Source organism: Lepidochelys kempii, chromosome 20, assembly GCF_965140265.1.
Source record: "Lepidochelys kempii isolate rLepKem1 chromosome 20, rLepKem1.hap2, whole genome shotgun sequence".
Classification (NCBI taxonomy): domain Eukaryota; kingdom Metazoa; phylum Chordata; order Testudines; family Cheloniidae; genus Lepidochelys; species Lepidochelys kempii.
This window is the reverse complement of record NC_133275.1, coordinates 5,937,063-6,008,405: the sequence shown is the minus strand read 5'-3', so window position 1 is coordinate 6,008,405 and position 71,343 is coordinate 5,937,063. Positions and strand designations below refer to the sequence as shown.

The 71,343-nt window shown below is 45.9% G+C and overlaps 1 protein-coding gene across 5 annotated transcripts; it reads left to right on the top strand.

Annotated features, from left to right (window-relative positions):
- The first annotated feature begins 14,655 nt into the window (after positions 1-14,655).
- On the top strand, positions 14,656-47,423 carry SENP1 (SUMO specific peptidase 1). 5 transcript variants are annotated; one of them, XR_012155682.1, is made up of 18 exons: positions 14,656-14,778; positions 16,552-16,601; positions 18,009-18,139; positions 19,327-19,411; positions 19,924-20,083; positions 21,736-21,895; positions 22,508-22,608; positions 22,700-22,950; positions 25,756-25,810; positions 27,432-27,470; positions 29,189-29,273; positions 30,305-30,457; positions 31,151-31,282; positions 32,141-32,344; positions 33,477-33,556; positions 37,143-37,209; positions 43,510-43,594; positions 44,347-44,435. XR_012155682.1 is itself a non-coding variant. In XM_073318126.1 (18 exons), the coding sequence occupies exons 2-18, from the start codon at positions 16,598-16,600 to the stop codon at positions 45,282-45,284; spliced, it is 1,884 nt and encodes a 627-aa protein (XP_073174227.1). In that variant the 5' UTR covers positions 14,656-14,778; positions 16,552-16,597; the 3' UTR covers positions 45,285-47,423. The 5 variants fall into 5 exon arrangements, 3 of the variants coding, with proteins under 3 accessions (XP_073174227.1, XP_073174228.1, XP_073174229.1); XR_012155681.1 differs by lacking the exon at positions 44,347-44,435 and adding an exon at positions 40,044-40,390 and having other exon boundaries at positions 43,510-43,596; XM_073318126.1 differs by lacking the exon at positions 37,143-37,209 and adding an exon at positions 45,222-47,423 and having other exon boundaries at positions 44,347-44,442.
- The last annotated feature ends 23,920 nt before the right edge of the window (positions 47,424-71,343 follow it).

Sequence of the window (71,343 nt, the reverse complement as noted above, 5' to 3'; positions counted from 1 at the left end):
AATTCTGTGCCTCTGAGGGTTTTTTCTCAGATGTCCCTAGTGACTGAGCAGCGGCACACACCAGCTGGTCAGCTAGCAGAAGTATCTGATCAAAGCGACCTGTTCTCCAAATATGCTGCTGAGTCCAAGGTCCGAAAGTTCAACAGTTTTTGCAAATACAAACATCATGGGCCTAATTCTCAGCTATGGTAAGGCCATTTTATACTGCTTTGGCAGTGTACAGGGCCTTACACTCTGCCACTGACATGCTGGGTGAACTTGGGCAAGTCATTTCACCACCCAGTGCCTCAGTTTCCCCATCTGTAAAATGAGGAGAATGATATGGACCCCCTTTATAAAGCTCCAATATGGATGAAAAACACCATAAGAGTTATGTATTATTAATTATCAGGTGAGTATAAATTACATTTATGTTCATTTTAAGGCCCCTTCACATCATCAGAGAGGTGTAAAGTGACTTTAGGGTAACTAAGAGTTAGGCTCAGAGGCACATTTAAAGAAACATTCTCTGGTGGCTTAAGTCCCACATGGAGGTTTTGGTTAAAAAGAAAAGAAAAGAAAAGAAACTCTAATATTAATAGATTTCTTTCATATTTTTCCAGTAAAAACATTTTAGAACATTTCCCTGCAGCATCTGGACCCAAACCATTTTAGCATGCTTAGGATCTCCATTCATCTACTGATGGAAAACCCTAGATAAGAGCTAGGTGCTAGCATGATTATTGTCCCAGGGCCCCAGAACCAGCCCATGTAGCTGCCTAGAAACAGAAGAGAAACTGACTTGCCTATTTTCATCCTGGGGTGAGTTTTAAAGAAAAGAAATCCAGCATCATAAACAGTGGCAATTATTCTTTGTGTTACAGGAGCAGAGATTGGCTCTGAACAAAAACCAGGGTCACATTGTGCTTAGCGCTGTACAAATACCTAGGAAGAGACAGTCCCTGCCCTGAATAATAATAAGGCACAAAGAGGGGAAGTCACTTGTCCAAGATCACCTGGAAGGTCAGTGGCAGAGCTGGGAATAGAACCTAGGTCATTTGAGTCCCAGCCTGTTCTATTCTATATAAGTTTGCATGGCGTGTTCAACACTGTGGTATCTGTGCACTATAGTCCAGCACTCTATTCACTAGGTCATACTGCCTCGCTGCCTGAAGACCTTATAATCTAAACTAACATGAAAGACAAAGGGTGGGAGGGGAAACTGAGGCACAGAGTGGGGCCGTGACTTGCCTGAGGTTATGCACCGGGTCAGTGGCAGAGCCTGAGTCCAAGGAGGTCTCCTGAGTCCAAGTCCAGTGCCCTAACCACTAGACCACGTAGCCTCCTCCATAAAAGTGTGACGTGTCATTCTTCGGTGTCTCAGATCAGGCACCCAAATCAGAGAGCACTTTGGCAAAGCTGGGCCTATATAACTGCAGTAAAATAAAACTCCTGTGCCCTGTGTGCTCCACCCTGTTATTAACTTCAACGTGATCCTCTCAGCCTGTCCCTACACTGAATCCTCCTGGTGTGACGAGCGGTTGTCCTTTCTCCATGCCCTTTCTCACTGTTGATCTCAGTGGAACTCTGGAGGTCACCAGCTTTCAGTTACATCAACATCTTCCAGGAAGAAGCTGAGCCGAAACCATTAATGCCGCCTGCCCACTTTGGGGACCCCGATTTGAGGAGTGGTGCTGGAGTTAGCAATGCCCCCACCAGGAAGCCATCTGCAAATGAAAGCTCTGGGGCCCGCAGTATATGCAGATGTTGTACCAGTTTAATAATTTTGATTGGGGGGGGGTGTGATTTTATACTTTGATAATTATAGTAACACAACCCCTAGTGACGGATGCAGTCCTCCTAACAGTGATAACAATACCTAGCTCTTCTAGAGCATTTTTCCTCAGTCGCTCTCCGAGCGCTTTACAGAGGAGATTATACAGGTACAAAGGTGCCACATGGACATGATGCACCATCTGTGCACACTGTCTGCCAAAAGAGCTCAGTCTTTGCTCCGACCAAGCTCTTTCAGCAGAAAGCGTGCTCTGTCCATGCAGCATCAGGTTGCACTGGCTGAAGCGTGGGGCACTGTCAGTAAGGCCCTTTGTTTGGGGTTTTTACCAGTTTTCATGGAAAATGTCCTGGGTTTTACATTGTTCAAGTTTTACCAATTTTCACCAGAATTTTGGAAGAGGGGAACTCCCCAGAACCAGCGCTCTGCTCCAGAAGGAGAGAGAGTGGCTCAGTAAATTGGTGGCCCAGGTCATCCTCCTGTCTCCAAATATTAACCTCAATATTTACTCAGAAAACCATGAAGTTAATTCTTTGCACCGATTTTCACCCATTGTAAAATTTTTGTAATAAATACTGATAAATTCTGGTGACATTTTAAACAAAATAAAACCCGAAAACAAAGGACTGTGACTGTGGATAGACACCCCAGCATCCTTTGGGCACATGGCCTTGTGGGAAATTGTCACTGTGCAGTGTGGGATACCCATTCATCACTCAGGAAGTTGTGGGTATTTGGGGTCAATCCCCTCTGTTCTATCCCATGATCAACAGCACACAACACACAACTCTTCTTCATTGTAAGGGCAGGGCATACAATCCTGCTGGCTTTGCAAGACCTGTCTCTACCTCAGCTTTCCATTGGTTCAAATGGAGACAATACCCATCCTTTGCTTAAACTCTTTGGGGACAAGGACTGTTCCTATGTGTCTTTACAGCACCCAGCACCACATTGAGAAAAGACTTGTTCTACCAGGACCTTGGTTATGGCTTTTAGAGGAAATGCCTCTACCCACTTTGAAAAAGGATCGACAACCACCAAGAGATATTCATTGCCGCTCTGGTTCCTTAGTAAAGGACTATAAAATCAATCTGCAGAGCCATCCATGGACTTTTATACACCTGAGATTGCAAAGGTGCATTTCTTTTGGATGGAGTAGAGCTGGCTTGGGCACAAGCCAAACAGTTGTCACAATATTGTTGTACATCCAACCTAAGAAGTGGCAGTCAGGAGGCGCTGGACTGTTTTATCCACTCCCTGGTGTCCTCTTGTAGGAGTGTCATGAACCATGTACATTATTTCCTTCCTTAGGTGAGTTGGAACCACCCACACAGGAAAAGGACCTCCTGTGTACATGAGGATTCTGTCCACTACTTGTAAATGCTGTCTATATCTCCTGTGTAAGGGGTTTAATGTTAATGATCATTCTCCTTCTGCTGTGGAAAGCTCCTGGATTACCCTCACTATGTCCTTGTCCAATTTTTGCATTTCTTTTTAAGTCAAGAATGTCAATATTTACAATCTTAGTTGCGGCAATTGGGCACATGGGACCAAGAGTAATGATGGAATACTCTTGGTCTTTTCCCCTCCAGAATTCCCCTGATCAGGCACCCTCTTGGGCCAATTTATCAGCCTTTCCATTCTCAGTAGTATAGGGTCTAATTTCCAGTGGGCCTTTATCTTTATCTAGCAGGCTAGCCCCATGGGCTGCACACTGGCCGCTAGGTGCAACCATAACACATATAATAGTTTTCAGAGTAACAGCCGTGTTAGTCTGTATTCGCAAAAAGAAAAGGAGTAGTACTCCTTTTCTTTTTACATATAATAATGTTGCTCCTTTGTTTAGCCCATATTTAGGGTGTCTCCCTTAGGAGGAGAAAGTGATGATATGAGTATTCTTTGACGCAATCCTGTTTACGTACAAAGTATGTACATAGCCCTTGAACACAGCAGACAAAAACAGCAGGCAGTTTCTTTGCTCACAATGCCCAAGCCTGCCTCCCCCACCAGTCCTGTGCCCCAAGGAGATCTGTCCCTCTGCTTCTTCATGAGTCATGACTACTTCACCTCCTGTCTTGCAACTTTCTGCCTTATTCACACACAGTTGCAACCAATCAATCCCCTATCCCCAGTGTTTGCAATCAATTCCAGGGAAACCCCTCAGCTCACATGGCTTAGATTAGAACTTCTTAGCTTTGCCATTCTGGCACTGTGCTTTGAGCGGTAGCCTCCTTTTGTTTCAGCTATCACTACACAAAGAGGTATTTAACTGCTTCTTCCAGTTGGCCCAAATGAAGGGTCATTATTACACCCATCAGCTTTAACCTGGTCTGTGACTGTCCATAGAGATCAATGACCCACTTGATGGCAGCCATGAATACCTTCCAGCAAAACAAACAACAACAGGGATTGTATATTGGGATGTATAAGTAGGGGCATAGCGAGCAGATCAAGGGACGTGATCGTTCCCCTCTATTTGACATTGGTGAGGCCTCATCTGGAGTACTGTGTCCAGTTTTGGGCCCCACACTTCAAGAAGGATGTGGATAAATTGGAGAGAGTCCAGCGAAGGGCAACAAAAATGATTAGGGGTCTGGAACACATGAGTTATGAGGAGAGGCTGAGGGAGCTGGGATTGTTTAGCCTGCAGAAGAGAAGAATGAGGGGGGATTTGATAGCTGCTTTCAACTACCTGAAAGGGGGTTCCAAAGAGGATGGCTCTAGACTGTTCTCAATGGTAGCAGATGACAGAACGAGGAGTAATGGTCTCAAGTTGCAGTGGGGGAGGTTTAGATTGGATATTAGGAAAAACTTTTTCACTAAGAGGGTGGTGAAACACTGGAATGCGTTACCTAGGGAGTTGGTTGAATCTCCTTCCTTAGAGGTTTTTAAGGTCAGGCTTGACAAAGCCCTGGCTGGGATGATTTAACTGGGAATTGGTCCTGCTTCGAGCAGGGGGTTGGACTAGATTACCTTCTGGGGTCCCTTCCAACCCTGATATTCTATGATTCTATGATTGGAAAAATAACTGCAAGAAAATAGTATTCAGTACCTGAATGTTTTGGGTACGGTTCTATATAATTTTAGCACAGTTACCACGGTCATTGGAACCTTTGACATTTCCTTTACACTTTGCAAGAATATACAATTTGGGGCGGGATGGGTGAGGCACTTGCATTTGATACACTGTAGCCCAAGCAATAAAGCTACAAAAGCAATGATGTTATTGCAAGAGAGGACGCGAAGGCGGATTAGTGGCTAATGCAGGGCCACGCAGTCAACCATAAAGTGAATTAGCTTAGGGCAGCAATAACTCGCACAGAATCCTAGAAACGATATGCATCTACTGGGGAGAAAACCTTAGCAAAGATCCCGTAGTGGTGTATATCTCCGCAATTGTTCCAACAAGGGATGCAAGTTACGCCTCATCAGAATGGACTGTGGGTCCAACCCCCAAATCCACCGGACTCCACAGGATCCACAGAAGACAAGGGCTATAAACCCAAAAGCCCTTATGTCTCTGGGTTCCTGATGCCTCCCATCCCATTCCCTAGAAGCATGGCTCCACTGACTTCCTCTAGCTATAGCTCCCTTTGGGACCTCCCTTAAATGGTGAGGGGAGTTCCCCACTGTGGACACCTGGCGGGGGGGGGTATTTCCCTTTTCCTTGGGGATCTCCATAGGGGCCAGTGTGGTGGCAACAATTGTCAGCCCTGCCCCCAGTGTCAGATTGGAGCTGCCCCCACTCCCTATGCAGACCCTGACCCTATGAAGGGTTCTACATGGAGTCTCAAAAATGGGATTGGGGGTAGGGGGTGTGTGTGTACATCAGTGCCACAAACATGGTCTAGGGCAGCAGTTCTAAACCAGGGGTCCAGGGCCTCCTTGGGGGGGGGGCTGCAAGCAGGTTTCAGGGGGTCCACCAAGCAGAGGCAGTGTTAGGCTCACTGGAGCCCGAGCCCTGCGGTGCAGAGCTGAAGGCTGGGCCCCTGAGCTCTGCCACCTGGGGCCGAAGTTGAAGCTGGAACAACTTGGCTTTGCGGGGCCTGCTATGGTGTGGGGCCCTGGGCCATTGCCCTGCTTGCTTCCCCCTAACGCCGGCCCTGGCTTTTACAGCACAGGGGAGCCGTGGAGGTTTTACAGTAGATTGGAAGGGGCGGGCTCAGAAAGGAAAATGTTGAGAACCCCTGGTCTAGGGCTTACCTAATTCTCTACCCTGCCAAATCTCCATATTCAATGGGCGTTTGGGCCAGTCACCAAGGAGAGCTCTCAAGTCAAGCCCGTTAACTAGCATGGGGCTAGATTCTCTCAGGCCAAGGCGGAGGCCTCCCCAACAGCCCTCAGTCCAGTCGCTACTATAGGGTCTGCTCTCCTCCATGGGCCGCTAGCGCAGAACTCGGTCATTGTGATGTCACTGGAAAGCCCAGGCAACCGTTTCTCTGTTCACAGGTTAGGCCATCTCCATGGCCTGGGGGCCGACCCCCTCCCGGTGAGGACGGATGGGATGCTGCATCAGGAGGCAGCTAACCAGGGAGAGGATTTTTTTTTTTTAGCTACCTCTCAATTTTGTCCCATAGTCTCCCAATTTCCATAGCCACGCGGGATGCGCCAGTTCTACTTTTCCGCCAGCTCCCCTGAGATCCCTCTGCTCCAGCACTAGGGTGACCAGATGTCCCGATTTTATACTTTTTTCTTACATAGGCACCTATTACCTCCCACCCCCCTGTCCCGACTTTCACACTTTCTATCTGGTCACCCTATCCAGCACACTTGGCTGCTTCCCCGGGCACCGTACTCCTTCTGGTCCCAGTGTGGCAAGTGGCGTAGATGGAGTCCAATTCTGGCTGCCACACTACATTAAGTCCTTAGGAACTGCGGGTTCTTAGCATCTCTGAAGAGCAGGCCTCTAGGGCCAAGATCCTGATGGGCATTTAGGCATTGATTTCAATGGAAGTAAGGAGCCTGCATACCTTTGAGGATCTGGGCCCAGGTGTCTCAGGTTGGTCCCTGAAAAACTGAGGAACACTAATCAGTGACCACTTAAAAAAATATTGGCCAAAGCCTCTAGCTCCCTACAGTTGTGAAGGAAACCTTCCAAAGGTGAACCAGCTGTTGCAGCAACCCAAACGTTTTAAGGAGCAATTTGAAGAAGGAGAGGGTTCTTCAAGACACTTTCCCTGCTCCTCCAGTATTACAGTACGCTACAGTCTTCAGCTACCTTATGGCAGTGTTTATTTCCCATTCCGAGCCTAAGAAATCCTTAGAAAGCATGTCTGGGGTAACTCATGCAGGGCCACTGCCCACAACATCCTTTCCTGCTGGGTCTACAGGGATAAGGAAACAAGCCGGCAAAGGGTTAAGTGGATGGAGCTCAGATGCAGCTGGGGCTCATTAAGCTACAGGGCCCAGCTGCCATGTATTAAAGGAAGATGGAGGGCTAGATTTTTGGCTCCCCTGAGAAGGGGGAAAGATTGTTGTAATTGCCAGTATTGTCTGGGACAGTTTTCCACAGACTCTGGGGAGGCAGAGAGAGATGGTGTGGGGGAGCTAGGGGGGTCACTGGGCAGCTGGGAGTGGGTGGGAGCAGGGGTTGCTCTGATGGGAGGGGAATCTGTTGGCTTGGGAAGGTGGGGTGGGAGAGGAGGAAGAGTTGGGTAACGGGGGAGTCAGTGGGTGAGTGAGGGAAGCAGGAATGGGTGTGAGTAGACTGAAGGGACAGTGAGCCATTCTGTAGCAGCAGCCCCTCCGCTCCATGGAAACAATTAGTGTAGGCCTTAGACTATGTCATGAGCATATCCTTAGGGCTGCTGGGTGTTGTAAGAGGAGCTATGGAGTGGCATAGCTTTAGCTGCTAGCACTATTCCTGGCAGGGATGGAAGCATCCCCATCCCCATCCCCTCCTGCTACATGGGCTGGGGCAGCAGCTTCCAAGGGTGGGTGTTTTAAACCCCAGGACTGTCCTGGTGAAAACAGCAGAGTTGGGGAGAAGAGATAAGAATTGGGGGGAGCCCCAACCTGTGAGAGGCACGATCACACACTGTTGTTCCTGCAGAATCTGTCTCACAAGGCACACACTGAACAAGGTGGGGGGGGGGGGCGTGTGCAGTGAATGATTCCTGCCTCGTTCTAACCCTTATTTGTCTGTGGTTAACCACTGTGCAGATCTGCTGAGGGCTATCTATAGACTTGCTCTGAACTGACACCGACTGTCACTGAGCATAATCTGGTGCCTGGGATGGATGGTCTATGACGAATGTGGGTGGGGGAACTTGTTCAGCAGAGATTATAAAAATAACTTATTGCAAAAAAAAAAAAAGTGTATTTACACAAAATTTAAATGTATTTTAAAATAAGTAATTTAACTTGATGCACACAGAAAACATTTGATTTTTTGGTAGACAGGCACCACGTGTCCTGCTTGTGACCTTTTCTCTTTACTCCTGATCTACTAAGCGATTTAAAAATACATGTTGCATCCTTCCCACATTCACTGCTGCTATTACATGAATTCTAGCTGAAGCTCCTCATGAAATCAGAGCCCTGCAGTGCGAGGTGCTGGACATACACTTTGTAAGAGACGGTCTCTGCCCCAAAGAGCGTGCTATTTCCCTATTTTACAGATGGGGAAACTGAGGCACGGAGAACGAGCTTGTGATTCAGGAAGATAGCTAAGCATGTGCATCATTTCCATGACTTCAGTGGGACTTCTCACATGCTTAAGTAGGTGGCTGAATCAAGGTCTGTGTGACTTACCTGAGATCAGATGGAGTGCATATGGCAAGCCAGGTCTCCCGAGTCACAATTCATAGAGTTTAAAGCCAGAAGGGACTACTGTGATCATCTAGTCTGACCTCCTGCATATCACAGACCACAGGACTTCCCTTGATTAAGTCCTGTTCCAACTAGTGCATATTTTTAGAAAAAAAATCCAATCTTGATTTAAAAATTTCCAGTTGAGGAGAATCCACCATAGCCCTTGGTAAGTTGTCTCAGTGATCAATTGTCTTCACTCTTGAAAAAACGGAGCCTTACTTCTAGTCTGAATTTGTCTAGTGCTTTAACCACAAGACTCCTCTCTCGCATCCAGCTTGGCCAATGAATGGGGCAGGAGTGCAGCAGTAACACAATGAAAGCCTGTGTTGTGATGGACACAGGATTTGCATGAAACAACTAGTTGGACAATTATGAATAAATGCCCCTGTTATCAAACCAACCAAAATAATGATCAGTTGGCAACAGTTAATAAACAGAGGAAAGTTAAATTAATTGGCTAACATTCATGAACTGCAAATTGAGGGCTTGGCTTTAATCATCACAAACATTCCCCTTGTCAACTGTCTTGGTTGTCTCTCAAGGAAGAGAAGTGTGGTTAGTTGAGGGAGCTCTGCAGTTTGTAAAACCTGCTGGTTTGCATTTATAACCCGTCTTTATTAAGTCGATGCCATCAGCCAGATTTTCTCTGAGCTCCCTTCATGCTCTGAGCTGAAGCACCGGGGCTGGTTGAAAGTTTTCCATTTAAACTGTTCTTTGATGGAAAATTGGGGCTTTAATTAAAAAAATTTCATTAAAAGTGCTGGCTTTCTGCAGGGAATTTTGATATTTAATGAAAAACCTCAATACCTGAAATCCAAAGAGGTTTCACGTTTGGGCTGAAATATTTCAGGTCTTCCACCACTGCCCACTGGAAGAATGCCAAGATGATTAGTCTTAGAAGCCTGACAAAAACTCCTTGAGCAGAGTGGCCTAGAACTCACCAGCATCTGCATGGTGGCATGATTCCTGGGATTCACATACTAAGTAGTTGTGCTAGACTGCTTTCATTCCTGAGAAGGAACCAACTCCTGTACCTAGGTCAGATGAAAAAACCCAGCCTTGCACCCAACTTGCCATGCCTGGGCTCATAACTGAGTGTGAGCTATAGCTCACGAAAGCTTATGCTCAAATAAATTTGTTAGTCTCTAAGGTGCCACAAGTCCTCCTTTTCTTTTTGTGAATACAGACTAACACGGCTGCTACTCTGAAACCAGTGGGAGAGAGTGTGCTAACACAGGACCAGCTGAGTTATCCAGCCAGATTTCAAGGGATGTACACAAGACCAGACCCCTCTTTATCACTATGATTTGATGGCACTCATTTGTAAAGCATTTATCACTGCTGGTTTGGTGGCATGATAGGTCCTGGTACCTAGGAAGGGAAAGGCCAAAGGAACAGCAAACTCACTGACTCGTTATTGCTTTGTCAAACACCAAGTACATTGTCAGTGCTCAAGCTCAATAAATAATAATTAATAATAGGTATTTCCCACACCTGTACCTTTCCATTTGCTGAAATCCCCAAACCCTCCACCTGATATTCCCACTACAACATCTCTCCCTGCTCATCCACTAAAGTGCCACTGTCTCCTACCCTCTGCTGTAATTCCTGCTCCTCCATCCAACTTCAACAAACCTCGCTATCAGGGGGTAGCTGTGTAAGGTCTGTATCCACAAAAACAACGAGGAGTCCGGTGGCACCTTGAAGACTAACAGATTTATTTGGGCCTAAGCTTTCATGGGTAAAAAAACATTCTTCTCCAGATGCATGGAGTGAAAATTAGAGTTGCAGGCATATATATACTGACACATGAAGAGAAGAGTAAGGTAAATATACTGTCTGCATCTGTAATTTTCACTCGATGCATCTGAAGAAGTGGAGTTTTTACCCACGAAAGCTTATGCCCAAACAAATATGTTAAACCTATGCATCCGATGAAGTGAGCTGTAGCTCACCAAAGCTTATGCTCAAATAAATTGGTTAGTCTCTAAGGTGCCACAAGTACTCCTTTTCTTTTTGCGAATACAGACTAACACAGCTGTTACTCTGAAATATGTTTCAATTAAGATCTTTTAATGAATCATTTCTCAGCACCAACATGCCCACTGGCTCCAACCATCCCCCCATCATACACCCAGACCCACTCCATCCAAATCCTCTTCAAATCCCCAGCCTTTCCCCATCCCAGATGTATTCAACCCCGTACCGTGTGCATGCTCAGTTTCCATTCACTTGTTAAAGAAGGGCTAGATTGTGATGTCCTTGCTCACTTTGGGTAGCTTCCTATCCCATCAGCAGCCCCATTATAATCAACCAGATGATACCTGGGGAATAAAGCACTACCAGGTGCAAGCAAGAGTGTACCAATCTGATCCTAAGTGTTTCAGCAACAAATTACTCATCAGTCTGCAAATATCAAACTCCACTAACCTGGTGGCTCTTTTTTTTTCTGGGAGAACGGGAAGAAGGTGAAGAAAAAGAAAACTGCAAAAGCAAGTGACACAGAAATGAAAAGTTTGGACCCAACTACAGAGAGTTCCAATGGAGACCACATAACCGGAAAGTGCATGCTTTCTTCCCTTGTATTTATAGACATTATATCAGCCCACTGGAGCAGCTGCCTCTCCCATGCCTCCCTCTTATTGGCTAATATAAAGGGCATGGCCTTACATTGAAAAGGTTTGAATCACATTGCCTTGCAAACTAATTTTAAAAAACAGGGCCTGATTCCCACTTACACTATGGCCTCTTTATGTCATTCTGGCAGTGTAAAAGTGCCTTGAAGTGGGCATAAATGTCCCACCCACCCCTGCACTGAGAACACCCTCCAGACAGAGGGCCACTGTATTTGATTCAGAACAGAGATAAGGGCTCTACAATAGCTCTACCATTAGCCCACAGCATAGGAAGGAGAAAAGGGGTGTAGGCAGAGTGCACCGCACTGGCCCATAGGAAGCAGAGTATAAGTCAGGACAGCCCCACGGTTGCTCTGACTTACACCATGAGTCAGGCCAGGCACAGCCACAGAATACAGGGAATGCCAAAGTGGCTTCAATCTACCTTAAACTCCCTCCACCCACACACCGTTCCTGCCCCAAGTGCAGAAAAATAACACCAGGCCTATAAAATTTACTTTATTTCAATTATAAATGGTTAATTTCAACTGCTCAGCAAACAAAGTTACAAACAGAATGGTCTCTTGGATTCTCACTGCAGAAAGCACCATCATGATTTGAACAAACAGCAAATCCCTCTTCTGAATCAGGCAGGCAGAAGATTTGAATCCACATCTCCTACCTCCCAGGTGAGTGCCTTAATCACTAAGCTGAACAGTTGTTTGTTCTCTCTGGCCCAATGACAAATTATATTTTTATAGAAAGTGGAAGACCTTCAACAAGAGAGCTTGAGAAGATGACTAGGCTACAGCCTGGTGGTTGGGCTGCTCACCTACATAGGGGAAGATTTGAGTTCAAGTCCCACTGCAAGAGTAGGGATTCAGCCCTGGCTTTTCCATACATCAGGCAAGTACCCTTATCACTGCGATAAAGGTAAACACACAGTTTTCTGCAGCTGAATTTTTTCAGTTTGATTTGATTTAAAAGTTTGCTGGGCAAACCAAGTCCCAATGTGGCATCCTATATGTACCAGGCCATGCTGCCTCAGCAAGCTTCATAGAAGGGGCCAGGTGCTCTGCAAGTTTCCCTCATTTTCACCAACCCCTCCAGCTGAAATATATTTTAAGGAAGTTTCAGTAGAAGTGGGTTTCTGAAAAGCAGCAGGGCTGGCCCACTCCCAACTGGAGAGAGCAGGATAATTTATTAAAGCATGTTGAAAAATAAATTTGTGATGAAAAATTTAGATTTTTCAACCAAACAAAACTATTTTTTATTCTTTTTTTTTGGGGGGGGGGGGTTTAAATATGTCAAAACTGAACTGTTTTTCCAACACATTTTGATTTTGAACAAAGCTGAAAAATCTCAACCAGCTGTGTGACTTGTATAGCATCCAAATGATAAGTCCTTTGCAGACAAATATGAAGACAAGAAGATAAAGTCCCTCTTCCAAAGTACACACCCAGCTAAAGGCTTCTCTACACTCAAATGTATACTGGTATAAGATAAGACTTACACCAACACAAGTCATTCTGGTCTCACCTCCTGTGTGGACACTCTTCTTCTAGGATGAGTGCCTTCTTTTGGTTTAGTTTATGTCACTGGGGAAGGGGCTGAAGATAAATGGAGAAGAAAAAACAAAACAAAACAAAAAAACAAAAGCAAACCATGCTTATACCAAACTAAAAGTATCCACATGGGGGCTATCCTGGTAGAACTGGTTTCAGAGTAGCAGCCGTGTTAGTCTGTATTCGCAAAAAGAACAGGAGGACTTGGGGCACCTTAGAGACTAACCAATTTATTGGAGCATGAGCTTTCGCAAGCTACAGCCCACTTCCTCAGATCCACGAAAGCTGATGCTCAAATAAATGTGTTAGTCTCTAAGGTGCCCCAAGTCCGCCTTTCCTTTTTGCTGGTAGAACTGCTCAATCTTGCCTGTGACAGCTAGCTAGCTCGACAGCATAATGTGATGCCCGGTGTATTTTCCACTGCAGGCATCCGATGCAGTGAGCTGTAGCTCAGGAAAGTGGATGCTCAAATACATATGCTAGTCTCTAAGGTGCCACAAGGGCTCCGGTTGTTTTTTCTGCGTATGTCGGTGCTCATGGTCTCCCTCGCCCAGGCTGGGCTGCACCGCACCGGGCACCCAACACGGCCGCCCGCGGCTCGCTCCCTTCCGTTCGCAGTTTGGTCTTTCGTGCCACCCTCTCTCGGGGGCGCGTGGGGGGGAAGCGATTTTTAAAGCGAGTTTGGAGGTTCCCTCCCCCCCAACTTCTTAACGTAGCTGCCTCCGCCCCCCAGGTACCCCCAGCTTGCTCTCCGCCGTGGGGCTGCTGCTGCGGCTGCTTTCTCACCCCCCGCCCCGTGAGTGACCCCGCTCCCCTCCCCCGGCAACCAACCTACTCGGAGCCCCTCCCCCAGCACACCGCCCCTCCTCTGATCCCCGGGGCAGGGGGGGGAAGCACACACTGACCAATCTACGCTCCTCTCCCATCCCCCCCCCAGCACACTGCCCCCCCCTCCTCTGCTCCCCGGGGCGGGAGGGGGTCACACACCAACCAACCTACGCTCCTCCCCCGAGCACACTGCCCCGCCCCTCCTCTGCTTCCCTGGGGGGCACACACCGACCAACCTACGCTCCTCTCCCATCCCCACCCAGCACACTGCCCGCCCCTCCTCTGCTCCCGGGGGGGGGGCACACACCGACCAACCTACGCTCCTCTCCCATCCCCCCCCCCAGCACACTGCCCCGCCCCTCCTCTGCTCCCCGGGGCGGGAGGGGGTCACACACCGACCAACCTACGCTCCTCTCCCATCCCCCCCCCCAGCACACTGCCCCGCCCCTCCTCTGCTCCCCGGGGGGGGCACACACCTACCAACCTACGCTCCTCTCCCATCCCCCCCCAGCACACTGCCCCGCCCCTCCTCTGCTCCCCTGGGGGGGGCACACACCGACCAACCTACGCTCCTCTCCCATCCCCCCCCAGCACACTGCCCCCCCTCTTCTGCTCCCCTGGGGGGGGCACACACCGACCAACCTACGCTCCTCTCCCATCCCCCCCCCCAGCACACTGCCCCGCCCCTCCTCTGCTCCCCGGGGGGGGCACACACCTACCAACCTACGCTCCTCTCCCATCCCCCCCCAGCACACTGCCCCGCCCCTCCTCTGCTCCCCTGGGGGGGGCACACACCGACCAACCTACGCTCCTCTCCCATCCCCCCCCAGCACACTGCCCCGCCCCTCCTCTGCTCCCCTGGGGGGGGCACACACCGACCAACCTACGCTCCTCTCCCATCCCCCCCCGAGCACACTGCCCCCCCTCTTCTGCTCCCCTGGGGGGGGGGGGGGCACACACCGACCAACCTACGCTCCTCTCCCATCCCCCCCCGGAGCGGCTAGTCCCACTCTGGCCCCGCCCCCTGAGGGGACGGCGCCAGCGCCCTTCCCGACCTGCCGCGCGCCGAGGCGCTCTCCGAAGCGTCACTTCCGCTACCGCCCGCCGGGCTCCCGCCGTTTCCGGCCGCCTCGTTGCCGGGGTTTGGGGGTGAGGGGCCCGCGCGCTCCGGCTGGTTCCGCTTCCGGTAAGCCCCCCCCCCCGCCGGCCGGTGGGATCCCCCCGGCCAGGCCCCCCCAGGAGCTCTCGCTACCCCCGAGTGCCTCCCATCATGTCCCCCCACCCGCCCCATCCCCTCTGCTTCCACCCCCGTCAGACACCATGACCCTTGGTGTGTCTCCCCCCCCAGTCCTCTCCCCCCCACCTTCCCGGCTGGCCCCTTCCCCTCAGGCCCTGGTGGTGTCTCCCCCATAGGTCCCCACCCCTGCTGGTGCTGTGCTCCCTCGCCCCCCGGTAACTCTGCCCCCTGAGTGCCTCCCAGTCTTACCCCCCCCCTGCAAACTCCCCTGTCAGACTGTCTGAGCCCTTGGGGTCCCCCTTCCCCCAGTGTGTCCCCTTGTCGCTAACGTCCCTCTCCACTGCTACTTCCCTTTCTTGCTAACATGCTCCTGAGACCTCATGATCCCATGGTGCTCCCTCTCCCCCCCCCCCGGCAATTCCTTTACCCCCAGTAATTCCTTGTGTCCCACCACTTCCACCACCTGCTAACATCCGCCTGTCGGGTTCCTGCGTCTTCCCTTCAGGCCCCTGCCATGGTGGTTGTGGGCTCCCTTCCTGCCCCGTCAGATGCCTGTCTCTCTCCTTCTCTTTCCCCATTGAACCCTAAATGCACATACCCCTTGTATCTCCCTCTCCGGCTTGCTAACATCTCTCCTGTATCACCACCTGTAACCCCTAACTGCAGGTCTCCCTTTCAAGTACTAGACCTGTCCATTCTTGCTTAACTCTTATGTGCTGATGGGATTGCAAGGTGACATGGCAGCAGCCTTCTCTCTGCCTGAAGACTAGTGTGCACCTGTATGCTCCCTTGCTGCATGTGTCTACATCTTACTATGCAAACAGACTTTCCCTCTAGCAGTCAAACTGCTAGGTCGTTTGCAAAGCTGTTCTTGTTCAAAGCAAATAGATGGGAGATCAAATCCTCCAGCACTGGTTCTGTAGCCAGTCTTATTCCATACTGAACTGGAGAGCAGAAAGAACAGGAGGACTTGTGGCACCTTAGAGACTAACAAATTTATTTGAGCATAAGCTTTCGTGAGCTATGACTCACTTCATCGGATGCATGCAGTGGAAAATACAGTGGGGAGATTTATATATATAGTGAACATGAAACAATGGGTGTTACCATACACACTGTAAGGAGAAGTGAGCTGTAGCTCACAAAAGCTTATGCTCAAATAAATTTGTTAGTCTCTAAGGTGCTACAAGTCCTCCTTTTCTTTTTGCGAATACAGACTAACACGGTTGCTACTCTGAAAACTGTAAGGAGAGTGATCACTTAAGGTGAGCTATTACCAGCAGCCCCTGTCAGAGGGGAGAGTGCATACCTGTGGTCTAGAGAGCCTGCTGGCCTATGTCGTTGGTGATGTGAGTGCAATTTGTTGCATTTCAGAAGCATTCTATAGGAGTTTATATAGTGGTAGGTAACTCACCAGTCAACCAGGTATCTGGTAGACCAGATGAGAAATAGGACTGTCCCAGGAATGAGGCGGGGGCAGTCCCTGGCATGTGGAAAAGATGGCAGCTGCCAACATTTAGTGAAGAAAAATGGGTGCACAGCGTAACAGACTGAGATGGAAGCTCTAAAACCTTTGGGTAGCAAGTTCCATCTCTCCTGCTGTCCCTGTGTTCTTTTCATTCAGAGAAAGCTAGTGTCTGCTTGGACATCAGGTTCATACTTGATTTGGCTATTTGAGGTCTTTTGTGTTGTGTGAACCGTATTCTTTCCCTTCCTTTTCAGTTCCCTTGAGTTTGTCGTCAGCATCAGTGATGTGAGCAGTCTGGAAATGGGTAAGTGCGTGTGCATTTCTGCCAAATGAGAGGGTATGCTGTCTCTAGGTGTGTACAGGACCAAACTCAACAGGGAATCTGAGTGCTGCCTTGACACACCCAACCTCTGGAATTCTGTGTGTTTTGCCTGGGCCTTATGTCTGTGTAACATCATGTAAAAGAAACTTGCAGCTGAAATGTTCTTGCATTTTCACTGAGGAAGCACAATAAGCTGTGTCTCATTTCCAGGCACTTCTGCTGCCTCTAGCTTTTGGTATGAACTAGGAGCAGGCTTGTTATGAATGATAGAGCACTTTCAGTCCCATGTTTGTTTATTCCTCATGTTGTTTAAATTGTATCGAAGGATCAATATCAGTTCTGTGCTGTAGCAAACTTGAGAGGGAAAAAAGGGCCAGATTCTGCTATCAGTTACACTAGTATAAATTGGGAGTAAGTGTACTAAAATCGGTGGTATAAGAGGATATAAATGAGAGGAGAATCATGCCCATAAATGTAAAATAAGGATATTAAAGCACATGGGATAGTGCAAGATCAAGACTAAATGTCTTGATCAGTGAGGCTTTCATTGCTTCATGTGTGAGACTGCTTGCTGCTAAGAAGGTTTCCAGATAACCTAAATTTTCTGTCCCGTAATTTCCCCTAGTTATAGCCCCATGTATCACCCTAAATAATTCCTCTCCCTTCTTGGCATTTACACCCTTTAATTAATATTAGTATTTCAGTAGTGCCTAGAGGCCCCAACAGAGGTTAGGACCCCATTGTCCTTGACACCGGACAATGGGGTCCTTTCTATTGAGATTGTAAACTCTTTAGGGCAGGGAATCGTCTCTTACAATCAAAGGGCATGAGGCAATATAGAGGCACAGATTTGGGCAAGGTCACACAGCAGGGCAGGGGCAGAGCCAGGAATAGAACCCCATTGTCCCGATTCCCAGTTCAGTGCCCTACCGACTAGATCAGGCTGCTTCTCATATTCTAGCATGTAGATGGTTCTTACCTATCTAACAATTTTATCATCTACTGGTGAAAATTGCATAAGAGCTGGGTGGTTTTTTTATTATTTTATCATCATTATAAAACTTCTATTGGCTTCTTTAGAGTCTTTGTATCATTTATGAAGGAGGTATTAATGATCTCTGAGGATTAGAAGCAAAAAAGGTTACAAAACATATTCAGGTGTTTCCATGATGTGTGGGGATGTTTTCTAGGTAGAGGTAAAAAAGTACTATGCCTTTGTTTTGGGGTTACTGTTTCTCCTTGGTTTTTGCAATATGTTCAGGTGCTTTTACTAAATCATTCACTGGCATTAGCTGGACAGAAACTTTTTTAAAGTGAGATTGCATGGAAAATGCCTGCTTCATTGGAGAGCCCTTTGTGAGAATTGAATACAGAGCTGTGTTTTCTCAGATGAGATTGCTGATCCTATGAGGATGGAAGCTGGTGACGCAACGTTGGCTAATCACAACTTGATATTCAAGGCCTTTCCTCTACAACAGACTGCTATTCCAGGGGATCAGCTTTCACAGTCTGATGACAAGGTTTGGGATCATTTACTCTTTACTCATTTACAACTTCACATCTGTCAATTCAGGTTGCTGAAATGCATCGTTTTGACTTAATGTTTCTGTTGGTCCGATTTATTTTTAATGTTCCTGAAGAGCTAGTTTCAAAATGAAATCCCTCCTTAAAACTCTTTTCTGCTGTGATGTGTACAAGACATTTCACAGTAATTAGGCAACTGATATGCTGTGACAGCTGCTGTTCATGTTGACTGGTTTTGTCTCATTGTGTCCTTGTGCTTTCCCTGTCTATACATCTATCCACTTGTGGTCTCTTGTCTCACACTCAGATTGTAAGCTACTTGTGGCAGGGGCGGTCTTTTTGTTGTGTTTGTGCAACACGTAGCACAGTGGGTCCTGATCCGTGACTGGAGTCCTGTGGTGCTGCCACAATGTATAAATGATAATACAGTGATGCAGAATAGTCTTTGAATTCTAAAATCTTGCACATTTGAAATTGCAACCTTTTTAGTATTTGTAGTACAGTAGCATCTGAAGCCTGAGCTGTGTTTTGCTAAGCACTCTCTGAAAATATAACAAAAAAAAAAAAATCTCTTGCACCAAAGAGTGTACAGTCTGTGTTTACTGATCAATGTAGAAAGCTATACTTGCATGTGTACACACACGCTAATATTAATATATCATGTGAAAGCTACACGCATAGTCTGTGGAAGCTACACACATATGGATGCACACAAATATATATTTTGTGAAAGCTATACCCTTGTATGTGTGTACACACTCTCACGTATATCTTATGGAAGCTACACAAAATTGCATACCCTTATTTTTGAGACAACTGTGCACTTGCAAGATAGTTATGAAAATTTACCAGCTTAAGTACAAAATCTGGTTGCCTGCCCCATACTGTGGTGATGATAAACTTAATATTTTACTGACATCTCAAAAAAAAAAAATAAAAAAAGTTCACCCCAGAAGGGTAGAATTTTGCAAGGCTGCCTGTGGATAGAGCCATCTCAAAAATTTGCCAAGTTGTCAGAAAAGTGTTGACATTATATTACAACTCATCCTATGATCACACTGTCGTAGATTAGTAAGTTGCAGAAGATATTAGAGTAGTGTAGCTTTATTTTTCATGTCCCGGTGTCATTTTTCTTTAAATAGTAACCTTAACAGTTAATAATTTTGATTTTCTTTTTGTGTAGTTTTTACCAAATAAGTTTGGCAGTTTGGAGAGATCTTTTACATGCTCTGCGGGAAGTGCATCATGCAATCCAAGTAACTACTCAGGTAAAACATGGTTATTTGGAATCAGTTCAGTTACACAGGAAGTGTCTTTCTAAGTGCTCAGAAATTATAGCCTTGCATTAAAACACTTTAGCTCAGGCTGAGCTGGCACCTCCTGCTCTGTCACTCATAATATTTTCTCAAATATTGTCTTAGGCTGGGATTTGCAAAGGGAGTTAGGGCCAGGTTCCTCTGAATATCCCATTTTTTCACCCCAGGACTGAGTTATGTTTTTGGAAAGTTAGAATAAAATCTTTACAGCCATTTGAGTTGTGCAAGTTTTGTTTGTTTTTGTTTGTTTTGGTTTTTTTGAGGGGGGCATGGGGAGTGTGGATATTTCTGAAGGATGCTTTTAGGCTCTGATCCTGCAAGCTGTTCCATATGGTTGAATTCTTACACATGCAGACAGTCACTGAAGTCAAGTGATACCTGAGGTCCTTTAATATTTAATGCTGAATAGTTGGAGCTGAGTATGTGGGCTCTTTATTTACTGTTCAATATTTCTCTCCCGGCAGAAGTTCCATCCTCTGAGAGTTACCGGGTGTCGGGAGAATTGAGAATGTTGGGACCAAGTGCCAACGGACAGTGGAGGGGTTTGGTACCCACCCTGGGTTCTATGTTACAGAAACCTAGAGTGAGTCGAAACTTGTATCTCGACACTCGCAAAACTCCAAGGTGTGTATGGTTCTGCTCCATCTTTAACATACTTCCACAGGATCCTCATTAGAAACCATTCATTTAAGTTGTGTGTTGTGGAGTTTTTACTGCCCCCTCTGACACTCAAGCAGCATCTTTTAAAAGCCTTTGATAAGCAATCCCAAATCTTTCAATATCTTAACAAAGTTCAATATAGCATTGAATGAGTGGTGATTTGGTGTCTAATGTGACTCTGCTTTTGCGTCCTCATAGAGGACAAGGTCCTCCTGGGCTCTAACTGCTGTCTGCATACATGGTAGATATATCTGAAAATCTTTTCACCACAGCGGTATAATTTGTCATCTTTAGAAAGTTTGCATAGCATAGCCTTTTTTGGGGGGAGGGGCCCTTCACACAGATCCTTAAGGTCCCAATCAAATAATAGTTGGAGAAACATTCTCCATGACTGCGTTATGGTCATTCTTTGCCATTCCATCGTCACTTGGCAGCCAATGGGGGGGAAAGGCGGGAGCAGGGTGTCGGGGGTGGGGGAGTAGTACGAGAGACTCAGAAGGGAACAGGTTTAACCCAACTTTGAGTGCATTTAAAAATTTCCTTTTAGACCTTATCTGAACACACAAGTTGTGACACTTTCACTATATCAGTCTAGTTAAAACAGTACAACCCCCTTTAGAATGGAGGTATTTATGCCAGTATAAACCTGCCTTCTGCCAGTGTACCTTATTTCCATATAAGGCAGCTTTATACTGGTATACGTATTCCATGCTAGGGGCTGTACTGGTATAATTATATTGCTTTAAAAAAGCACATCTCTAACAAAGCTATACCAGTACAAAAACTTAGTACTGTGAACAGATGGGAATTCCTACAGAGTAGCTATTGAAACTATATCTGAATTGCAAAGTGAGGTCATGAATTACTCTCTGGAGCCCGAGATGAGAGAGATGGAAAAAAGTATGACTAGGTGAGAACAAGACCAGTGAAGCAGCTGTTAATTCTCTTGTCTGACCAGCAGCAATGGAGATACCTTCCATCTTAACTTTCAGAATTGTGTTTTAATCAGGATCATTGTGCCATCTGGGGGCCAGACTTTTAAACTGTACTTAAGTGTAAAATCAGCTTAAAGGGGTGCATGTGGGGTCTGTTAATTTTAGATTGTTTTTAATTTCACAAAATGCCAGTTTCTGATCAATCCCCCTTTAAAGAAGATGGCCAAATATTTTTTTTTTTTAAAAAGCATTAAAAGTTCTAAGGGTTTTCCTGCATCCCTGTTGATGTTCACAAGAATCATCTGGGTAGGCCGGAGATCAACAGTCCCAAATGGAGGCCAGCCCCTCCTGTCCCCCTCTATGTGCACATGCCGGTGGCAGCAGTGAAATGTGGTCTCTGTGCATTTAAACACCATCCCAGGTCCTTGGAGAGAAGAGTGGAGAATCCAGTTTCTTGCTGTGTCCCTAGGCTCTCTTTGCTCCCTGATCTACCTGGGGGGAGAGTTTCTGTTGCATTCTTGCTGCATACAGGAATCTAGGGAGAGAATAAAAGGGTTGCTCCAGCCCTGCATCAGTCTCCTTTTTCTCCCAGGCTCTTTGAGGGGGTTTCTGGGAAAATGTATACGTGTCTGTGATTGTAATGCTTATTTTGTAGACTAACATTCTGTCCTCTTTCCACAGTGGAATGTCAAATAGTTTTGTAGGGAAGTCAAACCATCATTGCCACATATCTGCCTATGAAAAAACGTTTCCAATCAAGCCCGTTACAAGTCCCTCATGCCGTCGCAGCCTGCTGAGCCCCAAGAAAACCCAGAGGAGATTTGTCAGCACTGCAGAAGAGGTAAGAACAAGCAGTGGAGACTTAAGTTTGAATACAAGAACTTCCATTGGGTAGCACTGTATGCTGCTGTCTGGGATGTTCAAGTGCTCCTTTCTTCCTGAACTCCAACCCATACCCCTTTCAAAATCGTGCTGCAACCGGAGTGATAACTTCCCCTTGAGATCTCAGGAGGGGGAAAATGACGAGAACCTCAGGAGACCTGATTTGGCCCCTCCAGCCTTGTGAGATGTGAAGAGGTTGAGCAAGGGTTCCTGTGCACTTTGAAGACTAGAGTCAACATTCCCCTTTATAGATGGAGTAGTGCCGGCATCTGAAGTACTTTCAGTTTCCATTAGGCAGAAGTTCGGACTGCAGCCTTACTCCTGTGGAGTTTGCAAGCTCTGCCATCAGTCTAGCCCTGGTAGCTCTCTGATCCTGTGGCGCTTAAGTTCTGTAAGTTCCTGAGACCCCCGGGGTGTGTGTGTGTGCCGGGTGTCTGCTCCAGCAGAGTGTATGTAATCCACAGTGTCTGTCTCTGCTCCTGTTCACTTACTATTATTGATCGTGTTTGTATTTGTTAAGCCTGACTTGAGTCTTAGGGCAGTGGTGAAGTGTCTGCTTATTTCTCTGCAGACAGTTCGAGAGGAAGAGCGAGAGATCTACAGGCAGCTGCTTCAGGTGGTCACAGGAAAACAGTTCTCAACATCCAAGCCAGCCTCGCCTTTCCTCCACCTGTGAGTATATGAAATACCCTCCCCAACTGAGGGTCAGTACCATGGTGCAATTCTTCTTCTTTGGGAGCTTTAATTTTCTGTTTGTGTGTAGGTCCAGATGTTTGAGTTCCAGTAAAAACGTAGTGAAAGAAACCCCATGCAAGAATGCAAAACCATTTGAAATGTACAGCCTCGCTCCAGGCTGCCAGTCAGCTAGTGTTCTGGGAACACAGGAGCAGCCATCACACAAGCCACCACCGTACCCTGTATCCAGTTATCCATCAAATGTAACTTTTGAGTCCGATAATACCAGCACTCAGCATCAGCAAGATAATCTACCAGCATCCAACGCCCAGTCTGAAGGTAAAAATACACTGAGATCAACTAAATGTATAGGTCAGAGATCGCCTTTTTGTTCTGTTTCCCCACTCCGCAGCGCCAGGCACAATGGGGCCCTGGCCCATGACTGGGACTCTTAGGCGCTACTGCAATACATGTAACAAATAATGGTTTGAATAACATTTTAAACCAGAGCTCACTGCTCGCTTTCATCCCAAGTTTTGCTTGCGGGTCACAGACTTGGATCTAATTTATTTCCCTAGTGGGAGAGGAGGGGTAGGTCCTGTTCTGTCCTTGTAGTTGCTTTGCTGAATTGTAGGAGCAGCAAATGTGTGAAGACCAGTTAAATCGCTTCCTTGTTCAAAATGCCTAAAAGGTAGATGTCAACATAAGCATATCTTTGTGGTCCTTGGTAGTGATTGCTATAGTGAAGGTCACAAATAGCTTCTGTTATAATTCCCCATTTCTGTAACTTCTGGAAAGGTTCACCTTTGCACTGATATTTCCAGGCTTGAGTAAAATATCCAAATCTGATTTAGGAGCCATTGAGAATCAATGGGACTTAGGCTCCTAAGTCACATAAGTGCTTTAAAAATGTTTACCCATGGCTTTTGCCTGAAGGAGATTATAAGAACGGCCATCAGACCAAAGGCCCATCTAGCCCAGTATCATGTCTTCCAACAGTGGCCAATACCAGGTGTCCCAGAGGGACTGAACAGAACAGGTAATCATCAAATTATCCATCCCCTGTCACCCATTCCCAGCTTCTGGCAAACAGAGGCTAGGGACGCCATCCTTGCCCATCCTGGCTAATAGCCATTGATTGGACCTATCCCCCATTAATTTATCTCGTTCTTTTTTGAACCCTGTTATGGTCTTGGCCTTCACAGCATCTTCTGGCAAAGAGTTCCACAGGTTGGCTGTGCGTTGTTTGAAGAAATACTTCCTTTTTGTTTTAAACCTGCTGCCTCTTAATTTCATTTGGTGACCCCTTAGTTCTTGTGTTCTGAGAAGGAATAAATAACACTTCCTTAGTTACACTTCCTTAGTTACTTTCTCCACACCAGTCGTGATTTCATAGACCTCTATCATATCCAATTTTAGTCATCTCTTTTGCAAGGTGAAAAGTCCCAGTCTTATTAATCTCTCCTCATATAGTTATTTTTCTTTTAAATTGGAGCAAATCCCTAGGCATTTTGGGGCAATGTGCTTGCCAGTATGGAAAATAATTTTCTTCTGAATATGTGCAGCAGTGCATGTTTCCAAATGTCTGCAGTTGGATTATTGGAAAATCAGTTCTTTTTGGAAAAAATTAGCCAAGTGCTTGCTACTTTTGTAGGGCCATGCCTTGGCCAGATTTCAAGTTTGAGTGACATTTTCAAAGTCTCCTAGGGAGCTGGGTAGCCAAGGAGAGATGATTTTCAAAAGCACAAATGAGAGTTAGGCACCAACCTGCCATTTGTGTCTTTGAAAAATCTCTCCAGACCCCTTGCAATTTCAAATCCAAAAAAGCATCCATCTCCCTTTGGACTGAAATTTTTAAAGCTGTCTAAGGTTCAGGATAAAATTTTCAAAAGTGCCCAAGTCCCATTGAAAATCAGTGGGATTTAGGCTCCTAAGTCACTTGGGGGCTCTTGGAAGTGTTACATTCAGCCGTCTTGCATTTTCACCTCCCGCCCCTCGTGGAAGGGAGAGGAGGAGGAAATCACAGTAATTTTTTTTTATACATCGGGGGGAAATGTTCCTTATTCACCATCTCCCAGCTTAGAAATGGCTGCAGGCAATTTGCTTATCCCCCACACGTCACCTGGAAGCATAGACCAAGCAGGGAAAATTCCCAAAAGATGTATGTTTCAGACAGCTATAGCTATTCAAAAATGAGCATATAATGGAAAGTGTTTGACAGCCAGTTTTAGCTGGCACTGCCTACACGCCTAATCATATATTTGTCTTTCTGTGGCACTCCTAATCCATGGGACTTGAAACATGTTGCAAACAATAATGCACAATGCATATTTTCTCCTGAGAAATGGGCTATAAGTCGGGAAGTGCAGGGAAAGAGAGGTAAATTGAGGGATTCTGTCACCATCCTATTCCCTGACCTATTCGTTACATTTTAAAGCCTGAGAAATTAAGAATAGATAGGGGGTTACAAAACTGCATTGTCTTTGGCGTGTATCAAAACCACAGGTCCCAAATGTGGTTTCAATACAAATGTGTCTTCTAGAGAACCTGCTAAATAACAAAACCCTTCTAGGTTTGTTCCAAATACTCTGTGCATCCAGTCAGCTTAAATACACAGCAGCAGCTCTTGCATCAAATACGGCAATACAATACAGCAAACATACAGCTTACTCCTTTCTTTCCCTTCCCACTGCTTATCTTATTTCCCATTGTAGCTCTAGTCTCCTCTGTTCTATTTTCTCCCTTCTTTCAAGCCATTCATACTTCCTCTGCCTGTTACAATTATGTATTATTTTAGATTATTTTTATGGTTTGAGACAAAGTTAGTTTTCAACACTAATATCTTCTAGGACAACATCAATGATTTTATAATCTTTTGTTTCTGTAATCTAAAACCTAATGTACCTTTAAAGCTGAGCTTTCAGAGGAACCTAAGGGAATTAGGCACCCAAATCAGGCATCTACTTCCCTTAGTTTCCTTTGAACATCCCTGTCTGAAGTTTAAAATGAAGATTAGAATTTTGAATCCAAACTGAAAACCTGTTTTAAGAATGAGAATGGGGCATAAGGAACAGAAATTTGCATAGAGAGTATATTAAAAACTAGCAAGAGTTTGATTAATATTATTTCTTTTGCTTTGGGTAGGATCTGACTCAGTCATTGTGCTCAAGGTAAAAGATTCCAGAACTCCGACTCCAAGGTAAGTTTGTAAAATGGCATATATAAAAAAGGGTGTTAATTACTCTCAAAATATCTTCCTGCCTCTGGCTAATTGGCTGTTTCTTTGCTCTATCACTGCCAACTTGCGCAGATTCTGCACTTGGATTATTTTTTCCATAAGACTAGGTTAGTCATCTAGTCCGATCACCCGCATGTTGCAGGGTACCTCCCTCCACTGCTTCCACGGACATCTAGCACGTCCCTGAGTCTTCAGTGACGGTGCCTTGAGCAGCTCCCTTTGGAGTTTGCCCAGTTGCTCTGTTGAGTACTGCTTCCTAATATCTAGACTAAACGTTTCTCTGCTTAGCTCAGGCTGTTGCTCCTTATGTCATTATCTTCTGCGATTGTGAATAATTCCCTTCAGTGGAAACCTTTCCTGGAATTCATTTCTAGACTGTGGCATTGTCTCTGTGAGTCTGCAGCTGAATCTACATGAATTAAATCTCCCCCGTTCTCTCCTTAGTGTCTGATGCACTGATCCTTGTATCATCTTTGTCACCTGTTTTAATTTTCCTGAGTCTCTCTTTTCACTTCTTAAATTGATGTGTATGGGCCTGGGAGGACCATTCCAGGTGGCACAATTCTAGTGATGTGCAGAGCAATACTCTCACCTGCCTAGTTCTGCAAGCAATTTCACTACATATACATCTTTAAATAGCATTGTCTGTCTTCATAATGGCATCACACTGTGACCTTTTTAGTTTGCTTTCCCACTGTTTTTTTTCCCCCTTGTAGGCTTGATATTTTCCGTGTAACTGACTTCCCCCAGCTTGTATCATAGCTGATATCCTGGCAGAAAGTTAAATGTAGAAATGGTTTCTTTGCAATGTATAAAATCTAAGCACAGAATCTGAAGGGTCAGATTTTCCAAAGTGCTTAGCAACCCCCATTGGAAAATCAAGGCCAGGGCTACTCTTAAAAGTTTTGCTGGCATAATTAAACTGGCAAAACCTTCCTAGTATAGTGACAGCTGTACTGGGGTGAAAGTGCTTTTGCTGATGTAGTTTGTCAGCTCCTTGAACTGGCAAAGGCACTCTGAGGTTGGTATAGGTTTATCTACACTAGGACGTACATAGCTATATTGGTAAAAATTCACGTCTCTAACTGACATAGCTATGCTGATCTGACTTTTAAGTGTATTGCTGTTGTTATTTCTGTTACAGATTGCAATAAAAGGCCCACTAACCCAATAATTTTGGCTAATACTATATTAAACTTTCATTTGATGGTGAAGGGCTGAAGTTACTTTTAAAATAAACTAGGGGGAAAATATTTGTCCTCTGAGAAATAATTCAGGTTGCTGTAGGAACTTTTGTGTATTCCTGTTTCTGTTGATACTTCTGTGGCGCAGCAATCATGTTCTTATGTTGATTGATCATGTTCTTATGTTGAACTTTCCTTTCCTCTCATGACTGGGTTGGTATGCATGTAATTGACTTGAACCTTAACGCTAAAGATGGTCTTAAATTTTTCACATTTCATCCAAGGGTCATGGGCATACTCAGATTGCAATTATTTGTTATGTGAGCAATTAAAACAGTTGTCTACTGTCCATGTAGAGCAATATTCACATTTTGTCTTGTTTTTTCCCCCTCTTTTAGCCTCCCTTTCTTCCAAGCAGAACTGTGGATCAAAGAATTGTAAGTTCCTCACATTTTGATTCTTTCCGTTTGCTTTGGTTTGTTTTTATTCAGAAGGTCAACAAATGATCTAACATCTCTAAGATCTAGACCAGTTTTACATGGTGTGTAGGCACCTAAAGATGCAGATAGGTACCTAATGTGATTTACAAAAACACCTGTCTGCAGCTTTAGTTATCTAAATAACTTTGTATATCTGGCACCCATCTCTGTCCAGATGGCTAAATTCTCATCCAGGCCCTTATCTGATGTCTTGTCTTGTGCATTCACCTCCTTTCTGTCCTTGACTATTGCAATCTTGCCTCCCTTCAGTCCATTCAGAATCTTGCCCTCTTCCTAGCTTCAATCATATCTCCTCTGTCATGGAATCCATCCCCCGGCTCTATCTTTCACACGTTGCATACAAGCTTCTTGACCTTCACCTTAAGGTGCTTTGCAGTTTAGCTCCTCCCAGCCTATCAGATCTATCACAGCATTGACAGCTACCTTTCTACCAGCTTCTTCTACCTGTTAGTCTGCTTTTCCCTCAAGTACCTCTGTGCTTTCTCCCATGTCATCCCCTTAAGCCTTGTACAAACTTTTCCCAGGAGTTACTTATCCTCCCTCAGTTCCCTTCATAAGGTTCACTTCCTCTGTGATGCCTACAGAATGTTTCCAACGTGTAACAGTGAGGCAGGTGACAATACGGTGACCAAATAGCAAGCGTGAAAAATCGGGACGGGGTGGGGGGTAATAGGAGCCTAGGTAAGAAAAAAGCCCCAAATACTGGGACTGTCCCTACAAAATCGGGACATCTGGTCACCCTAGGTGACAAGCTACATTGTGCATGTGGACTGACTTCAATGGGAACACTCACATACTGTAAAGTCAAGCATGTGTTGAAGTACTTTGCTGGATCATGGCCAGAGGACTCGGCACTTTGCAGGAGTAAGCCATGTATTAAGTGCTATAGTGACGCTGATTCCCATTGCTTTGCTTGGTTCTGGGCTGTGCTATGGTTCTCTTCCTGCTAGAGACACCTGATTCATCCCATTTTTGCCTTGAAAAACAAAAGCAAACCACCACTGCTCCCTCTCTGGAAGTTCTTGGGCTGTAGTGAGACAGGTGGGGTGGGAGAGGACACAGCTGTCTTTCGGAGAGATAGAATCATAGAATATCAGAGTTGGAAGGGACCTCAGGAGGTCATCTAGTCCCACCTCCTGCTCAAAGCAGGACCAATCCCCAACTAAATCATCCCAGCCAGGGCTTTGTCAAGCCTGACCTTAAAAACCTTTAAGGAAGGAGATTCCACCACCTCCCTAGGTAACCCATTCCAGTGCTTCACCACCCTCCAAAAGTCTGATGCTCTACTGACTGAGCTAGCTAGGCTCACAGATGCTTATTGTTTGCCCACCTGCCTGAAATCTGCACTGTTTGTTCTGTGCTGGTGGAAAGTAAGTAACAGAAGGTGAAAAATTCTCAGTATTTCAGGTACTTGGTATCCATAACCCCTTTGCTGCTGCCAGAATATGAACTGTTTAAGCCACCCAAGTAAACATGAATTGCAGATAATACAAAATATGTTCCATAGTGCCCGAGCTGTGCACAGTTAATTTGTTAATGTAGGCAAGAAGCTAACCCAGTAGCTGTAGTAGTTTAATACGATCTGTTTTCCTTTTGTGGTCCTCTTTAACACTTGCAACAAACACGCTCTTTGTACCAACGTCTTTGTTTTCCAGAACCAGCGTCTACGATTCACGAGCTCGGGAGAGATGGCGTCAAATAGAAGAGCAGAAAGCTTTGGCGTTGCAGCTGCAGAGCCAGGTGAAACATCTGGGCATATCTAGCACGGAGCGTTAGGGTTTAAAGCTGCCTCCCAGGTTCTCCAGATAGTTGGTGGCTTAAAATATATAGAGTTGGAAGTAGCGTGAGCCAGTGGTTATGCTGCCGGACTGGGGATCACAAATAAATGTGTGCTAAATAGAGGGGATTGCAAATGAAAATGGAAATCAGAAGGGGTCATGAGGAAACAAAACAAAAAATAAACTGTAGGGAGGTGGAAGGATTTTATCTCCCCTTTTCCCCTTTTGAGGCCATTGGTGTCTGGGGCAAACGCTACCCATAAGCATCTCTCTCTAGCCTCTGCCTGCCTGGCCAGCTGGCATCATTGGACCTGTGTTGCTCCCTCACTAGCCAAGGTACAGAGCTTATTTGAATCTAGGTCTCCACAGGCAAAGGCTTAAGGGCGTGAACCAAAACGCTCCTCCTATTGACTGTCATGGGACAGGGTTTTGGGATTAGGGGCCTTCAGTGCATGGACTCACCCACTACATTGCTCCTTTTGACTTTCTACCATGGGGTCGGCAACCTATGGCACTCTGCTGCCTGGGTTCTGTCCGCCGACCCCGGGTCCTGGCCACCGGCCCTGCTCATCCCACTGCTGGCCTGGATGGACAGAACCCCGGGCCGGCAGTGGGCTAAGTGGGGCTGGCAGCCGGTACCCGGGCTGGCAGAGGCCGGTGGATAGAACCCCAGAGCAGCAGCGGACTGAGCTGCTCAGCTTGCTGCCGGTCTGGGGTTCCGTCCGCCGGCCCCCACTGCCGGTCTGGGGTTCCGTCTGCCGGACCCTGTAAATGTAAAATGTATTACTGGCATGCAAAACGTTAAATTAGAGTGAATAAATGAAGACTTGGCACACCACTTCTGAAAGGTTGCCGACCCCTGTTGTACCAGAATCTGTTGCTCTAAAATGAGTCCCTCTGTCCAAGACAGTGGTTGGGAATTGGACACCTAATGCCCAGAAGGTGCCACAAAAATCCTCGGCTGTTATTCTAACCTAAAGATCTCTCTTTCAGAGATTGCAGGAGCAGGAACACTTGATACAGGATCCAGTGGATTTGAATCTTCGAGTGCCTCTTGAGAAAGAGATCCCTGTCACAGTTCTCCCAGAAGAGAAAGAGAATGCTAAATCAGCTGATAATGAAGAGGAATTCCCTGAAATCACAGAGGTAGATCTGCATAGATTATTAACACTTGAGGCAATTAGCAAGTCTTGGAGAAGCACTCTGTGTGGCAGATGTTGATCTTGAAATTGATTCAAAATACCATGGGGAGGAAGGGAAAATAGTACACTAAAAGTTATTCATTAAGTAAAGCAAGGCAGGGTGTCTTTCTAAAAGATATGCTATAGCTCATACAGGAGTTACAGACTTGACGCAGGTCTTGATGGATGAGGTTCTCTGGCCTGTGTGATACAGGAGGTCAGACTCCTTTCTGGCCCTAAAATCCAGAATCCCAATGAAGCCAAAGAATAGAGGGGCTTCCACATGGACAGTCTCTGCCCAGTATTGTTCCTGCTGCCATTGCTTCAAGCCAGTTTTGTATTTTTCCAGTGGGATTAACTAACCAGACGCCCAAATCCTCATTGTGCTTCTGCAGTGTCATTGTCACATCATTCAGAGATGTCTGGTGGCGTGTTCTTAATTTAGGCCTTGTCTCCACATGGTTTTTTGTGCCGGATTCCTGAGCTCAGCATTCCAGGTTCTTTTTGCTTGTTGGAGCTGTCGTAGGACCAAGCCTTTCCCTTTCCCCATTGGAAAGGGAAAGCTCTTTACTAGTTTAGGTAGCTAGAACGCTTGAGTTTGTGGGACTAGAATATCAGAATCTCCTTTTTGTTCCCATCACATATGTGTCCTCTGTAGGAAATGGAGAAGGAAATCAAGAGCGTATTCCGCAGTGGAAACCAGGATGAGATCCTGAGCGAAGCTTTTCGGTTAACGATAACCCGGAAAGATATTCAGACTTTGAACAACCTGAACTGGCTTAATGATGAGGTAACTCCTTCACCAACACAACTGCAGGTTCCTTACTTCTAAAAGTGAAAAGATTCTGGGGGAAGCAGTAGCTACTCCACACTAACTCTCCATGCGGACACTCTTACTGCACACTGAGTGCCCTTAGCTAAACTGTCCGAGGGCACTTTTAGTGCACGCTGAGTGTGTCCACATGGAGAGGTAGTGCAGAATAGCTGATACGCTTTAAAATCAGACCCTAGCTTACTGCATTCATACAGCCCTGGGTAGTAACGAGAGCTAAGCGCATAATTGACTTTTCAGTTTAACACCCCCCGCCCCCCCCCAAAAAAAATTGGTTTGGATCCAATGAAATGTCACATGTCAATTCCAGTCAACATTTCTGATTTTTTTTTTCCTTCAGTTTTGGCTGAAAAAAACAATCCACCAAATTTGACCCAGATTCAAAACTAGTTTCTGTGTTCCAAAAAGTTCATTTTTCAGCACTTTACTATTCAAATTTTTTTTTTTGCTCTGCTCTAGTAAGTAGCCTTGTCACCTTTTCTTCCCCCCCACCCCCCTTCTTCTCTAAGGCTACTGAGGAAGGAGTGGGCTGATGGTGGATAATCTGAATGGGCAGTGTTTTGCTAAATTTTAACGTAAGGGCTAGTAGTCCACAGTGCAGAATGGGTACCTGTAGCTACGCTGTAGGAACTCTGAAGAAGTAACTACTACTTAGTAGAGCTTAGGGACAAAAGTTCAAAATCCAAGTCATTAACATTAAGTTCTGAAATCCATTTTTAGAAAATATTCTTTTGCTCAGAAAACTTCACTTTTTCACGTGCATGCAAAGTAATTATTGCAAAGTTATCAACACACATGGATGATTTTCCCTCCCAGATAATTAATTTCTACATGAATTTGCTGATGGAACGAAGCAAAGAGAAGGGGTTGCCAACAGTTCATGCATTTAATACCTTCTTTTTTACCAAATTAAAAACTGCTGGGTACCAAGCAGTGAAACGGTGGACAAAAAAGGTGGATGTTTTCTCTGTGGATGTTCTCTTGGTGCCTATTCATCTTGGAGTCCATTGGTGCCTAGCTGTGAGTATTCATTTGTTTAATGTTGTATTAAAAAGAATGAATAGCTGGAACAGATGCAGCATGAATTCGTTTAACCTCCCCATCTGTTTTGTGGTTTGTGCACCGGGCAGATATACCCTGAGAAATTCACATTCATGGCTAAAGATCGGGAATTCTATGGTGGGCCACAAAATATCTGTAATTTTTAAAGCGTGATTCTAACCTAAAAAGTGGCTCTGTAAAAATGAGGTGACATCATTTTTGTCTTCCTGGGATTCACGTCAGATTTGCTCAGTTTTTGCATAAAGAGATTTCACCGTTGGTCCCACAAACTCATCCTACGCTCTGACAGCCAGTCAAGGTTTTTCACTCTGATTTATGATTACCAGTAATAAAGGGTTCTGTGGGCCAAATTAAGCCCTCTGCTGTACCTGCACACCTCCGTGGTCCCTCCGAGACTCCTGTCCAAACCTACCTGAGGTTGATAAGAGAAACATGGAAAAGCAGCGGTGGTGATAGTGAGCAGCAAAACCAGATGTGTCCTCTCTCTCTACTGCCCTTGGAATACTGCATGCAGTTCTTGGCACTTCAGCACCAGAAAAATGTAGCCCAATTGGAGGGAGTGCAAAATTAAGCAACCTCCTGCTACCTTACAATAACAATAGGCATGTGAAATCTAAGAGCAGGAGTAAGTAGAATAGTAATTGAGGAAAAGGGTGGTGCAGTAGTTAAAGTGCTAGCCCTGGACTTAGGAGACCTGGGTTCAATTTCCTGCTCTACCACAGACATCCTGTGTGACCTTGGCCAAGTCACTTAGTCTCTCTGTGCCTCATTTCCCCAGTTGTAAAAATGTGGATAATAGCCTTGCCCTTCCCCACAGAGGTATGTTGTGAGTATAAATATGTTAAAGATTGCACGGTGCACTGATGCTGTGGTAATGGGGGCCATAAAAGGACCATTTGATAGAAAAGTCCTCTGAGAAATCCTTGAGATTTCAAGGGACATCCCTGTGGATGGTCTAAATTCCTGTCAGTTTTTTTTTCTTATCCTTGCTTTACAGAGAATACGGCTCTAGATTTGCAGAATATATGTCCTGGGAAAGAGGAAGTCACTTTGTTTACTGTATTATTAACAAGACTTTCTCTTTATGTAGGTTATAGACTTCAGGAAGAAAACCATCACCTATTACGATTCTATGGGTGGAATAAACAACGAAGCCTGCAGGATACTGTTGTGAGTAGCTGATCTGTATTTGAGTGTCACTGTTTTGTCTAAATGTTACAAATATTTCTGTCCCTTACTAAATGATGAAGTAACACATGAGACATTTAAGATTCCGAGAATAGATGGAAAGCCGTGCTCTTGGCCACAGTTAGTAGCTGAACATCCAGAAACAGCTAAGGATACAGCAGGACCCTGCTCCCACTGTGGTTTGGTCAAAGGCACACCCTCTTAGTTGAGGGAGCAGGTGTTGCCACCATGTCTTCCAGCTGTTTCCCCACAGTGTAACTTCTGTTTTATGTGGGGTTGGCCTAACCTTGCTAACTCTCATCCCAAAACCCAGCCTCTGCTTGACACTGGGGAATCTGAGCTTCTGCCATATCTGGGCCTAAGGAAATAAACACATGGAGCTGTGACATTGGTATACTGAAGACATTGTAGTCCACTGCCTCACTATCTTCTCTAAGAACCACCTGTGTTGAACAGAAAGGTGATGAAATAGAACCATGTGGGTGCACTACATAAGTGGTCCATCAGGGTATGCAAACTATTGCACAATGCTATTCTCTATGTCCAGGGAATGGAACCACAGGAGCACCTGGGCCTTTCCTTGTCGAGGCTCCTAGGTGTGTCGCTGACCGATCTAAAAGAATCAGCATGGACACTTGATCTTCATCCGTTGCCAGAAGATCGTCAGCCAGTGAGACCAGAGTAGTTTCCATAAAATACTCAGTCTTAACGCCCCCCTCCCCTCCCCCCACTGACCTATAAATTACAGACATCGGAGCACTCCAGCTATTTCCAGATTCTGTGCTGCTACTTTTTCTGTGATCTTTGTCACAGTGCAGGGCAGCTACACCTGGATACCCCCTCAGTAGTTCAGCAAGGGCACCTGCTCTCTGCTTTCAGCTCCCCCGGCTGTCGCCTTTCTGTGGTGGAGAGCTGCATCTCTCTTCTGACCAGGGTATTCCCAGACTACACCGTTCTCTTGCCTTTATTGTGTAATTCCCAGCACAGTCAGATTGTCCCAGGATGCCTTCTTGCTTTCTCTTCGGAGACGGGTAACAGTATAAGTACTACAGATAAAAGCGATCACACACCGTTTTCTAGGCAAACCTGCTTCAGTCTTAAGGTAAAAAGGATTACAGAGAAAACCCATTAAAACACAATAAAAGAACCTACACGCATACTAGTAGATTTATCAGAGATCATCCCAACCCTCACATAGGCCTGTCAGGTGCAGTCTTTTAATAACTTCCTTAGTGGCATCCTTGTGGTTACAAGTTCATCAGAGACTCAGCTTCAAACAAGCACACTCATAACATGTTCAGTTGCTTTTTGTACACTTCAGGGGTCTTTGAACAGGAGTTTCCAGGAGCAGGAAGTATGCAAAGGATCTCTTTTCCCTAGGGCATATCTTCAAAAGGTTGGCTTTGGAGTGGGAAAATTTGTATTCTCCTCACCTCAAGATATTTCCTGCAGAAGTCCACTTCTCATGTATTATTCCAAAAAGACCTTTAGTCTTCCTTCCAAAGATGAACACAGTCTTGTCTTTCTGCTACAGAAGTTCTGTAAAATCTCACAATAGTACATAAACATTTGCATTTGTAATACAATGACTGCCAAAAACACTAATTCAGTAAGATTTAATTTAATTCACTAAACTTAATCTTAACTACATTAAATTTGCTCTGGATATTTCAGGAAATTGTCAATCCATCACAGTCTCTCTGAAAGAAAGAAAGCAGGACTGATTTTCAGATTAAAGAGATGGATTCTGGTCAAGAATCCAACATCTGCCTCTGAGAGATGGCACCTGTTGACATCTCCGGGAATGAACCCAGTGTTTCCGCTCTGGATTTTGCAAGCCTAGTGCCCACGTACTTACCGTGGCCTGTTCGTGTCAAATAGCTTGGTAACCTAGCTCCTCCATTGCAGACTGACACATTCTTCCTGCTTTCCCCCCACCCTCCAAAAACCACGAAATATATCACTCTCCCAAGAGGATCATTAAGAACCAGGATGCCCTAGGTGGTGGGTGGCTTGTGTCTCGTGCTGAGCACCAGAGCTCCTGATGAAAGTCTGGGAATGTCATTTATGTCCCTAATGAATCTCAAGGCATGAATGTGCCTTAGTTTCTGTTACCAACCTGGACTGGGGCTAAGATATTTTTCTTTCTGACTCATGCTGAAAATCAGTTCCTGCTGTCGTGCCTGTGAGCATGACTCTTGGATATATGTGCAACCTTCAGTGCAAACAGGCTTGCCCAAAGAGTCTGGAGACTTGAAAGGAGCTTTCATTTGAAGTATTGCGAAATCCAGAAAAGAAAAGAAATAAAGAATCCAGTTTGAATCAGCCCCTGCACTTTCCCATACCAAGAAGCTGGGTCATTAGAGCAGGGTTACAAATGCAGCAGCGTACAAAAAGGCAAAAACTTGCAAAGGTTCTCAAGTCCTATTTTCAGAAGTCTTTGAAGTGCAGAGGTCCCCAGGTCTCATTTAAAATTAGTGGGACTTTTGAATATAGGACTCAGGCTGCTATGTCCCTTAATGTAGTTCTTATTCTAGGTTTAAATGGGTCTGGTAGCTAAATCTCTCAAGAGTCACAGCGCACTCAAGTGATGCGCTCTGGTATTGCAGGGGATGTGTTTTGTACTTTTTCTGAAATCCTTTCTGGTTTCTCTCTGCACCGAGTGAGTCATATTTAGAATTGGAACAATCTGCTATAATGTAAATGTTTATGTAAATGAAATATGGACATGAAGGAGACAAGTGCAATATAAATGCCTAGCTAGGAATCCCTTTCAATATAATATTGATTGTATTTAGCACTTTTCATCCCTTAAGATCTCCAAGTGCTTTCTGAGTTCCATATGCCAGAATAACTTCACTCACTACAAAAATAGCTACAAGGCTTCTCTTCCATTTCTGAGTAGCTAGGCTGAGAGTCATAGATTCCAAGGCCAGAAGAGACCATTGTGATCATTTAGCCTATCTTCCTGGATAGCACAGGCCAGAGAACTTCCCCAAAATAATTCCTAGAGCAGCTCTTGTAGCAAAACATCCAGTCTTCGTTTAAAAACTGTCATTGATGGAAAATCCACCATGACCCTGGTAAATTGCTCCAATGATTGATTAATCTCACTGTTAAAAATTTACACCTTATTTCCAGTCTGAATGAGACAAATCCGTGAGAAAGGAAGAATTATGAGAAAAACATAAAACCTCTGAAAATGGGCTTAAAATACAGTGGTCTCAGACTTAACTGCTGTTGCGATAGCAAGAAGTCACCAACATCTGGTAAATAAGGCTACAACTGAGATGTGATCAAGTAAGTCAGGAGGTTTTGCCTAGTAGTGCATTTAGGGTTTGGGATGAGGACCCAGCTCTTTAGATCGCTAGCTAACAAAACTGTTAAGCTACCACATAGTGGCCTTAGATTTTGGCCTATTGGCTAATGGGATAGGTGGGATTTGAGATAGAGACCCAAGATTTCAGCCTATTGGCTAACAGCACGGTTGGAATCGACAGTAGCAATGTGCAATTACAGCTCATTCTATGCCCGTGCCATAATTGCTTTTCCCTTTGTTTCCTTTTAGGAGGCTTTTTTGGTTGAATGCACTGGGAGGATCACACCGGGAAGAGGGGACGGAGGTCCTATTCATGGTTAGTGACCCTTTCATGCTTTCAATCTTTAGAGCTTCCTGAAGGTGGTGAGTTTTTAAATAATTTTTAGCCCCATTTTACTGATGGGAATGATTTTCAGGCATAGAGCGGTTCGGTGATTTGCTGAAGGTCAAATGGCCAGGAATGAATAATGGTTCCCCAGCTTTCTATAGCTGGGTGAATGTCATGGGAGTTGTGCTCTGTGTTGCTATTTGGGGGCCTGGGGTATGTGAATGTCATGGTAGCTGTGCATTAGACCTTGCAAGCGAAGTAGGGTTGGCCTGGTCAGTATTTGGATGGGAGATCTTTCAAGAAGGTGATGCTGGTTATTCAGCTTGTTTTTTTGATTATCTTCCTTCATAAATCCAGTGCCTGGTAGCAAAGTACCCTGGACTGTACTAGGAGGTTCTGCGTTTTGACTCGGGCTTGTACACGCTACCTCTTATGTTGGCATAACTGATGTCACTCAGGTGTGTGAATAAAGCCACACCCTGAGCGACGTAAGTTGCGCCGATATGGACAGTGTTATGTCGGCGGGAGAGCTTCTCCCACTGACATAGCTACCACCTCTCGCGGAAGCAGTTACGATGCCAGCAGGAGAGCTCTCTCCTCTTGGCATAGAGCGTCTTCACCAGACGTGCTACAGCAGCACAGCTATGCTGCTGTAACACTTCGAGTGTAGACTAGCCCCCAGATGTAAAACTAAGGTCTTTACCTTTTATGGTCATTACAAATCTCAGTATCGTTTTCTCAAGAATAGGAGTGATAAAGGGACCACTTAAAAATCAACCTTACTAAATCTTTTTATCTATGGTTATAAGTCTCACCTAAGAATGCCTAGAACTTGAAAGATTAGAGGGGAACGTTTTCTCTGGTTTTTCAGTTTTTTTAAACCCTGTGCTTGTAGCAACACATTGTGCATCGATTTCAATGTTTTACCTTCAGAGTCAGTCAATTTCTTCTCGTTTGTGAAGATCTTGGAGGGAAAAATATTTTAAAATTTACATTATAAATCCACAGAAATTTATGGGGGTGGGGGGATTTAGGAGCTGAAGACTCTTAGTTATACTATTTTAAAAATACCTGACTATATCAATTTGATTTATCCCTTTTAATCCAAATGTCATGACCAAATGCAACTTGGAAAAATTAAATTTCTGCCCCCATAAATTTCCTCATGCAGTTTCAACTGGAGAGATGCATTTTCTTTCCCTCCCTAAAAACTTGTTCTGGGTTGTTGCTTATGCACAGTTGTTGCCATGTGTATGTGGCTACATTCCTGCAGTGGCTTGAGTGGTCCTTATATGTGCAGACTGTAAATCACCAAGGGATACTTCTGGAAAACCGCAAAAGAGATGGTCACTGTTAATGATAGTATGTAGTTGTTAATTCCCGTGCTGTTCTAGAAACCATAATGTAGAATTTCCTGGCCTTTGTGCATTTACCCTCTCAACCCGCATTGCAGTAATATGGTTTGCAATTACTCTAGATCTAAATTTCTAGATTACATGAGCTGCTGAATCTAGTTCTTCACTAAAGCTCATATGCTGTGTTTACACCTCAGCTGCATTCCCTTTACCCACTACACCTTGATCCTGCTCTTGACTCCCCAGGCCTGCCCAGAGTCTCAGGGTTCACCCACAGAGATCCAGTTGCAGAACTGAGGTCTCATTCTGAAATACATTCCAGTTGATCTCGCCTGATGCATTCTTTATAAATCTGCTATTTATTGTTCTGAGTGCTCTTCTCTTTAGAGTGTGTGCAGATCAGTATTCTCTTTGGTTATGTCATTATTTTACTAGGGATTGAATTTAGATGTGCAGACTGGTAGGATTTCTTCTCTTTAAAAAAGAAATCCTGAGAGTGCTTGTATAGTGCAATGAAAGATACAAAGCACCGAAGAATAAGAGCCAGGCAAGTTCTTGTTTTCCCTAGATCCTGACCTTTTCCCCCAGCACCATAGGATCGGGCTGCACCTATCTGCCAGTATATACCGTGGGCAGCTCAGACTTCTGCACAGGGGCTCTGCCACACTTCCAAACAGTCCCTCACAAGACTCTCTTCCTCTGGCCAGCTGTACAGGGTGGGGGCTCAGCTCTCCTTTCTTCCCGTTTACAGACTTTTTTTGACAGTTTGGGGCTAGTTGTGAGCGATTTGCCTCCCCCCACCCGCCCAACCTCTTTCCTTCTCTGGGGCCAAAACTTGGAGATTTTAAAAAATCTCCAACAAGAGAAGGCTCGTCTCCAGAACTGCACCACCTTCCAACCTCCTCTCATGTATTTGACATCATCCTTTCCTCACAGGCTGGCTGAGTCAGCCAGCTGGAATAAGCGAAAGGCGAGGAGACCCCTACCTAGAAGCCGTTGTAGAGATTGCAGTCAGCCAGCAGATCCTTGCTTAGCCAAGTGAAAGGGCTTGGAGTCTAGACAGCTTATTGAGGCTTCTCCATTTCCCCCCGTGCCAGCCAGACACTGGTAGAAAATATATTGCTTGGAACAATCTAATTTCAGCTGATATCCAGGGAGCTGGACCGCCCCCACCAGACCCTATTTGCATCCAGCAAAATGCAGATTGCCTTTTCTCAAAGGAAACATACCAATGATCATCAGGAATGGACACTTCGGTGAGGGAAGGATGGACTAGCTCCCACTCTTCATTCAGGGCTGTTCCAAGTTATCTACCTGCTGTCAGCTTAGCTACTCTGCTTTCATATACTGTGCCCATCTTATGTGCCCATGAGAGAATCTGCCATCATTTCAGCAAGTAGATTCAAGTAACACTTCTAGCACAATGGACATGTTTTGGGACTGCCCCAAGTCTTGTTCTTTCCACAGATGATCCTGGAAATCGGGAATAGACAACCTGACTGTTCTTATCTCTAGGAGGCTGATGACCTGGAGTGTCTCTGACCTTGACTACATTCGCCATGGATGGAGGAGCCCCCTCTGTGCTGCTTGTCTTGAAGCTGATGTCCATTGGCAGGATTTGCCAGTGGGGTTTGCAAAGGAAGAATTCTGCTATTAGATGGGCTTTTCTTTTTCCTCTAGCCAGGGGATGGAATTACTGGGTGGCTTCCTCATCTTCCTTTATGCTGAGACTGTTTCCAAGCATCTAAGAGGAATCCTTGAAGCTCTTTTAGGTGCACCCTTGCCCATGAGGTTATCTCTGTGCAAGAGAGAAGGTAAAGTTGGATGGTGAAGCTCTGCTCCTTCACACCTATAGGAGTATGGGAAAATTCTCCTACTAGTGCCACGATGGTAGAATTGACCACTGCTCTCAAGGACTTCTTTGCAGGGTGGCCTTGAGCTAGGCCACGGACATCCTACCATTGCACCTCATGTCTTGCCATGTGTCATCAACTCTGGCTCAGGCAAGTCTGCAGTGGATCACGTTTCCTTAGGCCGGCACCTCTGTCCAAACTGACAACCAACACTGTTTTCCTTAGCTGGTATCTTCCCACTGTGCTACTGGCTTCTGTGTCCCATCCATTCAAACCCACGGTATTTAATCTCTGTTTCCTTTCTGTGCTTACTGATCAAAACCACCACGGCAAGAAGAATCCCTGAAATTTCTGCTTTGAGAAGATGCAAGCCCTGTGGTACCTTCCAAAGGGACAACATTTTTCTTTAGAGTTTAGAGTCCTTTGTAACCAAGATTTTAAGCCTGCATTCCCTACCTTACAGGAAACCAGTTGGTCTGTCCAAGGTAGCTGAAGGAAAAAGCCTAGCATGTGTTAGATGGCAGAAGAGCAGTGAAAATTTACTTTAGGAGAACCAAACAGCTGAGGGGAAATATCATTTGTTCATCACCATTCAGCCTTAACTCCTGGGTTTGTGGAGCTTTGGAATCCTCCCACGCCAGGCAGAGCTCTGCATCACCATGGCTTGCACAGCTTCCGATAAACCGATTCCAGAATGGATCGGAGCCCTGTCAACCCACCCCCGCATCCTGAGCAGAAAGTGCCTTAACTACTACTGAGGAAACCAACCGCAAAGCTGGCCCCTGGTCATCCATCAGCACCTGCAGCAGCCTCTTTCAGCAGGAAGGTGCTCCCAGGAGCAGTCCCAAAATACTAATTTTTAGGGGAGGGGGAAATTGCATTCTTTGAATGTTCTTCTTTCTTCCCACCCTGCCAGTGTTTCCATACCCTAGTTGCTTGGGGCTGAGGATGAGGTCAAGGTCCAGGTCCAGAACTGAAAATCTGATTTTTTCCCTTTTTAGGAGTGACCTCATCCCCAGTCCACCCCACCAAGATTAGTTCTTTGGGTGATTTTTGCGATGGCCTCTTTGGAGTCCATGCCTACAGCCTGCATAAGAGGTTTATAATAAATCTACTGATAAGACATTTAGGGTTTCAATGCAGCGTGGAAGCACTCATCTGGAGAGGATTGTTTTGAGGTGTGGCCTTCAAAGAGAGGCCTGAGTTGTCTCTGGAGGAGAGACACAGCCCAAATGTCTGACAGGGGCAGAAGTCCTTTCCAGAAAAGAAATAACTAGGCAACAGATTTTTCCATTATTTCACTGGTACCACACTTGCCCTTTTCCCGTCCTCCGGCACCTGCCCCGATCTCAGTGATGGCTCAGAAGTGAGGGCCAACTTGTGAATAAATTCACGAGCCTGTTCCTTGGCAACTCTAGGCCTCATTTAGTCTGGGCTTGCTCTCTTGAATGGATTGTTTTCCTATTTTCCCTTACATTTTGTGTCTTCAAGATAGAAGTCTTCAAGGAATTTCCCTGCGGTCAGATTGGCAGGGACCTGGGGGAGGGGGTGTTGCATACTTCAAAGCATGGAGCATGGTTTACCTGTGATCCTTTGGGCATAACTCACCTAATCAGTCCTTGCCATTGCAGGGGCCTTGGGCATCGATGGCACCTCAGTCTCTCCTAGTCTCTGTATACACAGCTTAGTGTCCTGAGGACTGAAACGCTTTGGTCTAACTCAAGATTTTGGGCTTAACGTAGGAGTATTTGGGTGAAAATTAATAGCCTGTGATATACAGAAGGTCAGGATAGTAGATCTGAGGGTCCCTTTGGTCCTTAAACTCTGAAAATATTATTTCTCATGTTGTAGACAGGTTTTATAGAGCAATTTTATAGCTTGGCCTCTCTAGACTTCTGTATAGGAGTTGTCCTGACTTATTAATGCATCATCTTCGTTGCCAGTATTCCTTTCCTCCCAATGGATTTGTAAAAACCCTGTCTGTTCCCCTTTGGTTAGCAGTAGTTCATTCTGCTGCCCTGATTCCACCACCGCTTTAGCTAGTATAGCGGGTGTATTCTTGTTGGATTCTCTCCTCTTTTTTTTCTTGTGCAAACTCATTTTTTCTCTGCACATCTTTGGAGTTACTTTGGCTACTTCTTGTTTTTTCGCATTCTCTTGATGGCTTTTGTGGTCTGATGCACCTTAATTTTGGTGTTTTCAGATGTCCCATTTTCCCACTGCTGGACTGAGTGTGATTTGCTCACTAGATTTAATTCCCCAAAGATGCTTCCTTGAAATCTAATATCCTTGAGTCTTTACATTGCACCCCCCCCCCCCCCCCCGCATTACTACATTGCATTCAAATAACTCCTGACCACTAGTTCTAAGCTTTCCTATTGCACACACACACTGTCGGTCCCTCCATATTGGTAAGAAAAAGATGAAACGTTATATCAATGACCGAATGGAACCCTGGGTGAAGAGGTCTTGGAAAAAAGATTGCGGAGTTTTAGAACTGATGTTAGCAAGTTACATAGCGTCCTTCAAAGTTTAGCATCCAGGTTACTATTTAACATCTACATACCTGCAACAAATTGCTCTTGTCCACATTCACTGAGGACACCACATTAAAGTGGGAGGAGATGATGAATGAGGACAGCAGAATGTGAGCAGCAACAATCTACAGGAAGCTCTAGATACAGGAGAAGTGAGTTCAGTCTCCAAACCTAAAGCTCATTTTGAAGGAGCCTTTCCAGCCAAACCAGTTGCTATTTTGGCTCTTCCATATCATGAGTCGCCCCTTAATTAATCAGGAGATTTCTGCTGACGTGTTTGTGGCTTTGACCCTTGGCTCAGTGGATATTTTTGGGATGAGTTTCAGAGCTCTGCTCAGTCCTACTTCAGATTGCCTAGAACTTTAAAATTCTGTGTTAAAAAGCAAGAACTGCCAAGGGTGAGAGAGGAAAATATTAAATTTCCGAAGCCCAGTTCTCAGAATTAATTGGAGATGGAAGTTTTAGATAAACTATGAATTAAAAATTGATTTTTGTTTGTTTGTTTCCTCTCTAAGCACATTCTCTGTCCCCTGTTTCCTGCAGGCAATACTTAAAACAGGAAAGTCTTGACAAAAGACGGAAAGAATTTGATGCTAACGGCTGGTTGTTGCTCAGCAAGAAGAGTCAGGTGCGTTGGTCTCGCACAGTTGGAGCCCATAGTAGGGACCTGAGAGAGCTGCACAGATGGTATCGTGGCCTAATCATTCCCCGTTGTTAATCTCTCACTGTCACTTGATGGTTGTGCATGGGAAAGCTGCTCTTCTCCAAGATGAGTCAGCAGCAGCCCCAAGGGGATCCACTCTCACATCACAGAGCACACCTGAGCATAGCACTTCCATCTCACCAGGGAAGAAGGATGGCTGTGTGGTTAAGGCAGTGGAATGGGAGTTAGAAGGACCCAGGTTCTGTTCCTGGCTCTGCTTCAGCCTTTTTATGTGGCCTAAAGCAAGTCACTGCTCTCTCTGCCTCCATTTCCCATCTGTAAATTGAAGCTAATCCTCCCCGCTTCTCTACAGGGGTGTTGTAAAGACAAGTTCACCAATGACTGAGGTCCTCAGACCCTAGGGTGCCTAGATAGACATGACTACCTGGAGTCCATGATGCACCATCAGTCTCCTCATTTCAGTTGCTTCCCAGAGTGGGTTGCTCCTCACTTTTTTTTTTTTTCATCTCCATTTGACCAGGCAACTATTGGCCCATCTGTTTCAAAGCTTCATTTTGCCCCAATGCCCTAAATCTCAAGAACATGGAGACACCCTGGGGTTTTCTTACCCGCTTCATTGCTCATGGCCCTTTATCTGTGGAGCGTTTGCTAAAGTTGAGGGGAGGCTTTGGTCTCCTCTAAATCTAGAGGCTCAGAGCTTGTTTTTACTGTTAAAGGAAATCCCTCAACAAATGAATGGCAGCGACTGTGGAATGTTTGCCTGCAAATATGCTGACTGCATTACCAAAGACAGACCGATCAATTTCACTCAGGTAAGCTGGGCACTGACATGTTGGGGTGCGCTGTGGGACTAACGCAGGATCCCATTGGCAGCGGGTTGGCTCACACGGAATGATGATAGGAGGGTCAATAATGATGTTGCCAATTGACACTAAATGTCTTTATTTTCCAGATCTTCCGCTCCTTTCTCAGTTGTCAATGTCTTCTAATAGTTTTCCACACTTAGCACAATCATTCATTAGGTCCCTTAACACCCCAGGATCCGTAGGACTGGATGACACATTTGTATATCTTCAGATTTTGTTTTCCCCTTCATCAATATCTATTTTAGAGGGTCCCCCTTACTAGCTGTGCTATTCTCTTTACATGGGGGAAAAGTTCATTCTTGTGCAAAGGGCAAGGTGTGTGCATCACTCAAGTCCCCAGAGTAGGCCTTACTTCATTTGCACAGAGGATTTCTACTGGCCATACAAATTTGTGCCACCAAAGGCACCCCCACCCTCCCCAGTGTAAACACTCTTTTGTACCTTTTAAGTGGTTAATAGTAGATTGGCTTGAAAAGAACATAATGATCATGGTTTCATCTCCGCTCACACGCAGTGAAAAGAATTAAGGTTGAGATTTTCACAGTAGCTTAAGGGAGTTAGGTGCTCAAATCCCACTGAATTTCAATTCAGGCACTTGGTTACATTTCATGGGGAACAGGCACATGTGTAATTAATGCGCATTCTGTGGTGATCGGGTGTAGAAACCATCTATTAGGAAAAGGGGCATTAATGTGGGTGTCTTTTTCTCTCTCCCTTCCCCCAAGCAACACATGCCCTACTTCCGCAAGCGGATGGCCTGGGAGATCCTCCATCGCAAGCTGTTATGATGACACTGTGCCAAAAGCTGGATCCTTGAGAGATTCTGTCAAAAGCGTCCAGACTCGCCCCTCTCAGCAATCAGCAATCTCCACTCCAACAGACATGGGACTTGCGCTGGTTTCCAATCAAAGAAATCTTAAATGACTCAGTATGAGTTTTTATGAACTCTGCTCATGGACCAGTGCATGATGGGAACTGTCAGAAGCACACTCGCCTTGGGGTTTTTTTTGTGTTTTGAAACCTATTTTTACAATCCAGTGGACAACTTTGGACATTCAAGGAATTTATTTTCTGCTTCTAGAATCTCTCGCTGTCAGTTCCACAGAGCTGATTGCTCTACACTTTCAGGTTTCTAGATTTCAGGGAAGGGGAAAGCAATTACATGGGTTTCAGCATTCCCACTGTGAGCAGAAGAACCTAACTCTTAAACTTCGTGGTGGGTGGGGTGGGATTTTATGTAATGGGCATACTTGGGGATGGAAGCTTTGTGGGCTGTTAGGTACCAGCACATAGGAAGCAGCTGCTCTGTTGATTGCCAGCAAATGGGTATGCTTGCAGCTGGTAGAAACTGGACAGGAAAACGCAAGCCCTTTGTGTTGATGGTCAGAAATGGTGATTCTAACAAGGACTCATTGGTCCTTTGTATCTATTCTGCTAGTGACCCTTCTGCTCTCTTTCAAAGCCAGCATTTTTTCCCCCTAATGGCAAGCTCAGCCGACGGTCCCCTGAAATCAACGCCTACCTATCAGTCGTGCCCATGGTGCCTGAGACAGAATAGGACATGGTGCTTGCTTCTTGTAGAGCTGACAGGAAAACTACAAGCATGGGATAGTTTCTTTTGCGAGCAAATTTTTAAGCCGCCAGGAGTGAGATGATCCATGAGGCTGGATTTGCTTGGGTCAGGTGCCACTTCTACAGCATCATTTTTCTGACCAAGGAAAATAAGTCTCCCAATTTTTAACATAAAGTGTTGTTTATGGAATTCAGGTACACATACAACTTCTTGTAGATTAGGACAAGCGTACTGAGTATGATTAATTGTTTCTTATATTTATATTTGACAAGTGTTTCCCAGAGCAACGAAGAACAAACAATTTAATATGTATCTTGTTCAGCAGCTGTCCTCTTGCTTCCTTGATTTTTAAAGTCCTACCAAGAGACAATGGATTTGATTCTCGCCAGTCACCTTCATTCAGGGCATGCATTTACAGCTGAGCAGTGTGGGTGTGAAACACCCCGTATCTGAACTCTTCCCCCCACTGCTTGGTAACATTTTGCCTAGGTATAAATGATGACACAAGGTGCGAGGCCGTGGTGTTGGATCCAGGCTCTGGATTGAGGTTAAAATGTGCTTCCAGAGGCATCATTTTTAGGTACATTCAGGCTGAGATTTTCAAAGGAACCTAAGGGAATTAGGCACCAAAATCCCATTGATGTTCAGTGAGGAATTAGAAATAAAATTTTTAGAAGCACTTAAGCCTGTTGAAAGTCAATGGGATGTAGGCATTTAAGTCATTTTAGGTATTTCTGAAAACTTTTCCCTGGGTGTTTGACTCCCTTATCATTTGAAAATCCCAGCCTTTGTTTTTGCTGATGCATTCAGCTGTCTAATTTATTTTGAAGCCTGGTGTTTTTGTTTTTTGGGGGGTGGTGGGGGTCAGGGTGTGTGTGTGTGGAGGGGATGTTTGACTACAATTTCCCAAACAACCAAGCCTAGTTTCTCCAATTTATGTATCTTTTTAATTATCAAGTAAAGAATTCAATAATGTGCTTTTGTATTTTGTCTCCAAATAGGGAATATTTTTTACATTTTTTCTGTACCCGTATAAACAGTAGTTTTGTACAAAATGTCCCCACAACTAGGTTGTGTTCTTCATAGACTGGTTTGTAAATTCCTTTGTCTGTGTGTGTTTTATACCAAGCTCATTTAGTACCTTTTTTATCTTTTACTGCAAGTAAAGATCTGAAACCTGAAACTGTATTTTTTGTAATGTTACATTGTTAAACTGTCTGTAAAAGTGTCTATCCTAATAACCGAGGGACTCCAACATTGTTTCTCTAACAAACTGTTCATATAGATGGATGGCAAATTTACTTAATACATTTTTTTTGTATTTTGAAATAAATATCACTTTCAATAAGCTGTCCACACTGAGTAGTTTTAGTTTTTCCCCACAGTCGTTTCTTTACCGGGGGCCCTAAGAGGAAAGACGCATTTCATGATGAAAGGTTTCAGAGTAGCAGCCGTGTTAGTCTGTATTCGCAAAAAGAAAAGGAGGACGTGTGGCACCTTAGAGACTAAGCAATTTATTTGAGCATGAGCTTTCGTGAGCTACAGCTCACTTCACTATTACCAGCAGGAGAGTGGTATTACCTGCTGGTAATAGTGAAGTGAGCTGTAGCTCACGAAAGCTCATGCTCAAATAAATTGCTTAGTCTCTAAGGTGCCACACGTCCTCCTTTTCTTTTCATGATGAAAGATGCTTTTGGAGGATTCCCAGCTTCTGGCTTGAAGGTTTTTTCCTTTTCAGACATTTGAAATGATTGTCTCTGGTTTGTACGAGCTGTCTGTGGACCTGCTCCCATCTGTGGCACATCCCCATTATTATGGTATCATGTAAACTCTGCTGTTTTGCCTGTGGTACCGCCTGTGTGGGTTGTACTTTAAGATGCTGTGGACCTGATTCTCAGTGACCTCATTCCTGCATTTAAGCCACCCAATCCAGAGACTATGAAGGTTCCTGCCTCGTGTGTACCCACCCTCCTTCCCGGTGTAACTTAGAGCAGCCTCAAGGTTGCTCTAATTTAAGTTTGGCTTCCCATGGTCCCTTGGAAGCAGGGAAAAAGCTGCAGTGCACTCTGGCTGTCCCCCCTTCCAGGGGTTGGGAGCAAGGCTCATCTTACACCAGTTCTGCACTCGCTAGGGGAGGTCCATACACAGGGTATAGTCTTATAGGCCATTTCTACTCACCTTTAAAGCCCTTTTAAGGCCTCTTTAACCTGCTCTCACAGTATAATGTAACAATCAGGTGTCTTGCCAGGGGTGCAAGGTGGAGACCTAAACAGCTGATGCCAAGTAATGTCATTAACTCCTTCAGTGTCAGTAAATCCAGGAGAGAGAGAGAAGGGTGGTTTATTCTTTGGAATTCTAGCTGGATTTTAATCCCTTGAGACCCTCTATACGTACATGCCCTTTACTTCCTAGACATGTGGGTCTGACACCAAAGCAACTGTGCTTTCAGTTGACACAAACAGTACAGATGGGCTCCCACTACTGCTGGTTCTGGCCCTGCTTCTGCAAAGACATACACACCTGACAACACTACACCTGGGTGTCGTTCCACTGACTTGCATATGGTTGCTTGTGCACTGTGCAGGTAAGCAGTTGTCAAAGTCTGCTGGGTGATCAAACCTAACCATCCAAACTGCTGCAGTGGCAGCAGGTTTAATCTAGTGCATGTATTACAATGCTTTTAAGTGTTCCCTTCCCTCACAGGCATCATAGAGTGGTTTACAGTACCTCAAGACCCCCACCAGGATCAGGGTCCCTGTTGCACAAGACGGTACCAACATATCGTAGTCCCTACTGCAAAGGATTTACAAACTACACAGAGAAAAGATGGTTGAAGGGTCCCTGCCTACCACTGTGACCCCTGTCGTTTCCTTGCGTTCCCCTGTCAGCTTGTCTGTATCCCTCTGTTGTCTCCTGTCTACAGATTGGAAGCTCTTGGGGCAGGGACCATCTTTTTATTTTGTGTTTGTACAGCGCCTAGCACAACAGGATCCTGGCCTGTGACTAGGGCTCTTAGGTGCTACCGCCATATAAACGAACAACCTGGGTTTCCTGAGGTCCCGGCCAGTGCCCTAACCACTGAACTCCATGCTGTCTCATTTCTTATATGATAGCTCTTGTAAGCCCCGCCAGGAATCCCACCCTGGCGTACATTGTTAATTCCCCATGGCGGGTGGGCACGGAAGTGTCACATAGCAATGCTCATTACAACCTTTAAACGGCTGGACCATTCCAGAAAAACATCAGCTGTTAACTATGCATCAGTCACTTCAGGTACTTAAGTAACTTTTTAAAAAAAGGTAAAGATAAGGTAACTTCAAAACAAGTCTTTGAGAATCTGGAAATGGAGTCACAGAGCTACAGGACAGGCCCCCAACACGACCAGCACCTGCACACTTAATCCAGCCACTGAAATTAGACTGAAGTATTACAGCACCTGGGAGACTAGACTGTTCTGGGCAGAGACTAGAGGGATTGAGGTGCACCAGTGCCCAAGCCCCTGCAAGGGCAGGGAAGGAATTAAGTGAGACACACCCAGGTAATCCTGGTACGTGACCCACACCTACACGCTGCAGAGGAAGGTGAAACCCCAGCAAGGGCAGTGCCAATCTGACCCAGGGAAAACTCCTTCCTGACCTCAGATCTGGTGATCAGTTAGACCCTGGGCGTGTGAGCAAAAACCAGCCAGCCACGCAGCTAAGAGAGGGAATGCTCAGTGCCACTTCCAAGTCCTGCCTGCATCCCATCATCCAATGTCCTCGCTCCAGCTGTGGCCATTCTGGTTTCAGAGGAAGGAGTTAAACCAATCACCCAGAATGCACTGAGGTGGGGATGGGGCAATCCCTTCCTGACCCCTGCAGGCAGCCAGCTGAAACCCTGAAGCATGAGCGAACAAACAAACATGGGCCCATTCCCAGCCTACCCCTGCATACTACACATATGTATGCAAAATAAGAGCAGATTCCCGCCCCCAGGAGAATGTCAAACTGATGTACTGGCTTCTGACTTGCAGAGGAGACCTCCCCCTGGCCTTTACATTGCTCCTCATTTAAACTGAGATAAATTGGGCCTTGTGCTGGGATAAATTGGGCCTTGGCTGCTGGGATAAATGAGGCGCTGGGATAAATTGGGCCTTGTGCTGCTTCCTGCCTCGTCGTGGGTTTTTGAGCTGGATCCTTTAAAAAGGTAAGCACGTTGGTAACTATCGACACCAAACAAGCAAAGGGGTCACGTATGTTCTGGGGCCTAACAAATTCCCCAACAAAAGACATATTAAGGTGAAGTCGAGAGCAATATTGGTAATTTAAGGTCAAATACATTACAGGGCTGTTATGATTCTTCCTCAAAACAAGGAGACTCTGGTTTAAAGTTAAACCTAAAAGGAATCCAGGTGTGGAAATGCAGAGTGAGAGCACCCAACCAGGTTTAACTCTGCCCCATAATAACCCCAGGCACTAATCACACACTTAAGGTACTTTTGTGTTTGTGGCTCTGGATTAGAGGATACTTGATATTTTTTTCCCTCCTGCCTCTGCCCCTTAGTGCCGCTAGGGGGCAGTGCTAAGGTCGTGTGAGTGAACTCTGCGCATTTTCATGTTCTGCTTTCTCCAATTCTAAGGCAGCCTTGTTCCATGGCTGCAGCACTAGACTAGGATTTAGAAGACCTGAGTTCAATTCCTGCCTCTGCTCCAGGACCTTGGGCAAGTCACTTCAGCCCAGATCCTCAAGGGTACTTAGGAGCTGAAATCCCATGGATTTCACCTAAATACTACTGAGGATCAGGGCCTTCCCCGTGTTTCTCCTCCCACCCTTTTTCCTGTCTTGCCTATTTAGGCTGTAAGCTCTTTGGGGCAGGGACTGTCTCTCACTTTGTAGCATTATGGGGTATCATAGAATATCAGGGTTTGAAGGGACCTCAGGAGGTCATCTAGTCTAAACCCCTGCTCAAAGCAGGACCAATCCCCAACTTTTGCCCCAGATCCCTAAATGGCCCCCTCAAGGATTGAACTCACAAGCCTGGGTTTAGCAGGCCAATGCTCAAACCACTGAGCTATCCCTCCATTCCCCGCTCCGTGCCCCACCCTGCCCCATTTTGGTAGGGCCAGAATGACTATTAGTCATGGAGAGATTTGGCCTCCCCAAAGTCTGGGTCTGAGAGAGCCTCTTCCAGGGTGTTACTAACACAACAAATAAGAGTCTATTTTATTTTCATTGGCTTGCCGGCTCCTAACAACCAATAGCAAACTGACGTGTCAAAGGCCGCTTGTGCCTTTTTTGCACACTTGCAAAGACTCGCTTGTAACCTAAAGAAGCTACATCCAGATACCGGCATGCAGGCTCGCATCTCTCCGTGGCCATGAAATATGCATTCAGCTTTTCTTCCTACCCTCCCTCCTGCCTCATTAACAGAATAAATCATGTCACCCAGCTTGCCTGCCCATCCCCGTCTGGGGTTTTTCAGGTCATGTTGACTTTTGCTCCTTCCTGCATCCTTATTTCTAGACAGGAGTGAAATTTTACCCAACGTTTCCAACAGACCAGTTATTTGCATCTTTTAAACTCTGTACAAACACACACACGCAAGCAGTGTCTGTAAATACCATTTTGCAGCCTCCCACCTGCAGGCACAATGGTCCATTCATCACTTGCAATAGTTTGGTCCCAGAAGCAGGGGACTGCATCTTCCATGGCTCATATATCTGAAATGAATTTAGGCATCTCCAGGGGCACAAATAGGGTGACTTAAATGTCACTAGTCCCTGATTTAGGGTGGCTTATATGTCAATAATCCCCAAATCTACAGAGGATGTGGTCTGTTCTAGCTAGTAGCTGTAGGTACTTTTTCTTTAGCTCAACCTACTGGAGGTCACAATCTTTAGGTCCTTGGTTCAGTCCCCAGTGTCGGTCATCAGATAAGCAGGGGCTTATCCACAGTGTGAATGGCTGTGAATCAGGATGAGATTCCTATGTCACCCCCTGGCCGCTGCGTATTCGCAGCAGAGCTGAGCAAATAACTGATCTGTCTGTTTGGTGGCAGGCCCAAAAAATAAGTCAATAAATCAATCAGGAACCAAGTCTGAAATGGTTCATCATTTTCAGTGACTCGGAAGAAGCTTGGGTTTGTTCTAGGAGAGGGAGTCTTCTATAGGGGAGATGAGGGCCCTAACCTCTGGCCTAAAGGTTATAAGGCAATAGTGGCTCTGGGAGCAGCACCACCTTTTCCTCCCCCTGATGTTTTGTGACTGGCCAAAACGATTCATGGCACATTTGTGGATAGTTCCGGGTCCACAAATTGTTTTAATCCAATAAACGATTCCTCTAGAAAGTTTTGCCCAGTTGGTAGCTGAGCGGTTACGGGGCTTGACCGCAATCCTGACGCTTGTGGGTTTGAGTCTCGCTTGATTTCATGCTGAAAGGTCACCTCCGATTTACCCGGCTACCAAATGGGTCTCTGACCCATCGGGTGAGGGCAGTCAAAGGTGGTGGGGACACGATGCCGGGCACATCTCTCCCTTGTGTGCCGCTGGCTATGAAATTGACATCCTTATCCGTGTCAGTCTGGTGAGCCATTGACTTGGGGGAACTTTGACAAGTCATCAGTTCTGGGGGCACTGGGAACAAGTCTGTTACAGGTGTGTCAGTTCTGGGGCTTAGTCTGTTAGCGCAAGGTGCAGCGGCTGAGGTGTTTAGCTCAGCAAGCTCCCCAGGCACTGGCTACGTCATAGCTTGGCGTAGCTGCGACCTACATTGCTGGGTGGTGGAGGCTCACACTGCACTAAAAGCAAAAGCAGCTGCAGGTTACCAGGTCCGTTAAGAAAGGGCCCTTGTTAGGGTGGTGCAATTCACCACAGGGGGCAAAATTGTGAGGTTAGGAACTGGGCAGCCGTGATTGTGTGGCCTACGGGAAGGCAGGGTGGCGCTGGAAGGCCCTCTGGTAGTGGGGTTGGAGATTGAGCCCTGCAGCAGAGTCTACCATCGACCCCAGGAGTGCCAACCTTAAGTGTTCAGAAATGACCAGCCACAAGTGATCAGGCTCCCCACCATCAATCACGAGACCAGCTTAACAATCATGAGATCTTAAAATGATTAAACAGCTTTTTTAACATGCCCTCTGGGTTTTGAATTTGAAGTCTTCACTTTTTCTAGCTCCTCTCTGCAACCGCAAAGGCTAGATGCGCTTTTAGTTTGATAAGAAAGCCGACAGTCTGATGTCATCCCATGACTCCAGGAGCTGGGACTTTAAGAAAAACACCGAGCATCACACCATTAAAATCACTTGAGTTGGAAGTGCTGCAACATTTTTCTGTTTAGTTAAAATTTTTTAAAAGGTTAGCTTGAAAAATGACAGCATAAGAACCTGCAATTGGCCAGTTGCTGGTTAGACCTGGGTCCCTGGAGGAATTTATTTGTATAACTGTCTATTTAAACTGTGGCAAGAACTGCCTTGGGCAAAAGACAGACACACCTTTTTATGGAATGTGCATATGAATTGAAAGTAAATAATGAGACTGAGTGACCAGCCATGTTGAAGGGGCATTTCAGAATACAACTTTAACAACCAAGTTGCTTAACACAATGCTACCGGAGCAGGTCAGTTGTGAACCCAGGAACAGAACCCAGGTCTCATGAGCAGAGCTGGGTGAAATGTTTCACGTGAAACTTTTTTTCATGGAAAAATGCAGATTTGGGTTGACAAACCTTTAGCAAATTCGTGTGGAATTGGCCGAATTATTTAATTCAAAACCAACCAACCAAAAAACAGTCCTAAAAAATCAAACCGTTTAGTGTGGACGTTTTCAAAACAAATTTTTGTTTTGAAATGCCTTGGTGTTCTAAATTTTACTTCCATTTTATTTTTTTAAAAGGTTAACAACTCCCCCCCCACCCCCAATAACGAAACAAAACATTTTGGTTAGGGTTGAACTAAACATTTCATTTGACCTGAAACAAACTTTTTCGGTTCACCAAAGTAGGTTCATTTCAGGTTGACCGGAAATTTTTATTTCAATGTTTTCCATTTGGCAAATGAACCGAAAAATTTGGTTATTCCTACAGCTGTCCCAGAGTCCAGTGCCCTATACACGACCCCAGATTGCCCATCTTCTCCTGTGTAGACCTTGGGACCACGAGGATTTCACCATAACAAGTTGACATAGTTACCTAAGGAGGTTGTGGAATCTCCACCATTAGAAAGTTTTAAGAACAGGTTAGACACAGGCCTGTCGGGTCTGGGCTAGGAACACTTAATCCTGCCTTGGTGCAGGGGCCTGGGCTAAATGACCTCTCGCGGTTCCTTCATGGCTGAGATTGTGCACATGACTTGCCCTAATCTGCAGGGTCAGCACCGTGCCAGGTGTGCAGAAGAGGGGACTGGATAGATGGGAGGTTAACGAGGGAGTGGCAGAGCCTACTGATTGGTGCGAGGCCCAGATGAACCAATGCGCACTTGGTGCACGTTCACAGGATCCTACCTCGGGGGGCCAAACCTGAGTGATGCTGTGGCCCCCAGCTGCCAAGTCACAATGCCACTCGCTCGGATATGGCCCAGCCAGCTCTTCCCTCCCCATGATGGAGAGACAACTGGGTGAGATTGGAGGGAAATTGTGGGGAACCCTGATTTCCATACTGCACAGGGCCCCAAAATTCCTTAATCTGGCACTGATTGGTGCAGCACCCAAGGAACACAGGACAGGGCACCCACCCCTAACAATTATAAAAAACCCGGAGGGAGAAATGCTTTCTGTTCCCTGGAGACGGCTCTGCAAGATTCCATGGGATTCAAGTATTTCCCTTTCAAGTGGCTTCAGACAGCATCATTATTATGTCATCTAGCCAGTATTATTTCTTCAGCATTGCCTTTGGCATTATGAGGCATCCCAAGGTTTTCCAGAGAAAAATGATGGAGCTGTTGCAGTACTTGGAAGTGGCAGTCAACTTTTGGCCGATACCCTGCCCATCGAGATTGGTGCCCCGTTGTGGTAGGTGCTGTACGTTCAAATAGAGAGCGAGACAGTCCCTGCCCTGAGGAGCTGACAATTGAAGTAGGCAATGGAAATAATATCATCCCCTATTCACAGCTGGGGCTCTGAGGCACTGAGCGATCAAATGACTTGCCTGAGAACTCACAGGAAGTCTGTGGCATAGCTGAGAATTAAACTCACAGCTCCCGAGCACCAATCCACTGCCTCAGCTACAGCTTTGATTGGCCTTCCAGTTTGTCTTTAGAAGTCTTCTAGTGCATGGCCTAGAGGAAGCTGTAATTTCATGAGATGCAGTGCTAATAAAATTTGTGGATGACACAAAGCTGGGAGGTATTGCCAATACAGAGGAGGACCGGAATATCGTACAAGAAGATCTGGATGACCTTATAAACTCGAGTGATAGAAATGGGATGAAATTTAATAGTGCAAACTGTAAGGTCATGCAGTTAGGGACTCACAACAAGAATTTTTGTGATAAATTGGGGACGTATCAGTTGGAAGTGACAGAGGAGGAGAAAAACCTGGGTGTACTGGCTGATCACCAGATGACTATGAGCTGCTAATGTAATGCAGCCATGGAAAAGGCTAATGCAGTCCTAGGATGTACCAGGCGAGGTATTTCCAGTGGAGACAGGGACATGTTAGTATCATTATACAAGGCACTGGTGAAACCTCATCTGGAATACTGTTTGAACTCTGGTCTCCCGTATTTAAGAAAGACGAATTCTAATTAGCACAGGTGCAGGGAAGGGTGACTAGGATGCTCAGAGGAATGGAAAACTGACCTTACAAGACTAAGAAACTTGGCTTGTTCCGCCTAATCAAACAAAGGCTGAGGGGAGATCTGATCGCTCTCTATAAATACATCAGGGTGATAAACACCAGGGAGGGGGAGGCGTTATTTAAATTAGGGCTCAATGTGGGCACAAGAACAAATGGATAGAAACTGGCCATCACTAAGTTTAGGCGTGAAACTAGACAAAGGTTTCTAACCATCTGAGGAGTGAAGTTCTGGAGCAACCTCCCAAGAGGAACAACAAACCTAACTGGCTTCAAGACCGAGCTTGATAAATTGATGGTGGGGATGGGATGATGAATTTGCCTACAATGGCATGTGGCTGATCCGCAACTGTTAGGCTGTTGGAGACATTTGCTGCTGAGATGGGACACTAGATGGGGAGGCCTCTGAGTTGCCACAGAGAATTCTTTCCCAGGTGGCTGGCTGGTGCGTCTTGCCCACATGTTCAGGATCTAACTGATCGCCATATTTGGGGTCGGAAAGGAATTTTCCCACAGGTCAGATTGGCAGAGACCCTGTGGGGTTTTTTGCCTTCCTCTGCAGCATGGGGCATGGGTCACTTGCAGGTTTCAGCTAGTTTAAATGGTGGATTCTCTGTAACTTGAAGTCTTGAAACCATGATTTTGAGGACCTGAGTGACTCCGGTAGAGGTTAGAGGTCTATTACAGGAGTGGGTGGGAGAGGTTATGTGGCCTGCGATGTGCAAGAGGTTAGACTAGATGATCATGATGGTCCCTCCTTCTGGCCTTAAAGTCTATGAGTCTAATATTCTCCATGTTTATCTAATCTATCTATCCTTTAATAAGATCACCCAGCATGAGGTACCTGAGCGTAATCATCATCACAGTAATAGTGCAGAAGCGCCTGGAGGCCACCAATGAAAAATCAAGGGCCCAATGTGCTCCATGCTGTAGACACACACAAAGAAATATGGTTCATGGCCCAACGAGCTTGCAACCTAAGTCATGTGGCCATTCAGAAGAGGAACAGGATAAGACGGTTTAGTGCCATGGAAACAATTTTATCTGGTCTGCAGGGCTAAAGCTTGGCTGGGGAGAAGGGTGGAACTCACTGCCTCAGGAATAACCAGCTGACTTGGGACATTACACAAATGAGACGTGCCCAGAGTGAGTAAAAGCTGCTGAGGAAACGCAGCCTCCTGAATCTGATAGGGAATCAAAAGGAATGCTAGGTGCGGTGCACTCGCTAGGCCAATCTACCCAGCAGCCTCTTGAAAAGCAGATCCTGGTCCATAAGCCAACAATCACGTCCATGAGGCTGAATATGAGGGAATAGCATAGTCCGGGCTGACCTCTATAGAAAGTGGAGGAAGGTGCCTGGCACCTGGGTTCAAGTCCCTGGGCTGCCATGGATTCCCTGTGCGAACCTGGGTAAGTTACTTAGCCTCTCTGTGCCTCAGTTTCCCAGCTGTTCAATGGAGGTAATAAGGGGTTCTGAGACTGGGAGGTGCTAGGGGAGGGGGGGGTGGTCAGACAAGCACCGTCTTACAGATCTCTCCATTGGATACACAGGGCTGGTGCTTCGCTCACGTACACCGTGCCGGTCAGGAGTCATGTCTTCAAAGGCAACGCGGCGCAAGGGAAAGGCGAAAAAGTCCCTGGCACAGCAGGTCGTTGATCTGTTCAGAGGCAGGACAGCGCTGAGCTGTGCCTTATGGAGTAGCTCAAGCCAGGCTTGCCTCATCCGCACAAAGTTCATTTCCTTTGCCATGCAGTGGGGCAAACCTTTCCCACCTGCGTTCCCCTCTGCCCACAAAAATGGCCCTTTTCTCTCATAACAAAAGAAGCTTCCTGGGAAAATTTTCATGTCATTTGGACTTTTTTTCCACAGGTGGTCGATGCAAACCAAGCACTTTTCAGCTGGGGGTGGGGGTGGGGGCATCAAAAAAACTACATTTTGTTTTGCTTCCCCCCCCCCCCCCAAAAACAATGAAAATACATTGTCATTGTTTTTTAATCAAACAACCTGAACATTTCCACAAAGCCCCCCCCCAATCCCTTCCCCATTTTCAATTCTTTGCAAATTTCCCCCAGAAACGACGTGCCATTTTCTGACCAGCTCCTACTTTTCAAAGGGTGGGGGGAATGGGGGGGGGTTTGGTGGCGGGGGGGGGCATCTTGAGTTGAAATAGAACATATACATTTTTGGAAAAGTCCCTTCCCCCGATGGATTCTATCGGACCTGGAGGTTCTTGTTGCCCCTTCACTGAGAGCAGTATTTTTGCTGACACAATGTCTCCTCAGAGCAATGCCCTTCAAGCTGGCACCTCCTCTTTCCAAAACAGGTTCCAGCTTTGCTACCTGTCTCCTGGAATAGCCAAATGGAGCCAATATTTACCTTGACCAGGTATAGTCAAATACAGGGGCAGCTGGTTGCCAGGCCAGGCTCAGGTCTCATTCCCGACAATCCCATGAACACGGCACCTTTATAAAGTACTTCGAAGCCTGTGCCCGGTGGCGGATATTGGGTTGGAGGAAGGCAGCCAACCTATTGGCTTCCTTCTCAATTCGCTGAGTAAATAGAACATCTCCAGCTCTCTGTGGAGAATTAGGACAGGAACAAACCTTTTATTCACCTTTCCATGTGTCCCCTTCTGGTCCCTTTTGCTTCTGCTTGCGATTCCTGATCCCAAATTCCTGCTCCACTTCCCCATATTTCCTCATCCTGGACACCTCGCTATCTATCCCAACCCTGAACACGGCTGGGAGGTCCAGCCTTTAGTTAGTTACTCACTGAGACCGAATAGGCCTGAGCGAACAGCTTTATAATACTGCTCCCCATAGCTCACCCTTAGGGTGTCACATAAGGGTGCAGCAATTGTACTTAGAATCATAGAAATGTAGGACTGGAAGGGACCTCGAGAGGTCACCTTGTCCACTCAAGGCAGGACTAAATAATATCTAGACCATTCCTGACAGATGTTTCTCTGACGTGTTCTTAAAAATCTCCAATGATGGAGATTCCACAGCCTCCCTAGGCAATTTATTGCAGTGCTTAACAACTGTGACAGTTAGGAAGTTTTTCCTAATGTCCAACCATTGCTTCTTGTTCTATCCTCAGAGGTTATGGAGAACAATTTTTCTCCCTCCTCCTTGTAACAACCTTTTACGTACTTGAAAACGGTTATCATGTCCTCCCTCAATCATCTCTTCCCCAGACTAAACAAACCCAGTTTTTTCAATCTTCCATCATAGGTTATGTTTTCTAGATCTTTAATCATTTTTGTTGCTCTTCTCTGGACTTTCTCCAATTTGTCCACGTCTTTCCTGAAATATGGTGCCCAGAACTGGACACGATACTCCCTGATCTGCTAAACACCCAGCATGCCACTTTTAGCCCTTCAGCTTGGGACCAGGCCTGGACACAGAGATAAACTGAAGGAGGAAGAAAGTGTTGAAAGGATCAGGTGTCAGTGAAGGTGGACGTCTGTCTCTGAATCTCTCTCTCTCTAATTGTCTTTCTAGGTGCTGATATAAGTCCTGTAGCCCGAAGCCCTGGAGAGAAGGAAGCTCACTGTTGACACCTGTTGGTGAACGGCGAGAAGAGCAGCCCAGAGCTGCTAGCAAATGCCAGAGGGCCAAAGGGTCCATGGGAAGAGAGGTCCCTGTTGCCATCTGTTGGTGAGCAAGGGGAAATGACTGAAGGGGCTTGACTTCATTTGCATGTCATTTATGTGTCAGTTTGGGGGCATTCTGGTTAAAATACAGTAAAGTTTTGAGTTTGGGGACAAGTAAATGCTGTTGCCCTGTTGGGAAATGAAGAGACAAAAGATCTAGACCAAATGTTCTTGGGACGAGGGGACACCCTGACTGGGAGTGTTGTCAAGCAAAGTTGGTCAGGGGAACCTGGGACAAGTTGAAGAAGACTGCAGAGTTATTGGTACCAGATAAAAAGGTTTCTTTGGAGGCACGGCCTCTGTTAAAGGTCTTGTGTATCATTGATTCCTTTCCAAAGATGCAGCCCAGAGGTCGCTTCAAGACAGTGGACGGGTTAAGGCAGCAGGCGGAGCAGGGCTGAGGAAGGTGGCAGCACTGAGGTGGCTGGGGCTAAAGCAACTGTTTACTGGGAGGTTTCTGGCGTGGGCCTCGCTACCCAACAAGCAAAGCTGAAGCCACTTTCGATGGGTCAGGTGGTAGACCTCCTAGGGCAGCCCTTTGTTTAGGGGACAGCAGAATGTCCTGCCTTGTCCAACCTGGACAACAAACTGTGAGTGGGGACCTAGGGAGGAGGGAAGTCGCCAGAAGGCATCAGCCACTCCCAGCTGCAAGAGGAGGAATGAGGTTAAAACTATTGTTAAGATACTCTGGGGATGGGTGGCTGGGTAGGGGAGTCTCCCTCTTGGATTCATAAAGTTCCATTATACAAAATAGATTGCAAAGTTTGCTGGAGCTTAGGTTCCTCTTATCATGCAACAATACTGATGTCCCTCCTAACTTATCTTGGTGGGACAAGAAAGAATGGGCTCTCCAAGAAGATGGCACAATCAAAGTTGTCTCTGTGCCAATGCAGCATGGATTTCATATTATCTACCATTCCTGCAGAGATGGCTGAAGAAGATACAGCATCAGCATTGATAATGATCCAGCTAAGAACAGAAAACAGCACCTACCAAACATACCATTAAAAGTCCTGACTTCAGCTTATCAACCAGTTTCCAAAAGCTACTTGTCTTCCCATGCGCCAGGGTTTGTTACTGACGAAACAAACACTAACTCTGCTCAAGGACACACAACATTAACCAAGGGCTGCTTGGAAAAAAAAAATCAGACAAAAATTACCTCTATGCGGAGCAGGGAGCAGCTGTATGTTACGATTGGCATTCATATTGTTAGGTAAACTTTAAAAAAAACATAAACCTTTCCATATTTTCCAATATCTAAATAATTGGTTGAGTTCCTATAAACTAAATTGTAGATTTATTGAGTCAGGAGAGACACAGATGCTCTGTGTCTGAAAGGATCGCTCGGAAAATATAGGGAGGTATGAAGAGAGAGACACACCATTTCTATTGCTTACTACAGGGATTCTTAACTTGGGGCTCACAAACAGGTAGGAGGGGATCATGACCATGGTGTTCTATTCTTCCCATGTTGCCATAGAAGAGGGGTGGGGAAGATCCAGTATGGAAAAGGGGGATGTTGGTGTGATAAAGACTGAGATGAGTGGCCATTAGATTCACAGATTCCAAGGCCAGAAAGGACCTCTGTGGTCATCTAGCCTGACCTCCTGCGTAGCACAGGACAGAGAGCTGCCCCCAAATAATTCCTAGAGCAGATCTCAGACAAAATCATCCAATCTTGATTTAAAAATTGCCCGTGATGGAGAATCCACCACAACCTTTAGTAAATTGTTCTGATCGCTAACTATCAGTAGGGATAGTTCATAGACTCAGACACTAGCCAAGCGCTGAAGAGGCTCGAGTTCAATGCCCTTATTTGCCACAGACTTCCTGTGTGATTCTGGGGACGTCTACACTTTGAGCTTGAGGTGCAAATTGCCACTAAAGGAGCCAGACCTGCACTAGCTCTGATTCCGCCAGCGTGCTACAAATAGAATCATAGAATATCAGGGGTTGGAAGAGACCTCAGGAGGTCACCTAGTCCCACCCCCTGCTCAAAGCAGGACCAATCCCCAACTAAATCATCCCAGCCAGGGCTTTGTCAAGCTGGGCCTTAAAAACCTCTAAGGTTGGAGATTCCACCACCTCCCTAGGTAACCCATTCCAGTGCTTCACCACCCTCCTAGTGAAATAGTGTTTCCTAATCTCCAACCTAGACCTCTCCCACTGCAACTTGAGACCATTGCTCCTTGTTCTGTCATCTGCTACCACTGAGAACAGCCGAGCTCCATCCTCTTCAGAACCCCCCTTCAGGTAGTTGAAGGCTGCTGTCAAATCCCCCCCTCACTCTTCTCTTCTGCAGACTAAATAAGCCCAGTTCCCTCAGCCTCTCCTTGTAAGTCATGTGACCCAGCCCCCTAATAATTTTCGTTGCCCTCTGCTGGACTCTCTCCAATTTGTCCAAATCCCTTCTGTAGTTGGGGAACCAAAACTGGATGCAATACTCCAGGTGTGGCCTCACCAGTGCCGAATAGAGGGGAATGATCACGTCCCTCGATCTGCTGGCAATGCTTCTACTAATACAGCCCAATATGCCATTGGCCTTCTTGGCAACAAGGGCACGCTGCTGACTCATATCCAGCTTTTCATCCACTATAATCCCCAGGTCCTTTTCTGCAGAACTGCTGCTTAGCCAGTCGGTCCCCAGCCTGTAGCGGTGCATGGGATTCTTCCTTCCTAAGTGCAGGACTGCACTTTCCTTGTTGAACCTCATCAGATTTCTTTTGCCCCAGTCCTCCAATTTGTCTACGCCACTCTGGACCCTATCCCTACCTTCCAATGTATCTACCTCTCCCCCCAGCTTAGTGTCACCTGCGAACTTGCTGAGGGTGCAATTCATCCCATCATCCAGATCATTAATAAAGATGTTGAACAAAACCAGCCCCAGGACCGACCCCTGGGGCACTCCGCTTGATACTGGCTGCCAACTAGACATCGAGCCTTTGATCACTACCTGTTGAGCCCGACAATCTAGCCCGCTTTGTATCCACCTCATAGTCCATTCATCCAATCCATACTTCTTTATCTTGCTGGCAAGAATACTGTGGGAGACCATATCAAGAGCTTTGCTAAAGTCAAGATATATCACATCCATCACTTTCCCCATATCCACAGAGCCAGTTATCTCATCATAGAAGGCAATCAGGTTGGTCAGGCATGACTTGCCTTTGGTGAATCCATGTTGACTGTTCCTGATCACCTTCCTCTTCTCCAAATGCTTCAAAATGGGTTCCTTGAGGACCTGCTCCATGATTTTGCCAGGGACTGAAATGAGCCTGACACTTCTGTAGTTCCCTGGGTTCTCTTTCTTCCCTTTTAAAAATATGGGCACTATATTTGCCTTTTTCCAATCATCCAAGACCTCCCCCGATTGCCACAAATTTTCAAAGATAATGGCCAACAGCTCTGCAATCACATCAGCCAACTTCCTCAGCACCCTTGGATGCATTAGATCTGGACCCATGGACTTGTGCATGTCCAGCTTTTCTAAATAGTCCTTAACCTCTTCTTTCACCACAGAGGGCTGCTTACCTCCTCCCCATACTGTGTTGCCCAGTGCAGCAGTCTGGGAGCTGACCTTGTTTGTGAAGACAGAGGCAAAAAAAGCATTGAGTACTTCAGCTTTTTCCAAATCATCTGTCACTAGGTTGCCTCCCCCATTCAGTAAGGGTCCCACACTTTCCCTGACCTTCTTCTTGTTGCAAACCCTTCTTGTTACCCTTCACATCCCTTGCTAGATGCAATTCCAGTTGTGCCTTGGCCCTCCTGATTACACCCCTGCATGCTCTAGCAATATTCTTATACTCCTCCCAAGTCATCTGTCCAAATTTCCACTTCTTGTAAGCTTCCTTTTTGAGTTTAAGCTCACCAAAGATTTTACTGTTAAGCCAAGCTGGTCACCTGCCATATTTGCTATTCTTTCTGCACTTCGGGATGCTTTGTTCCTGCACCCTCAATAAGGCTTCTTTAAAATACAGCCAGCTCTCCTGGACTCCTTGCCCCCTCATATTAGCCTCCCAGGGAGTCCTGCCCATCAGTTCCCTAAGGGAGTCGAAGTCCAGGGTCCGTATTTTGCTACTCTCCTTTCTTCCTTTTGTCAGGATCTTGAACTCAACCATCTCATGGTCACTGCTGCCTAGATTGCCACCCACTTCTACTTACCCTACCAATTCTTCCCTGTTTGGGAGCAGCAGGTCAAGAAGAGCACGGCCCCTAGTTGGTTTCTCCAGCACTTGTACCAGGAAGTTGTCCTCAACACTCTCCAAAAACTTCCTGGGTTGTCTGTGCACGGCTGTATTGCTCTCCCAGCAGATGTCAGGGTGATTGAAGTCTCCCATGAGAACCAGGGCCTGTGTTTTGGAAACTTCAGTTAGTTGTCCAAAGAAAGCCTCGTCTACCTCATCCTTCTGATCCGGTGGTCTATAGCACACACCCACCACGACATCACCCTTGCTGCTCTCGCCTCTAAACTTAACCCAAAGAGTCTCAACAGGCCTTTCTCCAGTTTCATACTGGAGCTCTGAGCAATCATACCGCTCTCTTACATACAATGCAACTCCTCCACCTTTCCTCCCATACCTGTCCTTCCTGAACAGTTTATACCCATCCATGACCGTGCTCCAGTCATGTGAACTGCCCCACTAAGTTTCTGTTATTCCAATCATATCGTAGTTCCTTGATTGTGCCAGGACTTCCAGTTCTTCCTGCTTTTTTCCCAGGCTTCTTGCATTTGTGTACATACACCTAAGATAACTAGCCAGTTGCCTTGCTTTCTCAGAGGCTTCCTGTCTTGTACCCACCTCCTTGTGTTTCCTCCCGGTGGGTGTAGCAGTGATGGCGGGAGGACCTAGCCTCCCTGAATCGGACAGGATCGTACATGGGTGGCTAGCTCCTGCTGCCACGGGGGCTACACTTTAATTATTGCATGCTGGCTTGATTGGAGCCGGCATGGGTATGTCTCCTCAAGCTTGAAGTTACCCCTCCAACTCGTAGTGTGGACAGACCCTTAGCCCGTCTGTGCCTCTGTTCCCCATCTCTGCAAGGGGGTGGGGGCGGGTACTACCACTGCCCCCACCTCACACTGGGTTTGGGAGGATAAATGCATTCAAGACAGTGAAATGTTGGGATGGTAATTGGGGCCCTATTAATGCCTTAATTATTTTAGATAAAGGTTAATAGGATCACATGGGGGCAGGAGGATGTAGCAAGTATACCGAGTCATTAGTGGGCTTGACCTCAGTTATTCCTGCCTTTGTCCCCTCTCAGCTGGACTAGAGCAGGGGTTTTCAACCTTTTTTCATTTGCAGCCCTCTAAAAAATTTGGAATGGAGGTGCAGACCCCTTTGGAAATCATAGACAGAGTCCATGGGGTCCATGGAGCACAAGTTGAAAACTACTAGACTACTGCAATGCACTATACATGGGCATGAAACCATCAGTTCATAGGAAACTCCAGGTGCCTCAGTAACACTGGCTACTGCAAGCACATCCCACCTATTCCCTGCTCCCTACCCTGGCCCCCTCTAGAATATCAGCCCATGGCCTCGGTCCTGATCTTCAAGACACTCCATGGCCTGAGCTCAGGGTCCTTAAAAGAAACTGACGCTCCAGCATGAAGTGTGTGGTTGACAGCTACACTCCTCTGGCACGATGGAGCTCTCCACAATAAAGGTGAATCCCGTCTGTGCAGGAGACAGAAGTTTTTCGGGGGCTGGGCCGGTCACAGACCATGGAATGAACTCCCGCAGGACCATTGCAGACCTCCCCACTTTCTGCTTCAAGTGCAAAGTGCATTGCTTTGATCTGCCTTTCCGAACATGGAGCAACCTGCCTGCACATCTATTATTAAAACAATTCCAAACCAAACCGCCCCCCCCCCCCCCGTACACACTTCTCTCCTTGGGGAGAGGAGGAGACCAAACATGGGACATTAGTCATGGTGCTTAATGCATGACTGGCAGGTGCTCAGAAGAGTGCTGTGTAAGAACCTAAAGAGAATAAAACAGAATCACTTACTCTCAGTCCTCTTCTAAAATGATGTGTGTCTATGGGATGAACGCTTTCCCGATAGCTATTACAACGGGCGTGGAATAGATGGAGGTCACGTAGCATCGTGGAGGTCACGTCAGGTCTTTCATTATAACACCCTGATTTCAGCGGCTCATAGTTTTCTGGAGACTGTACCTCTCCGGGCTAAAATTTTCCAACCTGCAGCTCAGCCCAGAGATCAATTTATTTTGGAAGCTGGACCAAAACGCATTCAGCCAGTTTGGAATGATTGGAACAGCAGGGAATAAAAGGCACTTTCTAAGTAGACATTGAGATGCATTGGGGTTTTTGTATTCTCAAAACTGGCTGAGCGTCCCACACCGAACATTGCCGGAGAGCTTGTCTTGTTCTCACTCAGGACTAGCCACTTCCACTGTTTGTTAATTAAGGAAGGTTTGACATGATCCAATAGCTGAAGCTAAACAAACTCAGACTGGAAATAAGGCATCAATTTTTGAGAGTAATTAACCACTGGAACAATTTACCAAGGGTTGGGCTGGATTCTCCATCACTGACAATTTTTAAATCAAGAGTGGATGTTTTTTCTAGAAGATCTGCTCTAGGAATTATTTTGGGGAACTTCTCTGGCTTGTGTGATGCAGGAGGTCAAACCAGATGATCACAATGGTCTATTCTGGCCTTGGAATCTATAAAATAACGTAGCAAGTATTTGGGGCCTGATCTCTAGCCCATGGGGGGGGGGGTTGGTCAGTGGGACGCTTTGGAGCAGGCCGTTATCAATCAGCTGCTAAGTGGTTCTGCTAAGATTGGGAGACATGCTAATATTTGGTCCTGGGGGGATGGACTTTGAAAGTTTTTTTAAAATCTTTTTAAGTTCTCACCCTTCACAGCAGAGGCCAAGTCTTTGAAAGAGAGCATTGACAGCACCTCTGTCTTTAAACCTTCCCAAACCTTGTTGAGACTGACCGACTTAGGGAGGGCATCTGTTCAGACTCCCCTTTCAAAGTCCCCCTCCCTTTTCAAATATTTTAAGGCCCCCCCATCCCTGGCCCTCTCCGAGTCTTATTCCATCCCAGCACTGAGATGTGCATCAGCTTTCCACCCAGATCCCTGAATCTGAGAACTTTGAAATGGGGGCAGGATGGAGAGGGATGGGAACCCATCTCCTTTTTCCCATTCGGATCTCAGTCATTGGAATATGCGTGCTGTTCCCATGGTACCTAGGCTGGGGGGAGAGCAATCCCCGAGGAGTCATTATTTCCAAGGCCAACTGAAACTTTTCCTTCCTCACACCCTACTGCGTAATAACGCGGCTAATCCATCTTCATTACGATCACTCATCCCAGATCTAAAGGCTTTTTAGGGGCCTGGCAAGCTTTGGGAGAGAAATTTGCCTTTGACTAAAAAAAAGAAAAAGAAAAAACTGAAACCTTGGAGAGGGCACTGCTTCCATTTCATCCTTAGTTCTCACAGCACCCCCTGCATACGTTACCTTCCACCCCCACCCCCAGGGTTAGTGAGAAATGCAAAAAGCAGACGGCACGCTTCCCATTCCTTCTACATTACAGAACCTCTTGGGGCCTTAATTAGCTGCGTCTTGACTTCCAGGGGCTACGGGACAGTAGCCCCTCTGTCTCAGAGCCCGTTCCTTGGCATGTCACACCACAGTGCCTCTTTGAGCGATAGTGAAATAACTGCACAGACATGGCATTTCTAGACCCCCCCACCCCTGGCCCCACCATCTGGAATGCCCGGAATGCAGGATCACCTGATAGATCCATCTCTCCTCCCTAACTATCCCCTCTAAGGATCAAGAGGTCATTCAGCTCTTTGGCCAGAACTTGATTTTTTCCAGAGGTATTTCTCCTCTGCTGGTCAGCTCTGTATGAATTCAGTGCAAGCCACTTGTCATTTGCTCACAGATGCTAGCTTGCTCACAGATGCTAGCTAACTGCAAACTAATAGGCAATGTGGTCCTGTAGGAAAGGCACAGACATGGGAGACCTGGGTTCTCTTCCTGCTGTGTGACCCCAGGCAAATTGTTTCTGTGCTCTGTGCCTCAGTTTCCCTGCCTCTCCATTGTGTAGATTGAAAGGTCTTTGGGGGCAGGGAATGTATGTGCAGGGACCCACATAATAAAGGCCTCTAGGTGCCACTATAATACAAATGATACAGTGCTGCAAAGACTAGGCATTTAAAAACCATGAGTTCTTTTTAAAAATACTGTATAATTATTTTGGGGGGTGTCTGGGGTTTTTTTTGAGCCTTTATGAGTTGCATTTCCAAGCTTTCCTCTGCAACCACAAAGGCTAAAAACTTCTTATTTTTAAAGGAAAGCTGAAAGCGTTGCATAATCCCAGGAGTCCGGGAGCTGGGGCTTTGAGAAACCCCCCAAATACGACCAAGAAAATCACTAGTGTTGGCAACACTGGATAGGTTAGGGAAACCTGTCCCAAGGCCAGCTGATGTGCTAGAGAAGTCCACAAGAGAAGATGCTAAGGGAACCCACTGGAGAGCATGTAAGTTAAAGAAGACCTGAACATTTAAATTGTGGTAGCTCCCAGAGGCCAGTTGAGTCAGAAAATAACAGTTTCTGCTCCCAAGAGCTCCCGGTCTAAAAGACAAGATGTATCAGGTGAATGAAACACACCCAGTTCAACTTGCTTAGGGGGAAGAAGCAGGGTAACAAAAATAATCAGATGTGCTCAATTTCTCCGGGGTAAATTTCAAACCTTTGTACTACCTGGCCTCTGTTTGTGCACCCACAAAATTGCCCAGGTACATACACCTGTCTGCACTTTGCAAACAAATTCTAACCCCTTTGCAGCTTCTTGTCCTCTCAGGTTCAGCTGGTGCAAATGACAGCCCAGCTTTCAGAATCCTTCAAGTATTGCAATTGCAAAATGCAGAGCAATTAGGTGTTTGTAACCCACTGATCCGTATGTGTTATGATTCCCCACCACCTGTATCTAATCCACAGAGGACACAAGTCTGCTTCAACTCCCAGCTAGGAGGACTTATACCCAGCTCCTCAAGGCATTTATTTCCTAACTTCCACTGATTTTTTGGATGTTAGGAGCCTAGATGACCATTAAAGATCTGGACCGTAGTCCTTTCCTTCAAGCTACCATGGATTACTGCTGGAGGGCCTGGGTGCAATGCCTGGATTGGGTGGCAAGGTTGTTACACCCTCACAAACAGAAGTCGTGCTGAACATCTGGGCTGTGGTGCATTGCAGGGCTGTTCCCTATAGAGTGTTTGCTGGTGGTTGGAGGCTTGGGTTCTCATCCCAGTGCTGATGTGTGAGCTTGGGTGAGTTGCTTTCTTTCTGTTGGTCATGACCATTTAGAGCACAAGCTCTTTGGAGCAGTTGCTTTGTGTCTGTGCAGGACCTGGCACAATGGAGCCCTGATCTCAGTTGATGCCTCTTGGTACTACCATAATAATAGATAGTTTGGTTCTGGGAAATCTTGCTTCCTGTCACATCCATTATGTTATTGAAACATTATTTTACCTGGATCTAGCTTGATCCCTGTGTTTGTTTTCCAACTGGGAACTATACACACTCCAGGGAGCTTTTGATTGTAATTATTCCTAATTATTTCCCCCCTTGGCTTTCTTCATGGATTGCACAATTTTATAATCTCAGCTCAAGTCCTCTCCCCAGGCTGCTGCAAAGTGTCATGCCTGGCCAGGATCCCAGTCCCCTCAAAATCTGCAGGGCTGCCTCTGGGGTCTGATCTAGAAAATATCCAGACCCCATTGATTTGCCAAGGCAATGCAATTTGCTGCTAATTGGTTAGGGTTGTAGCAATAGGAGTTCATTAGGACTCACAGCCCTGCTGATTTATTTGATCACATTCCAAACAGCTGGTCTAGGTTGCAGGGCTGGAGATGGGGAAAATCCTGCACCTACTGGAGGGAGGAGCCAGACTAATAATTCATTAGTGGGAAAGCCAAACCAGGGATAGGCCGTAAAGCTAATGCTGGGGTTGTGGGAAGAGCTGGCTGGAAAACAGATTTTCCATCTCGTAAAAAAGTCTGAGATTTTGTTAGATCCCAAAGCCAAAATTTCTAAATTTTTCATGAAACAAAATAAAAAAAAAAAAAAAACAAAATCACTTTGGGTCACTTGAAACCTTTTGTTTTGAAACATTTCATTTCAATGGAGACCTTTTTGTATTATTTTTTCCCTAGAAAATGCAATACATTTTGAAACAAAAATAATTCTGGGATGTTTCAAGATTTTTTTTTTTTTAATGAAATTTCGTGATCAAATCTGCAGGAAAATGCCCGCTTAGTGTAAATGGCATTTTCCAGCCGAAAAGTTGTTTTGACAAACATTTTCCAACCAGCGTTAGCTGTGAACAACCCTCCTCATTTCGGTCTGTTAGCACAATCCATCCACCCTGTAAGGGGCCTATCAAGGTACTGTTTTGGTTCAAGACAAAACGGGAAAGCCGAGACAGAGCAGCAATTGCTCTTTTTAGGGTAGTAGCGTGGTCCAGTGGAGGGACTCAGGGTTGTGAATCTCAAGGTCAGATTTTCTAAAGCACTCAGCGGCTGCCATTGCTCGGAAGGGTGGTGGGGGTGGGAAGGGATTACTCATGTGCTTTCAGTAGAAGGAGGGGTGGAGCTTCTCCATTGTTCTTGGTGAAGGGGAATTTTCCATTATCTGAAAACCAAAACTGGTTCAGTTTTCAAAATACTGTTTTGGGTTTTTAAAAAAAAAAAAAAAAAAAAAAAAAAAAGTCAAAAACCAAAACCTGATTTATTTTATTTTATTACAAAAACTCAACATTTGTACTGACAAATTTCTAGCTTCCGGACAATTTGGACCAAAATAAATTGTTGATTTTGATGGGGGGGACACACACGTTTTTTGTTCAAAAAAAGTTTACATGAAAAATCTCAACCAACTCTAGTTATCACACCATAGTTCTCTGGTGTAGACACAACCAGTAGACAGGTTTCAGAGTAGCAGCCGTGTTAGTCTGTATTCACAAAAAGAAAAGGAGTACTTGTGGCACCTTAGAGACTAACCAATTTATTTGAGCATACGCTTTCGTGAGCTACGGCTGACTTCATCGGATGCATTCCAGTAGACGAGGCTCTAAACGCTGCTGTACCCTAGAAAACAAGAATTCCTCTTGTCTGTAAGGCTACCTCTACCTTATGGGGACTGTACTGATATAGCTACATCACCCCAGCTATGTCAGCATAACCCCCTAGTGTGGAGATATCCTACACCCAGGGTGGTCCCGACCCATACGCAAAGTACGCAGCTGAGTAGGGCACCAGGAAATTTGGGGCACCACATTTCCTGGTGCCCTCCGCAGCTGCGAGCTGCTTCAGCCCCCGCCTCTTCCCCAGGGCCCCCGCCTCTGCTCCGCCCCAGCCCCGCAGGACTGCGGCAGGGCCGGGACTTGCACTCACCGGAGGCAGGAAGTGCAGCGGCCCGGCCCCAGCCACACTGCCGGTGAGTGCTGGGGGGCAGTTCCCTGCTGCCCCCCAAGTCAGGGCCTCCCCCCACCCGCAGAGGGGCTGCGGAGGGCCCCAGAATAGCTAGGGACAGCCCTGCCTACACCTATTGCTGTAGGAACTCCATCTCCCTGAGTAGTGGAAACTAGGTTGACAGCAGCATCCTTCCATTGACCTGGCTGCATCTACACTAGGTTGGCAGAGTTATGTCACACAGGGGTATGGATTTTTCACATCCCTGAGCATCAACCTAAGTCTTAAGTGTACGCCAGGCCGGTTGGGTTAGTATGGGAATTGGGTAGTACCCCTTTAAATAATTTGTGAGCCCTTGAGTGGCGCTCACTGTGTTCTAAATTTTCATAGA

Coding starts and splice junctions, on each gene's coding strand:
- SENP1 (XM_073318126.1), top strand. Junction 20,084..21,735: donor GACACTCGCAAAACTCCAAG/GTGTGTATGGTT, acceptor CTCTTTCCACAG/TGGAATGTCAAATAGTTTTG. Junction 25,811..27,431: donor TCCAGAACTCCGACTCCAAG/GTAAGTTTGTAA, acceptor CCCCTCTTTTAG/CCTCCCTTTCTTCCAAGCAG.